The sequence below is a fragment of the Sceloporus occidentalis genome, unplaced genomic scaffold (assembly GCF_023333645.1).
Source record: "Sceloporus occidentalis isolate IW3139 unplaced genomic scaffold, rSceOcc1.0.p SCAF_6, whole genome shotgun sequence".
NCBI classification, from domain to species: domain Eukaryota; kingdom Metazoa; phylum Chordata; class Lepidosauria; order Squamata; family Phrynosomatidae; genus Sceloporus; species Sceloporus occidentalis.
This window is the reverse complement of record NW_028316986.1, coordinates 113,774,417-113,846,505: the sequence shown is the minus strand read 5'-3', so window position 1 is coordinate 113,846,505 and position 72,089 is coordinate 113,774,417. Positions and strand designations below refer to the sequence as shown.

Sequence of the window (72,089 nt, the reverse complement as noted above, 5' to 3'; positions counted from 1 at the left end):
GATCCACAAGGAAGACCCCAAAGGCCTCACCCCAACCCCTGCCTTGTTGCTGAAATTTTGTGTAGATTTTGATTTGAATCTGAAAGTGCTTTCTATAGGGCTATCCAAAGCTTTTCTATATATATGTGTGTGTGTGTGTTCTGTGTTCCTTCAAGCTGCCTGTGCACCAATGGCAACCCCATGAATTTCATAGGATTTTCTTAGGTAAAGAAGATTCAGAGGAGGTTTTGCTCATTCCTTCCTCTGAAATATAACCTACAACACTTGAATCCCCCCCCCCCCCGCCAACAGTACTCTTACCCTTCTTCAACAAAAGCCCTAGGAGATTAGGTTTCCACTATAACAGGCTTAAAATGCTGATATTCATATTTATTCCAATTATATATCATGAGATGGAAATGTATTTATATGCCTAAAAGTAAATGAGAGAACTGTATAAAATAAAAGCTAAATGTATGCTAAGTATATAATTAACCCTCGCAACAGTTTTCTGTTTGGCAGGTAGACACTGTTCTTCATAAGGCACTAACAAGTCTTTGTAGTGTCACCTACAGGCTGGCTTATGAAGTGCTTTGCTATTATTAGGCCATGCTCCTGAGCACAGAAATCTGTTGAATAGGCCCTCCTTTGTAGTAAATGTGGTTGGGATTGGGTCAAGTGTTAGAGACAGATTCCTAGCCTGTGGTTACCATTGCCCACCACCTATTTTATGCTTAATCCTTTCTTGATTTATTTCTTCACTCTGAAGAGCAAGAGTGGATTAATATGTGCCATGCAGTTTGCCTGAACCATTTAATTAAAACAACAAAAAACATCCTTAAAAGGACTTGGGTTTTCTCTAGACAAAGAAAAACACACACAAAGCTACAATGCCCCAACAATTACCATAAATTGTTAAGTACAATGCCTGCATCTTCCTTCCATTTTTTTTTAAAAAAATCCCACAGCAACTAGCTTTGCAAACTTGCATGAGTCACCTGGAGCTATTGATTTGTTCATTCCATGCCTTCTGCTTATTTTCTGCATGAGTACACTGTGGTCTGGCATAGATTGCAAAGGGTTTTCTGAAGAGAGAGAAAAATATACTCATCTTTTTGGGGCAAGGGGTTGAACACTAAAACTCTACAGCTCTGAAATGACAATGTTTTTTTCCCTTCCTCTGTGAAATATTACAGTACAATAAATCATGGTAATGACAGATTTATGAGATGTCAGATAAAAATCCAGACAGGTAAACCAGGGATTTTCTGAATTACTGCTTGAACAGTTAAATTAAATTAGTTTGGTGGAGGGGTTGGAATGCAAATGTACATTGGTCAGGCCCCACCTAGAATATTGTGTTCAGTTCTGGGCGCCACAATTCAAAAAGGACATTGAGAAACTGGAGCGTGTCCAAAGGAGGGTGACAAAAATGGTGAAGAGTCTGGAGACCATGCCCTATGAGGAACGACTTAGGGAGCTGGGAATGTTTAGCCTGGAGAAAAGAAGGTTAAGAGGTGATATGATAGCCCTGTTTAAATATTTGAAAGGATGTCATATTGAGGAGGGAGCAAGCTTGTTTTCTGCTGCTCCAGAGAACAGGACCCGGAACAATGGATGCAAGCTACAGGAAAAGAGATTCCACCTGAACATTAGGAGGAACTTCCTGACAGTAAGGGCTGTTCGGCAGTGGAATGCACTTCCTCAGAAGGTGATAGAGTCTCCTTCCTTGGAGGTCTTTAAACAGAGGCTGGATGGCCATCTGTCAGGGATGCTTTGATTTGGATTTCCTGCATGGCAGGGGGTTGGACTGGATGGCCCTAGTGGTCTCTTCCAACTCTAAGATTCTATGATTCTATGATCTCTATTCAGCCATGGAGGTTACTGAATGATGTTGAACTAGTCATTACCTCTCTGACCAACTTGTGTCACAGGATTGTTGTGGGGATAAAATGGAAGAACTGAACTTTGTGCTCCTTGAAGGAAAAGAGGGAGTGCAGGATGTTAAGTATCATTTGTAATGCAGTCGAAAAATTACTTCTCCTTTGCAAATTTTCTTTGGGATAAAGCAACTTGGAAAGGAGACAGCGTGAGAGCAGAGGGGTACCCATTTCTTACTTGGTCCACTAATTTTCTTCTGAAGTTCTACCCACCTACCACTAGGACTTTTGCAATGGAAAGACAGTCAATAGAAGAAAAAGCCTTGTTAGATATCAAATTGTGATGGAGTTAAAGCACATTATGGAAGGATATTAGGGTCTTATGCTTAGTCATTTGGGAGGCTAAAGACAGTTTATAGATCTTCAAGTGCATGGACCTAGTTTTGGAATCCTGCCATATTGGAGCTCCTAATTATATCTTCAGATCAAATGGGTATAGCTCTGGGATGAACACTGCCACTACAATCCTTCTCCATCGTCCGAATATTTTGTCTATCTAAACTGAATGTCTGAAAAGCCCTAGCACAGTAGGGGTGTGGGTGGGCCAAGCTGAGGCAAGAGAGATACTTGCCTCAGTACTTTGCAATAGCAGATGCTTTATGAGAATCAGAGCATACAGAAGCTCCAACAGCAGAGTCTATTGTGTGGGCTAATGCTAGTTTGTACTATTGGGCAGAACAAGAGAGGACTGCATTGGAAAGGAAATGAACGGATATATTTTTATCATTGCCAACAGCAAACATTCATTTTAAACTTACTGATCACTCCAAAGGTTTAGGTTTCAGGATGAAATAAAAGTAAGCCCAGCTCTAAATTAAATGGTATTCCTTTTCTTTGTCAAATCCTGAAGGTGCTCATGAGCTGTGTAATCTTTTGGTACTGGGCCATTTTTCTTCAGGGAATTCCTAATCAAAGAAGTAAATTTGATATTAATATTGGTATCAACATGTATATGCATATCTGAGCTCTCATTATTTCCAGGAAAATTGATGAGGTCCTTCATAATAATAATAATAATATGCTCTCCATTTCCTTAAAAGGGGGAACATTTTATGGACAGCACTGCAGAGTTTGGATGGGAAGCATGAGAAACCTATGGTATCATTATAATAAGCTTTGTTTAAAAAGAGATCAGAAGAGCATCAGTAAAAGCAAATAAGCCTTCCTTCAATGAGCAACAACTCTATCTATCTTTTTAATCCAATGCATAGAGACCTCTCCTATTACTTCCACTTGTCCTCAACTCCTGCTCCTGCCTCTCTCAGTTTAGGTAACTCCAGGTAGCTCTGCTGAAATGCAAATAGATACTTTCTTCTTTGTCATTCACATAATAGAGTATCATTGACATTTCTCCAGGTAAGCATATTTAAGAACAGACAAAAATCTAGTTATGTTTAAAGACATGATCCCAGATCTATAAAAACTTTTAGGGACTGAATGTTATGTGGTGTAGATACCAGCCGCAAACATTGTTCTGCAATAAGATCAGAGCTTGAAATTAACTCACCAGTTATCTCACTAACTTATTAATTCACGCAATTTTTCTAGTGATTTTTCCATATTCGTGACATTCCCTAATTAACCACTGATATTAAAAATATGCTTTAATGAATTAGATTGTAGAATTTGTAAGAATTCATTAGGGTGTGTGCCTCTACCTCTGTCATATTCAGTAAAATATATTCAGGTCTGATGCTTCTATTGAAGTAATATTAGAACTGGAGAAAAGAAATAGCTCTATTGTTAGGCAGGCTGAGCTGTAATATTTCTTTGGGAAGACAGCTGGGGAAGAGAGAGACAGAAAACTTTATAGAGCCTAAGAGGGTGGAAATGGAAATAAAGGGAGAATAAGTGAGTGTTAGAATGGAATGGGAGTGGAGAAGGAGTGATTTGTTTGTTTAGTAGGAAACCAAGACCCTCAAGCATCCAGGGCCATATCAGAAAACCAAGTCTTTTAGGTCTGAAAGGCAGGTATCTCCCTGCACCCCTCACAGGCCTTTATGGAAAAAAAGTGTTTAGCATTTTCTTGAGGTAATAGGAGTGTTATTGTACTCTCTTCAATAACTTTCCCTCAGTTTATTATGTTCTGAATTAGTTTCTGTTGTAGTCATTGTGTAATATACATTATTTTGTATTTGGATGAGCACCAAAGTATACCTTTGTAATATTACTCATTACATGTTCTTTGATAATTAAATGAAATTATTTTTTCAAATTGTTTTTTCATCTCCCATTTATTTATTTATTTTCTTGCCCCCCCCCCCAATCTCTCTCTCTCTCTCTCCTTTTCCATTTAGCTTTTTTACTTCCTATTCCTCTTTCTTCTACACACCCTTTTAATTATGCAATTCAGGTAAGAGAAGAGTCAGGGTGAACAGATATCATAACTGCCAAGGAGGACAAGGCAGTGTAAAATATAGGACGTTGAAAAAACGTAAGGCATTACAAAATAAAAACTAAAAACACTACTACATATAAATATAAATTCATGCTTCTTAGTTATGCTCAAAATGGAGGACATTGCGGAATTACTCCTGGATAGAAGGCTGAAATGTAGGACATGTCCTGGAAAAGCAGGATGCCTGATCATCCCAAGAAGAGTGGGCTTCTTAGATACCTGGTCATTTAAACTGAAGGTGCCTAGACAGAATGTGGGATCCATGGATCCTGAATGCAAATCATATGCTCTACCACTGATTTTTGCAATATATATATATGCAAAAAGGATGTTGTGTTTATTTGAGCAGGAAAATATTCTGCATATGCTGTATGAGACTGAAACACTTCAGATTGAACTCTCCACTCTTCGTGCTCTAACAAAACTTTGTAGTTATCTACTTTTTGCTGTTTGAGGGTATCGGTGTCCCCAATTGACCCCTTCCCCCATATACAGCAAATGATTCCTTAATGAATAAATAAGACATTTGAAGAATAAGTGAAGTATTCATGTTGCTGGGGATGGAAAGAAAAGAGAAATGCAGGTCAGTGGCAAGCTGAACTAAAGAGTTGGTACGATGTGATCCCATGCTTTGGGACTGCTATTCCCAACCTGACAGCTCTTAGGCTTGTTGGACTCCACTCTTTCTTGGGAAAAATCTACTATAGGGCTTTGTAGTCCATGTGAGTAAAAGTATGGAGGAAGTCAATTTTCAAAAAGACAAAAAGAGCCCTTTCAAAGAGGTCAGTAACAAAATGTACTCTCTTAAGATCAAAAGTAAAGAACTGTCATTAAAAAAAACTCTCAGCAAAATTCATTCCACAATACTAACAAAGTCCTCCATCCATCCACACTTGGATAATTATTGTTAAATCTACATTTGTATGCTAAGGAAGCTTAAATTTCTTAAATTGACTCAAATTGACCATGTCTACGAAAGTTTATGCTATGATGTCTTTTGCATAGTTAGTATCAAAGGTGCTACAAGATCCCTTCGCATACTGATATTCCAGACTAACATGGCTATGTCTCTAAATTCAAAATTATAAAGTTATTTAAAAATGTCAGGTAGCTGTATTAGTCCTTTAGGCTGCTCCATTTTGTTGCAGCAAAAACAACAAAAAGCTTTGTGCAAACTTTGAGAAAAATACATTTTATTATGGCATAAATTTCTATGGACTGCAGTCCAATTCAACACATACAAGAATCTGATGGATATGGTTGTAAGCTACAAATGTTTTTGATATGATAAACTGTGTTAGTCTTTAATGTGGCACACTTTTTGTTGTTATTTAAACATATCAGGATGGCAGAGTACTACATTTAAAATTAACATTCAGAATTCTTCCAGTGTCGATGTCATCATAACCTATATTGTAACTGTTAAGATGCCCTGAAGAGATGAATCAATTTGCATTCTCTGAATAAAAAATAATAATAAGTCCTAGGAGAAAGGCAATAATGAAGCAGCAACTAATGTCCCAAGCATACAAAAACAGAAATACAGAAATCTGGTTAATCAGTATTCTAAACCCACTTTTGCCTACTCTCTTCTGAGGTCAAACATTCCTCCATTAATTTCTTCATAGTAGACAACTGATGAAAAATTATTAAGTAGAATGAATTCATTTTTTGTTTCTGTCTCCTGAATATTTCCTATTGCTCAGTTTGGACATAGTTTTGCAGCAGAGTGTGGAACATCCAAGACTATCCAGGGCAAACAGCAAGATGGTGCCCTTCCCTTTCCATGTACAAGCTGGACATGAAGCAGAATCTTATTTCAACACCAACAATGATACAAATCGTTTTCTTTCATGCTACTGTTACCTATATCTTGCTCTTCACTTGCTATGGTTGTGCCTTCAGGAGGTTGAACTGCACAATAACAGGTACACAAACACTGTCAAATTACAAAGGGTTGTTCAAATGGCAGAGCAGAAAGCTGGAGAGTCACCTAGATAGAAAGCACAATCTAAACACTTGGCCAGATAGATTGGAGGGAGGAGGATGGATTTGCATCTGACATTTTGTTTTCAGAGAAGTACACTGTGTAGATATGCCTAGAGGCACATTTAGTACATACGTCAGAAGTCCCTATGCCAGAGCTTGGCAAGTTACTTTTAAGAAGAAGGACAATAATGGAAATGCTGAATGCATTTCTAGCTGCACAGCACTAGGATGTTGCTTCGGGTATGAACTTTACAAATCCTATCTATGGCATCTGTGACTTTTAGTCTGCTATATTTAAAAAGGCAATTGCCAGGTTGAGGAATGACAAAAGAAAAAAATACTGGCTGATTTTAGCAACATGAGTTTTTATTAATTTCACAGTTGCTATTTCTGTTACAAAGGCACCGCAGTGTCAAGATATATTTATCCTTTTGTTGATGCATGTCATATAATTCTTTGGATAGATATAATTCTGTCCTACATTCAGTACCATAATTTTGCTGTTGATTTCAACAAGCAGCAGAATCAGATTTTGAGTGTTTAATGAGTATAATCTTTAATAGGCAACTTTGTTTTCAGTTGAACTTTTAAAAAAATTGCTTTGTTATTTCAAACATGTAGCATGGAAGAAAAAAGCAGAAATAAAAATATGTAATTCTTCACTTTTTTTTTACTATTTTCCTGTTTCTAAAATGGTCAGCTATACAGGATAGCTGACCATTTTGGAAACAGAAAAATGTGTGTGTGTGTGTGTGTGTGTGTAATGGGTGTATAATTTTTTTTTGCTGATGTTTTTATTTCTGTTGGCTCACCTGTGAAATATATATGGCACACAGAGAAGTAGTTGGTGGGCAAGAAATCCACAACAAAGTTGCTATGTAGCAAGTAGTAAGGTATGTCTTATGTTGACAGGTCCCAATTGAGGCACTGTTATTGGTTGTTGTGTGCCTCCAAGTCATTTTTTTTTTTTTTTTTAACATATGGCAACCGAAGGCAACCCTATCATAGGGTTTTCTTGGCAGGTTTCTTCAGAAGGAGTTTGCCATTGCTATTCTCTAAGACTGAGAGAGTGTGACTTGCCCAAAGTCACCCAGTTGGTTTTTATGCTCTAGTGAGGCTGTTATTGCCATCCTCTGAGGCAATACTTGCATATTATTTGATGCATTGTCATTTCCCACCCATGGGATGAGAAATGAGAAGAAAAAGACTGTGGCTGCTGTCTCAACCATGGCTCATGCTCACCAGCTACTTCCAAGGAAGCATCTCCCAGTATCACTAGGCAACCAATACAGGCATCTTCCCTCAAACTACAAAAGATGGCTGCCTGAATTTGTAAGACTTTGTTGCTGTTGTTGTTGTGTGCCTTCAAGTTTTTTTCAACGTAGGGCAACCCTAAGGCAAGCCAATCGCAGGGCTTTCTTGGCACATGACCCTAATTAATATTTTTATTTATATAAATCTAAATAAATGAATGCATTAATAATAATGTGATTGATACATTTTAAAAGTAAAAGATCATTTTAAATATCTTTTAAAATGCTGGAGGCATACTCTTACAGATCTCTCCAAGTTTCCAAAAAGTTTGTCCAGGAGATTTGGAATACTGAACATAGATATGTGTATGAGAGAGAGAGAGAGAGAGAGAGAGAGAGAGAGAGAGGAGACATTCATGCAAATAAATCTAGTTTGAAAATGATTACACATATGTAGCAGCCTGCTTCATAAAGCTATTTTCAATATTCAGATTTTGTGTAGTGAATATGTAGAAAATTTTATGCCTATACCTTTAGCATATATTGCATGTCTTGAGGGAAAAGCAAGTACAGCTGTTTTAAATCTAAAACCAAAAATAGCTGTGTTATTCAATACTCTCCAAATTCAACACTTACTTTAAATTCTCCATATTTTATTACTGCATTCAACAGCTATATGAGAAAGCAATGAGGCAGATGTTTATCAGTGTTGCTTAAGCTGGTTTCCGTTCTTCTTCTCCCTCTCCAGTGTACCATACATGAGAAATAAATCTAAAATGTAGCACAGCTAAGGAGAGGAACCAACATAATGCAGTTTAACTATTTACAGCTTCCACCCATTCCCATTTGTAAAAAAATTGGTTGTACTGTATCCAGTCAGGACTGGAGATTTTTCCAAGTGATGACTGAACTCAGATTCTGGGTGTCCAGTTTCCATGATTTCATTTCAAATTTGATTTGAGACATGGATTCAGACTCGAGGGTCAGTGCTGCTAAGAGACCTCCAGCCTGTGGTGCAGAACAATTACATACCCATCGAGGATCAGATGTCTGAGATCTTGGTTGCAAGTTCTGAACCACAAGTAGGATGTCCCCATAACTCCCCATTTGGTAATACCTAGAAGGGAAAAGCCATTCATGTGATGAAGTCCACATACCTCTGCCAAGCCTATGGTGAAGAAGTTAAAGCTAGAGAAACATGATTTGCTTGCAATTTTATGCACAGTTATGTGGAGGGAAAACACCAATTGATGCACACATAGGAATGCAACAAAAGTTTTTCATTAGGGTGGTGACAAGTTGTAAAGCCACACATTTATACCATTGCTCTTCAGTTCTCTCTGATCTGCTCAATTTTTATATTTGTAAATAAGCAGAAACTACTTCACAAGAAGTATGTGTAATGGACCCAGAACAAAGCTGCCCTAAAGTTTCTTACTGCTTAAAAGTAAAGAATGCATTGTATGCTTATGATGATACCCCTTTTACTGCACAGCAGTGGTGTCACTAGGGTTGGTATAACCCGGTGTGGTAACTCATAGTGTTACCCACCCCTTACCCTTCTTCCATCCCATCTCATACAGAATCCATAATAATGGTTTTTGTACTAATATTATTAATAAATTGTAATCCCCATATATCACCGAATGTACTGACAATAGTTGTGACATAAAACAACTAGCAAAATTAAGATTGTATCTTTAAATTACAGTATCATATGCACACCCTAAATGTACTTACATGTATATAGTTTCATGTGGTTAAAATGAAAACTTGATATGATGTGATGTTTTAACAAAATATTAAAGGAATTTAAAAAATCAAATTTTAAATTTTAATTTTTTAAAAAAATAAAACTTTAAATTTTAATTTTAAAAATACCTAGGACCTCTCCTTTCTCTTCCCACTGAGCCTCATCCCATTCACACCATCTCTTCAGCATTGTAAAGGGACACAGTAATGTCACAGCCCATTTCTGCCAAAAAGCAGATGTTTGGGGAGCAATGGTTCCAGATCCCCTTCAGATGTCACCTGGTGTGCTCATACCTACACATTCCCCTAGCAACGCCTCTGCTACACAGGCATCTTTCACTTCTTGCAAAATGCATGCTAGCTAACCAGCAACATGTTGAAATTAGATTATAAAATGCTGCCACCTTTGCACTGTTTGGGATCTTAACTGAACAAAAGCATACAGCTGGCAGGGAAAATAAATTTGACTAATCTCATGACAACTACAGTTCACAAAACAAGCGAGCTGTTGTAGCTGGAAGCAAGCATATATTAGTGTGAATGAGTCAGTTTCAAAATGGAGGGAAAAATGGGACTCTGCAAAGAGACAAAATCTCTCTTGGAAAATGTGGACTCTAATCCTTAGTTGATCATGCTATAGTGGTCCTTGCATGGTGAAGAGGACAGGCACTCTTTAAAAAATATATTAAATTCAAACATCACAGTGTGTGTGTGTGTGCGCGCACGTGTATAAAACAATGCACATCATCTCTACCATGCCTAGCAACAAATGGGTCAGCCGTGACCTCCATATCAAGAATGCATAAGTGTAGTTACATAATTTCTCTCTTTTTACTTTCTTCCAGGAAAATGAATAAAGAAATCATATCCATGAGCATATGTTGTCATGTCAAACCTAGTTTACACATTCTTTGGCTTATCCTTTCATGTTGTGACAGAAAAGCCTGACTGATATATGGACCAGCAAAGAGACATGGCAGCACTGGCTACAAAAAATAATTTCTAAATAATAGCAAGCATTATCCTTATGGGGTTACAAGCTGCTGGTCAAAGGCAAGATAGTATTTAACAAATTTTCTCTACTTAGCTACCATTTTTACCCCACTATAGGAATGCCACTGAGGACTACTTTTCGGGCAAGAGATATGAATGTACCTGACTGAAGTCATATGCCCCCAGGACATTCCACAGCTAGCAAAGGTCTCCTCACACTACAGATGTAGTATAACAGAAAGAACCATCTTGACTGGATTTAGGCTGGTGAATCTGCCCTTTTGTCTGATCAGCACAAAACTTAGTCCTATCTCTCTTCTATTTGCCTCTTTTTTAAAAAAGCTATATAAACTCAGGGCTTCACTGCCAAGTCATTTCTCATCATTGCGACAAAGTTCTCTCAGCATAGCATCTATTCTCATTAGAGCCATGCTTCTTCAAATCCTTGTCACTCAAGTCTGCTGCTCATTTGCTGAAATCACTAGCTAAAATCATTTGCCTCATCAGAAACTAAGAATTTAAAAACCACTAAAACCAGAGAGCCTTCCAGTTCTGGTTCCCAATGTGCACTAATTGTGAAGTGGCAGAGCACTTAACCATATCCTTTTCCATAGCTCTTCTTTACTCATGATGGAAGTTCCCTGAACATCCGCTGTATCTTCATGATGGACACCACACAAGGTATGTTTCAGGTTCTCTTCTATCTTCTATCTTTCCTATACATGGCAGTTTCTATCTCTTTTCTTTGCTTTCCTATTTGAGTCACCACAAGTTTTGGGGGGGGGGGGATATGGTGGTTGTGATAGTGGTAAATCATTCTTTTTGGAAGTCTAGCCACTTTTATGCATTTCTTTATTGGTTAATCAACAGAAAGAACATGGTCTTGCCACCAATGATGTGTCTGTATTGCTCCCTCTGATTTGCTGTTCCAAATCATATTTCCCCATTCTATCATGTGAAATTCTTCAGGAAGAAGTTGTCATGACACAGAATCAAGGTGACCAGAAGTCATAGCTGCAAAGGAAGATACTGTACAACACTGCAAAATGCAGGCCAATAAAAAAAACAATGGAGGGCATGACCAAATAAAAGCTCAAAATATTCACAGAAATGTAAATCCGTGCTTCTTAGTCATGCTCAGAATGGAGGACATTTTGATATTTCTCTTGGTCAGAAGATTGAAATGTAGGACATGTCCTGGAAAAGGAGGACATCTGGCTCCCCTCACAGAATGTAATCTCAGTTGTTGTTGTTTTGACGATTGCCTTCTTTTATTCTGTATCCCCTTTTTACCTCTGCTGGTCTATGACCATAATAATGATGAACTGAACTGAATTCAGCAGTTGGTAACTAAAGGGACTGGAGTAAACCAAGAGAACCAAACAGTGTATATGGTGCTGGAAAATGAGGCCAGGATCATCTTTTGGCTTTACACTAGTGTAATCCCTACTCTATAATCAATGTATAACCAATGCTTTGGTTAGCTGTGTAATGGTTGCTCTCTGCCACCCAGGTGCAGCTCCATCTAAACCCCCAAATCCAAAATATTCTGAACTGCTCCAGGCCACTTGCTTGCACCCTCCCTCTCTGGTGTTTGGATCTCCAAATACATATACTGGTCTAATTTTATGATCTGCCAGCTTCAAGTAGAATCTTGGCCTGACTGTGTACTTAGCGTTGCTGTGCCTATTGCTCTAACCAAATGAATCTGATATTGTGAACATCTGCAGGAAACAGCTGCTGTACTCTACATGAGCTCAAACAAGAGTCTGAAAAATCTGTGTATGCCCACACACCCTCCTCCAGTCTCTTTTCCTCCCTGAACCTTTCACTCTCCTGGAAATAAGATCCAGCCCCTTAAGTTAGTTTCAAGCAATTTGTAAATTTTCCTGATTGTAGCTTTTTCCTTACCCATTATAATTTTGTCAAATTCCGTTTTTTCCATTTCTATGCCCCTGTCTTTTAAATCATTCTTTATTTCTATTTTTAATTGTTCATATTGTAACCAATTAATTTTTTTCCCCTCTCGTTCTAGATCTTCTTTTTTTTTAATTTCCAACTTTCCTTTTGTTTTTTCCACACAGTCCTCATGTTTTAACCATATGTGGTTCCCCCCATATTCTACTTTATGGAAAGCCTCTTGTGGAGAGGACCATTTTGGAATCTTAATATAGAAGAATTTCTTATAATTTTTCCAAGTTTTTAATACTACCTTCCTTATTCTATGTGTGTTAAATTTTTTATCGTTATAGTCATATACTAGATACGCATGCCATCCTGCCTTCATATCCACCGCTTCTATTTCTAATAGTTTCTTGTTTTCTAAAAGTATCCAGTCTTTGGCCCATAAAAGTACACATGCCTTATAATATAGTTCAAGATTAGGTAAACCTAGACCACCTTTTTCTTTCCTTCCTTGTAATACTTTTAATTTTATTCTAGGCTTCCTCCCTCTCCATATGAACCTTCTTATCTCCTTGTTCCATTGTGTGAATGGTGATTTATTTTCTATGATTGGGAGTGTTTGAAATAAGAATAGCAGTTTGGGTAGAACCTGCATTTGTATTGTCGCTATCCTTCCCATAAGAGAGAGATACTTATTACTCCAATTATTTATTTCTTCTTTAATTTTTTTCCATGTCTCTTCATAATTATTTTTGTATAGGTCTTTGTTGTTATTAGTTATGATTATCCCTAAGTATTTACTTCTATCCATCAGTTTAAATTCGGTTTCTCTTTTTAGCGTATCTGATTCTTTAAAGTTTAGGTTTTTGGTTATTAAACCACTTTTACTTTTGTTTATTTTAACTCCTGCTACTTTTCCAAATTCTTCCATGATTTCCTCTACCCTTCTTATACTCCTTATTGGATCATCAAGAAAGATTACTATGTCATCTGCATACGCGCGCAGATGATATTGAAAATTTTCAGTTTTTGGTACCTTGATCTTTTTTTCCATTTTTATCTTCCTACATAATGTCTCTATTATCATAATAAATAAGAGTGGGGAGAGTGGACATCCCTGTCTGGTCCCTTTAGTTATTTCACATCTGTTTGTTTTATCCCCATTAACTATTATTTGAGTTTCTTGATTTTTATATATTTTCTGTATTCCTTGTAGTATTTTACCTTGAATTCCACATTCTTCCAACAATATCATTAGATAGTCCCAATTTACATTGTCGAACGCCTTTTCTAGATCCAAAAAGAGTAGTCCCAATTTTAACTCCTTATGATTATTGTAATATTCAATTATGTCCAACACCGTGCGAATATTATTTCTTAGATGTCTCCCTGGGAGAAAACCCGCTTGTTCTTCCGATATCCATTCTCCTAGGAATCTTTTTATTCTTTCTGCCAGTATAGATGCATAAATCTTGTAGTCGATGTTCAGGAGTGTAATTGGGCGATAATTTTCTATATTTTCAGGATTTTTGCCTTCTTTTGGTATCAATACCGTTATTGATTGTCTCCATGTTTGCGGTATATCCCCTGTATCAATTTGTTTGATAGTTTTATGTAGCCACGGAGAAATTTCTGATTTAAATACTTTATAATATTTTGGCGTAAATCCATCTGGACCTGGTGCTTTATCAGCTTTTAACCTTTCTATTGCTGTTTCGACTTCAGCTATTGATATAGGGGAGTTTAGATTTTCCAATTGAGACTTTGAAATTTTTGGGAGGTGGCATTCTTTTATGTATTCCCTTTTTCTTTCTTTCTCATTTACATCTTCTTCTTTTTTTGCTGAACATATTTTTGTAATATTGTTCTGTAATCCTGATTAACTCTTTTTGTTGTGTATAAACACTGTTCTTTTCTGTAAGTTTTAGTATTGTTTTTTCCGCCTTTTGTTTTTTTAATTTATTGGCCAGCCATTTTCCTACCTTGTTGGCGTTTTCAAAATGGTAATGCTTACACATTTTAATATTATGCAGGGTCTCTTTTGTTAATTTTTGTTCTATTTGTTTTCTTGTTAGTTGTACTTCCTCACTTAAGCTATTATCACGCGGGTTCTCTATTAATTTTTCCTCTTTACGTTTTAATTTTTCTATTATTTCTTTATCTTCCTGTTTTTCCATCTTTCTTTGTCTTATTTCCTGTTGAATAAAATAGCCTCTGATTACTGCCTTCGATGCATCCCATATTACATGTATTGGGGTTTCTTGGTTATCATTGTGGTCAAAATATGCTTTAATTTCTTGTTTAATTTTTTCTGTTATCTTTTCATCCGCCAGGAGAAAGTCCTGGAGTTTCCATGAGTAATTTTTTTTCCCTATGCTTAACTGCACAGCGATTGGGTTGTGGTCTGAAAATATCTTAGGCATTATCTCTGTTGTTGTTATGTATTTACATAGAGATTTTGATATTACTGTGAAGTCAATTCTGGACCAGGAGTTGAATCGTCCAGAATAGTATGTAAAATTTTTCACCTTTTCATTCCTTTCTCTCCATATATCTACTAAGAAATTCTCCTTTATTAGATTTTGTGCTGCTTTGGGAAGTATCCCTTGCATATTTTTCCTTTTAGCTTGGTTTAGTCTATCTGTCATTGGATTCAAAACCCCATTCCAGTCTCCTGTGATTATTATTTTGTCATAGTCTGATTCTTTAATCTTTTGTCTTATTTCATTAAAAAATTTAGCTTTTTTTTCCTGCGGAGCGTAGATATTAACGATCAATATTTTACCCATTTGTAACTCTATCTCTGTTGCTATATATAATCCCTTATTTACATCCTTAAAGATTTCTTTGGATTTGATGTTATTGTTACTGGACCTCGATCAAGAAGAGGAAACGATTAAAGTTTCAATGATAAGGTGGATGGAAAATTTAGGGAAAGCAATACCACTAGAAACATGGGAAAAATCTTGGAGGGATACTCAAAAATTTACAAAAGGGAACACTTTGAAAGAAAATTATTATAAAATACTATACAGATGGTACCTGACACCTTCTAGGTTGAAAAAAATGGAAAAAAATATAAATGGGCAATGCTGGAAATGTGGCGAGAAGATGGGAACAATGTACCATATATGGTGGCAGTGTAAAGAAATCCAAAAATACTGGAAACAAATACATAAAGAAATACAAAACATAACAGAAATTAAAATACCACTAACGCCAGAAATATTTTTGCTCAACATGATAGAAATACCACAAAAAAAATTAGACAAAATACAGACTAGTTTGATTTTATATTTAATAACGGCAGCACGCATGGTATTTGCAAGATACTGGAAACAAAAAAAGATGCCAAATTTAACAGACTGGAAATTAAAAGTGTTGGAATTGAAGGAGATGGATAAAATGTCCATGTATATTGTAGGGAAAACAAAGCAAACGTTTGAAAAGAAATGGGGAAAACTGCAAGAAAACTGGTGTCAGTAGAAACTAATGTAGTATACAGCAAGGAAGGGTAAGGGAGAAAAAAAAAAAAAAAACAGGCGCTAGTAAACCTCGATAGAAAAATGTACAGACAACCATAATTACAGAATAAGAAAAAGGAGATCATGTTGCCTCTTTGTCTTTTTTTTGCTTTCTTTTTTCTCTTCTTCTATAAGGTTCTATTATAGCCTGTATGTATGCTTTCTTCTTTTTGAATATTGTAATTTTTTTTTTCAAGAAAAAAACCAAATAAAGATTTATAAACGAAAAAAAAAAAAAAAAAGTTAGTTTCAAGCACACACAAACAATGCTTTAGTTTTCAGGCCTCACAGCTTCCGCTTTATGCATACACCTACAACAAATCTCCTTACCATAAAGTCTGAGATAGGGATTTTCTATCGTGTTTGTTTAATTCTGTGGTTTATGTGTTTACTGGGCAGAAGATTGTCTCTCCCTTTTGAGCTAATTAATTCTCTACTAGAAATCATACACTTTTGTAGCAGAGTGCCTCATAAAAACAAGTCACTCTCCAATGGTGCCCACTAAGGCTAGCATCCTGTTAGTGACATAACAAGCCCCACACCTCAAGTCAAGCCAATGGAAAACTTCCTGTTTTGCCTGGTTTATCCCCTTTTTGCTGGCAGCATGTAGAAGCATTAGAGACTGATAAAACCTAAAGTCAGATAGTCTTTCTTGAGCTTTTGATCAATAGTATGCAGGTGTCTGGAGATCCTTGCCTCAATGGAGCAGATTCATCATGTGTTCAGAAACTCTATTACAGAGGAGAATGTTTTAAGCATCCTGTTGCTTATACTTTTTGTTTATTTTTGGCAATCTTATTTCGTCACTGAACTGAATAAATTCTGTGTTATTTTTCCCCACAAATGGCCTACTCTCTTTCTCATCACTCTCAGATCTGGTTAGTAAGGCTCTCAGAGGACCAACCATTGGATTAAAGCAACATACTAGACTGCCAACAAAGAGGATGGGAAATACTAACTGCTCACTCTCCTCCACCACCTCCAATTTCTGTATGCAATTCCCCTGGTAGTGTGCAAACATAAATTTTATCCTCAGTATCACATGAAGCAGACTTTAGCACCAGGCTGCAATACATAACCACAAACATGGATCATTTCCCACCAAAGAGCTCACAGCCAATTTAATAGAGATACCAGAATTATTCAACTGACAGACTCCACAAGTACAAGTCTTTGGTTATCTGAAAACAGAAATCTCAAAGGCATCTAAAAATTTCTACACAGAGAATATTAAAGATATTCCAGCATTATATTTAACCTTTAGCAGAACGCTGATCCTTGAGTTGGACTGTTCAGCTGATTATGTGTTATAAAAAGCAATAGGCAACTCATTTTGATCTCAGCACTTCTACAAGTAAACAACACATTTTAATATATTAGGAATGATTTCCCTAGATGTAGATTTATTGATAATGGAGGAGAACTAGAATATGATACGGGATTCTATTCAACCATTTTCCATGACTTTAAACAAAATTCAGGGCAAAACTATATTATAGATGGTGTTTCAAAGATTTTAAAAGATTTATAAAATTAAACAACTTCAGTGTTATTCACTCAGTTTAATTGAATATGTGGCAGAAATGTCCATATGTTAAGAATTTTCAGATGAAAGTAGCAGCCAATACCACATAGCAAATGTAAATACATGGAATTTCTGTGTGTTTCAACTGGTATAAAATTACTATATATGTCACTAACATGGATAAATTATCAGATAGCTGTGTTAATCTGTTTCAAAGGGCCCGAACAGACAGGCCAAAATAAAGCTGCTTCAGGTCACTTTGGAGGTATGCTCTTTAAATGACACACACATCTTAAGAGGCCAGAAGCTGCTCTAAAGCTGCACTCTAGTTCTTAGAACTGGAGCGTGGTTTTGGTGCAGCTTCCAGACTCTTAGGATGCAGGTGTCATTTAAATAGCATATCTCCAAAGTGACCCAAAGCAGCTTTATTTTGGCCTGTCTGTTCAGGCTCCATGTTATGAGTAACTTGTTTTTCTAATGAGTTAGAGACCAAGGATTCCCATGAAAGTGGAAAAACTGAATATGGCCCTGTACAGATGGGCCATTTTGTATGTACTCTGTACGTATTTGTACATACTTGGCTGGCTGGGAGGAAGGGTGTGGAGAGCAGTGAAGAGGTTAATCCTGTTAAGCAGCAGCTACAAATTGTGTATTGTCAAATCTGCAAGTCTGAAACCATGAATGTGGAGTGCCAACTGCATATATTAAAAAGGAAAGAAAAGAAAGCAAAAATGCACCTTGATTTTGGGACTGGAACATCCATGGATTTTGGTATCCATGGGATGGGGATGAAGGCTGGAACCAAACCCCAGGAGATACCAATGGCCCACTGTAGTTACATTTTTGCCTCTAATGGCCATGATTATAATTCTCTGCTTTTCAGTGGCATGAGGACAGTGTAACTCATATTTAACCCTTATTGGGTGTGTGTTCTAACTTAGCCTGAGCAACAGGAGGATGAATGGTCATATGAGCTACTGTCTTGTGCCAATATTGCTTTATACAGTGGACCCTTGCCTTACACGGGGGATCCGTTCTGGACCCCCCCCCCCCGCGCGTAAGGCGAATTCCACCTATGCTCGAGTCCATTCATTTGAATGGGGCTCGACACGCCCCCCCCCCCCTTACACCCCATATGCACCTCGCGGCTTGAATGTGTGTGCTCAAAGTCATGTATAGTGCACCTGCATATAATGTGGGCGCGATGTAATGTCTTTTGTATTTTTTTCAGATATTCCAAGGTGCAGTATCTGAATTGACCCCTTGGAAGAACCAATGACCCTTGGAAGAGCCCCTAAGAAGAGCCAGTGACACTATAGTAAAGAATGGTAATGTTTTGTTGCTGTTGTTGTGTGCCTCCAGGCCATTTTTTTCTTATGCCTTAAGGCAAAGCTATCACAGGGTTCCTTGGCATTCTTCTTCAGAGCAGGCTTGTCGTTGCCATACTCTGAGGCTGAGAGAGTGTGACATGCCCAAGGTCACCCAGTGGGTGTTTATGCTTGAGCAGGGATTTAAACCCTTGTCTCCAGAGTTGCAGTTGTGTTCTCAAAGCACTTTGCCACACTTATTAATGAGTAAAACCAATACTTACTTTACTGGTTGTAAAAGTGACAAAGGATGACCTGCTGGGTTTCAGAATAATGAGCAAAATAACTTGATATTTTTAAAAAGTAACATTCAGAGCTCTGGTTTGCTGTAGCAAAGTCAGATCAATGGAAGGGCTGGAAAGAAACAGCAATTCAACCAAAAAATCAGGGAATTGATGCAGTAATTCAAAAGAAACAGTTTTATGAAATAGCCCCTTCTCAAACCTCTGACTCTTGAAATAACATTAACTTACTCTTCAGCACTTTTACGTGGGAGGAGGTCCCATTTAATGTAATTAGGCTTGCATCTGATTAGATTTGCATGGGACTGAGCTATTAATCTCACCCACCTTCGAGATGGCATAGGATGGTCTTGGAAATAAAGCATCTTTTCACAATTATTTAAAAAAAGAAAAAGAATTTCAAATGGTTAAAAATAACCCTAGCAGTTCAGATTTAAAAATAGGATTGCATGAAATGACACACTTTTTATTTTTTTAATAAGCCTGGTTGAGTTTCTTGCCTTTCAAACATGTACTCTCAAATAAAATGAGCTGATGAAGGGATGCCTCCTCCTTACTCTAAAACTGTGTATCTTTTACAGATGGTACAAAAAGTCTGGCCAAAACTGATATCTGCAATGTCCAAATTTCAAAAGAAGTAACTCAGAAGATAGTTTGAGGAAAACAAAATTGTGGCTGGTCCTGTTTCTTTGAACCAAATAATTTTGCTTTAAGCTCTAACAAAACAGGTTGGGTCAAAGTGGGTGGATGATATGGCTGAGAAATATGCCTGCCTTATTCATTCAGTAATGACAGTTCTACTTTTGTTTAATTATCTTTTTAAAAATCTTGACTGGATTCCACAGAGGTCTAAACATTCAACATTACAAGTACAATGCTACAAAAAGGAAGGAAAGAAGGAAGGAAGGAAGGAAGGAAGGAAGGAAGGAAGGAAGGAAGGAAGAAAAGAAAGGAAGGAAGGAAGGAAGGAAGGAAGGAAGGAAGGAAGGAAGGAAGGAAGGAAGGAAGGAAGCATCCATTGTAATAATAAGAACTGAGAGACAACAATATTTTTTGATATGACATAGTCAATGAGAAAGAATTGCTACTGACATGAGTACCTTTCATGATACACTCAAGTAACAATAAATATGTGTCTTGTGTGAGTGCCTTCAAGTCACCCATCAGTTTATAGCACCCTATGAATTTTATAGGGTTTTCTTAGGCAAGGAATACCCTGAATGGCTTGCCATTGCCTTCCTCTGAAATACAGCCTACAGCACCTGATATTCTTTGGTGGTCCCCCTCATACTAACCAGGCCTACTCCTGCTTAGCTTTCATTATCAGATTTGGTTCCCTAAGGATAAGATGAAGTTAATGTTTGGTATTTTATAATTTTGCAATATTTTATTAAAAAATAAGACATTAAAAATTGTTTCCCTTTCTGTATGGTTAGGTTTAATATTAGCTGAAGGAAGAATTTGCACTGTTAGCAAATGGAAATACTGTATACTAGAACTAATTAAAGTCTATATACCTCAGCCTTCTGATTCTGATATTTCCAGATATTGTCAAAATAGGCTATTGGGCTGGTTCAACCATCCCTATGACTCAGTTAAAACAGATTTTACCTCAATCAATCTTGCATCTTTCAGTTCTATACAGGAAACTATCTATCATCCTTTGGGGGGAGGGGGGGGGGGAAGGCGTTCAAACAAGCTATTGCATGTCTGCTTCCTAGCTGCTTTGGGATGCTAGTTATGGTATCAACTTAATTTTCTGTGAGAAGGCAGTTGCTCTTTTAAATTAAAAAAAATACTCTGTTGCAGTGCCAAGAACTATTAAGGATATGAGGCAGAGAACAATTAGTCAATCTTTAAAGTTACAGATGAGGCAGAGAGATAGTGAATGATGATGATATCTGAAGTCTGCACATAGAAAAAGAAATGTTTGAAACAGAACAGTCAGGATGTATACTGCATTCTCAAGCAACAGGAGATTCCCAAAGATACAATTTTCCACCTAGGGAAGATATCAATTTCTTATGAAATTGTCTCAAGAATTATAAATTCAAAACAATCTAGTTGAATTCAAATATTCAGATTTCAGTGTTTTTTACTTCTTTTCAAATCATAACATTATAGTTACAATTGTACCTCCAAGTGAATTTTCATATGAGGGACTTTTGCTAAATTCAATTAGTTTAATTCCGCTGGGTTGTGAAACAGAATGATATCCGGAATGGCTGGTCCATAGTGATGCCTCAAAGGATGGTTCACCATTTACTTCCAAATATTCTGGTATTGTTACCCCACTGCAAACACAGAACAATTGCAGTTATTTTATTCTTGGATCAAGAGTGACAACTGGGTTGTTGAAGCCTTTGGACTATGTAACAAAGATCCATATTATTTTCTACTTTCCATGAACAGTTATTGCAGGTACATACTTGCTTCTACTTTTTGGATCTTCTTGAGTATTGTGGACAATTCTGTATTAAACATTTAAGAGTTGCAGACTGGGTTGAACCCAAAGATAAAATACCGATATTAGCTCAAGATATTCTTGAACACAATAATATTTTGAATGCTGCAGTAGGCTTGTTCTGTTGATAGAAATTTTAAAAATAACTATATCCATTAAGCCCTAAAATAATAAATTAGACATGAAATAAATATGGAATTGAAATTTTGAATGTTTAAAAACAACAACTGGCAAACAGAGCCAATCAGAAACACTTTGTGTTGTAGCAGACAATAAAATGAATAACTTGAATTCATAAACTAATTTTTCACCTTGTACTGTATTTACCAGATGAATGCATTTGCCATATGTCTAGTCAAAGGAATTTATCATACTAGGGAGATCCTGAAGAAAAATGAGATTTAAAAGAGATTTAGATTTAAAGAAAACTTGAAAATGCGGGAAGTTTATCACATGAAATGACCCCCAAAGTGAAATAATGCAAAGTTAAACTGAACGTAAAGTGGAGAAAACAGGCAGCTTTTTACTTTCAGGAAGTTCCATGGATTCCTTGCCCACAGATTCAGCCACCCACAGCTTGAAAATATTATAGGCACATGTCAGTAGGCACATGAATCCATTCTGGATTTCATCACGCATTTCTCAAGGAGCTACACAAGGGGCCGAACTCACCTTTCCAAAGAGGTTAGCACTTTGGAGAACTCATTTAAAATCTGACCTATATCCCTGAACAGTTTCACTGCCATACTGACATTGATAAGACCAGTCACTACAGTCTGTATTCTATTGCACCTGTGCTAGTGACCTCAGCAAGTCCTTTTCCATCCATCTTCTGTGTAAGAAAAATAAATTGTTAATTCGGTTGGGATAAGTCAGTGCTGCACTAGGGGTATGCAGAAACCACTGAGCCTCTTCTCAATAAAAGAGCATTCCATTCTTAACTCCTTCCTATGATGCCTAGGAGAACCAAAGATGGGTTGAAAATTAAGATGGCATCCCCTCCCATTCTCCAAGAGCCAACTGGACTAGCAGTTGTGTTTTTAAAACAGTGTCCTCAACCACACCTAAAACATCAGGCTATCTTGTGGACCTTACGGCAGACTGTATGGCTGTTGTCTAATACCTATCTGCTGACCTCTAATATCTGCTGCCTGAGGCAATTTAGTGTGCCTAATGCTAATATTAGCCCTGTCCTCTTTGCTTCTTCGTACCAGTGCCAGCTCAGGAATTCTGAAGCTTTCTTGATGAATACTGGCCCTGTGCACTTGCACATAACCTCGGTTGCTTCTTCTGAGCTTATTAAGAGTCCAGTAAGCTTAGCTCAATTTAAAAATAATGAGAAAAGGCATCCAGAAAGGTTGACATGCTTTACCATCAAATATGATAAAGATATGGTGTGGCTTCACTTCTGCTGGGACTGAATTTTTACTCTTTGAATGGGTTTCCATACTGGGAACCCACAGTAGATCAGCCGGGGTGTTTTGTTTTTCTGAAGAGAGCACTTACATAATCAGGGATGGTATCTTGGTATCTGCTGGGGTTTGGTTTCTGGCCCCCCATGGATGCCAAAACTTGTGGATGATCAAGTTCCATTAAATACAATGGTGCAGTAAAATGGTATCCCTTATCTAAAATGGCAAAATCAAGCTTTGCTTTTGGGAATTTATATATTTTTAAAATATTTTCAAGCCATGGATGGTTGAATCCATGGATAAGGGATCTGTGGATACAGAGGCCTGCTGGGTTAGCAAACAAGGAAAACTGGGAGGAACAGGTTGGAGATGGATGTAAAGGGGTAGGTTTTGGATATTGCACTCAGAATTGTTTCCCATGCTTCATTCTTGGTAATCCAGCCCTTCTTAACTGGAAATTTATACACTGGACTTTTGTATTGTGATGCTTCTTACTGTTGCCTCGGTAATGCAGACTGGTAATGGTGGGATAGGTTATCATATAACAAGAAGGATTTGGGATGCAGTGTAACAATGTGCTGCTAACTGAGCTGGAGAACTCAGAGATGTGCATTTTGATGCTCTTTAAGAGGTCAGAGACACACCTCTGCTTCAGACACTTGCATTTAAAGTTACTGCTTGCCTTTGTTTCCCTTTTCTACACAATATGTTGCTTCAGAGCAGAAATATAGAAGTGTAGAACGCAAACTGTATGATCTGCCACAATTGTCTTCATGAGAACCTGGCCGTAAGCTTGGAGAAAAGATTGACATAAGGCACCCTTTTAAATGTTGAAAATGGTACCAAAGAAGGGAGGAAAACCGGCAGTTCATGACATCTGACTGCTTAGAGCAACAAGTATTATCTGACTCAGCTACTGAACACTATATTAGACACTAAAAATACTACTGCAAATTAACAGCTAGTAGTTCAACCAATTAAGAGTTAATGGAATCAGTTGCCTAGGGAAACTGTAGGAGCATCTTCCTTGGAGCTCTGCAAGAAGCAGCTGGAAAGACACCTGAACTTCTTTAAGTAGAAGGTATTTTGTTCTACATATGTGGCTAAAATAGAAGACTTTCCATGGAACGTATCTTGCAGTTTTAGAGGAAGTTTGTGTGAGCACTAGAAAAAAATTGTAAACTAAAGTTTCTGTAAAGCAGTGATGATCCCAGAAGTTGCTGGACTGCTTCTCCATTAATTATGTTTTCTAAGGCTGAGAGGAATTGTAAGGCTGAAATACCTATAGGGCCACAGTTTCATACCCATGCTATAAAGCCTGGTGTAAGTGAAATACAGTCGGCCCTGCTTATACACGGATTTTTTATACACGGATTTAAACATACACGGTTTGAAAATGTTCCCAAAAAGTATAAATTTACCTTGATGTTCCATTTTTTATTAGGGACACCATTTTGCTATGTCATTATATTTAATGGGACTTGAGCATACACGGATTTTGTTATACACGGGGGATCTTGGAACCAAACCCCAGCGTATAACAAGGGTCCACTGTAGAATTGAGGATCCAACATAGTAACTGTAACACAAAGCATTCTCTGGGTTACTGGACTCAGTCCTATGAGACAGTATGGCTGCAGGAAAGGAGACAGGGGCTGGATAATTCTATTACAACTATCATTCTATGGACCACCACCAACAAACTAAAGTCAAGACAGTTATCAAACATATGGGTTTTTTTCCCCGATATTAAGGGCATGGGTAGATGCTATTCTGTATCCTCTGTTGAATAGCATGAGCAAGTTTCTTTTCTAGTCTAGGACATCCCATTGTTTTACCTGGCCTAACTCATGTTGCCTTATAGGAGCGAGTATTGTATCCACTGATATCTGTGTTATTTAAGCTTAACCAATTTTTCAATTAGGCATGTTCCAGTTTCCCCAAAGAGTTCATTCTTTCTCCCATGTAGTTTTGGCATTAATACATTCTGTGGGAAGTTGTGGGAGTGTTGAGTTTGGACTTGCTTTCAAACGGCCACAGAATATCTGGAGGAGGCTGTAGATGTAAATCCATTCAAAATCCTTATAATGTCCATATCAGCACACCTTTATTTTGACTTGTAATCTGGGGCTAATCAGGCTGTTGAGTTTTCAGCTCCCATAAATCTGCCTGTTGAGGCTGTCAATTAATGCCAATTTTGATGACAGCTTGTTACATTTTCAAAAGGTCACCTAGACATTCATCTTTCCTGGCACCCTATCAGAACCAGCTAGATATAAATAATACTTCACTGAGATTTGTCAGCATTGCTTCTACCTTATTTAGCACAGCACTAAGTGCAAATTTCAGAATATTTCAGGCTCTCAGTGTTCTGCAGCAAAGACTATATTTAGTGTCCTTATGTACAACGGCTGACTGCAGAAGGTTCATTCATCCAGTCAACAGATTGTGGAAACAATTATCTGCATGGCTGATTTGCAGAGTTAAAAAGGAAAACTTCAAGAGAAAAACACTACTGATCATAATTTGGAATGTAAAAACCAACAAAGTGCTGATTGAGTGTTGAAATTTGATCAGCTAAAATGTGATATATTTTACTGATTAATTTTCCATTCATTACATTGATAACAAGCATATACCATATTTCTCTGGATTGTTCACTTGTTTGTTGTTACCTGCCTTTGTGTCACTCAATGGATGAGACATCTCCCAAGACCCTCTATTCTCAGTCTCTCTGCTCAGATCCTGCAGATTCAGGGCCATGACCATCTTCATTGAGTCCATCGATCTGGCATGTGATCTGCCTCTCCTTCTGCTACCTTCTACCTTTCCTAGCATGATTGTCTTTTCTAAAATCCCTTCACATACTTCAGATATTTTGTACTACCTTTCCCATTCGCTGCAGCCAGCATGGACTATGGTCAAGTATCATGGGAGTTGTAGTCCAAAGCTGGAGGATACCATGGTGTGCAAGGTTTTCCATATACACAAAACAGGAGCAGACTGTCAAATGAACAGCAATTTGTTTCCATAAACAGAGCTAGCTATCTATATAGGTTCCTTATCCACATGGTTCTGTATATCATGGCTTATTTTATGCAGTACTCTAAGCTTGGGTTTTGCTTTGTTTTCCCCACAGAGAAACTTGCATTTAAATTTCTTCTTTACAAATTATGTAAATGAAATTATGGTGTACACCCAGGCCAGCTGATCTATGTATGAAAACCAAGAATGGAGGTGAGGAAAGAGAGAAATTTGGATAAGAACTGCCAGAATCCCTGTGTAATCATGACTATTAACCTTGCTAACTGGCAATTCTGACAGCTGTTGGTCAAAAAAATAAAAAATTGCTAAGCTGTGCTCATCTTACACTAGCACTTCACCAGTTACATTTGGTCTTGCTTTCTTTTTGAGCCCAGGTCAACACGGCTTGCAGTTAACAGAAAATTAGAAGGATCACTCAGTACATGCTTAGCACTACAAAGGGTACTTCTCCAGATATGCCTGCCATCTGAAGTATGACAGTTTGCAATGGCAGAAAGGTGCTTTATTCCAATTTCTGGCTACCAGTTCAGTTCCAGACACAATTCAAAGTGTGGGTCATGATCTATAATGACCTATACAGATAAGATCCAGACTATTTGAAAGACTACAGCCCGGTACAGACGAGCCCTTTGCAGCATGCCATGTTTCAACAAGGAAAAATGTGTAGAATGCTTGAAAGCAAAGGCCATTAGATCTCCACATCCTTGTTACTGTAAGACAGCGGTTCCCAACCTTTGTTGGGCCACGACCCCCATTGGGGACGAAAGTCCCGCCCGCGGCCTCCCTGATCGGTTGGGAGGCCGGGAAGGGGCGGGACTTTCAGCCGCCTACAATCCCCACAGGTTTTACGGCTGGAAGTCCCTTCCCGGCCTCCCAACCAATTAGGGAGGCCGCCAAGGGAAAAGGGGCGGGACTTCCGGCCGCAAAGCCCGCTAGGGCTTGCAGTCCCGTCCCCTTCTCCCTGCGGTTGCCTGGCAGCCACGGAGAGAAGAGGAGGAGGCGGCCCCCACCCGTCTCATCCCTCCCCGCGGGTGCTGCACCCGCAGGAAGGGACACGAGGAGGCAGCCCTCACCCACCCCTTCCTCCTTGCACGTGCCTGTGCCAGCGCGGGCACTCGCAGGGAAAAGGGAAAGGAGGGAGCACCGCCCCCTTCCCCTTTTCCCCTGCGCGGTGCCTGCTCCAGTGCCTGCACCCGCGGAGAAAAGGGGAGGGGGGGAGGGGATTCCCAACCTGGCAACCCCCGAGAAAAGGTTGCAACCCCCAGGTTGGGAACCCCTGCTGTAAGACAGTCCAACAAGGCATTGGATCTTTTACATGCTTGGCTTTTTGGTCAGTAGGTGGAAACTCTTACTTTATGACTACAGTGGACCCTTGTTATACGCTGGGGTTTGGTTCCAAGATCCCCCGTGTATAACAAAATCCGTGTATGCTCAAGTCCCATTAAATATAATGACATAGCAAAATGGTGTTCCTTATAAAAAATGGAAAATCAAGGTAAATTTATACTTTTTTGGAACATTTTCAAACCGTGTATGCTTGAATCCGTGTATAAAAAATCCGTGTATAAGAAGGGCCGACTGTATTATTGATGATTTCAGCACGTACACATACACTTACCTTCTCAGAGAGAAGAGTCAAGCTTTTCAAAAATTCAAAGAGTACTTTAATTAAGTCTCTAATAAATTTGGCTATAAACCCAAGAGCCTGTGCACTGACAATGGAAGTGAATTTGGCAATGCAGAATTTGATGAATTTTTAAAGGAACATGGCATTGAGTATCAGACCACAGTCTTATGCTCCAGAACAAAATGGTGTGGTAGAGAGAATGAACAGAACTCTAAAGCAGATGGCAGTTGCCATGCTTTTGGAGGCTAATATGCCCAAACACTGTTGGTCTAAAGCCATCAAGACTGCTACATACCCATGTAACCATCTGCCAACTAAATCCAAAATTGTAACTCTGTTTCAATTATTATATGGAGTTAAGCCTAAATTAAGCCATCTGAAAGTTTTTGGAAGCAAAGCATTTACCTACATTCCCCAACAAAAGAGAGACAAACTTAATTGCAGAAGGGGGAATTTTTGTTAATTATGCAATAAATGCTTACAGAATTCTAAATCAAGATGGTTTTAGATTTTTAAACTATGTAAATCTCTAATGCGTGGCCTAGCCATACCCCTACATCAGTTAGAATATTCATGTATAGTCCATAATTTCACAGAAGTTCAGATAACTAACTTTTAAATTGTGACTTTATCAGTCATATTGGTCAATAGCAGAAATTTGTTACAAGTGCTTTGCTTTAAACCAGGGGTAGGCAACCTGCGGCCTGCGGGCCGGATGCGGCCCGGTGAGGCCTTGGGACCAGCGCCAGCCCGGTCCTGCCGCCGATTGCCGCCAGGGTCTTTGGGGGGCAATTGTCTATAGAAGCCTCAGAAACATGCATTTATATTAACATTTTTTTAAAAAATCAGCAATTTTTTTTTGCCTGTCCTCCATTTTTTTAAAAAAGTGTCTTCCATTTGAAAATTTTGTCCTACATTTGTCCTGGTTTATTTATATATTTAATTTTTAAAAAAATTATTTAATTATTTATTTTTTGGCTTCGGCCCCCCAGTTGTCTGAGGGACAGCAACCCGGCCCCCGCCTCAAAAAGGTTGCCTACCCCTGCTTTAAACAAATGAAAAGCACCCAAAATGGTGTATCATCAACTTCCCGGAATGGCCAGATTTTTTAACTTGGTTTCCCTTTGACTATAATTCACATCATAGAGGCATTATAGTCTTTGCCTTCGAGACACCAAACAGAATCTGTCGCTTAGCAATGGTGGCCTCCATGGAAATTAGTTTGAGTTTCAAAAGCACAAAACATCTCTTATTAGGCATGGGTTTCAAAATAATGAATTCTCCTGAGGGTGCTTATTAGGATCAATGTAGAGTCAACTCTCCTTGAACAACAACTAGAGAAGTCTTCAGCTCCCCATTATAAGGAATGTGACTCCTGCAGTTTCTATGTGTATGCTAGGTCTCCAAATTTTGCCAAGCTGATCCACAAGCTTTGTGAAAATTAAGTTATACAAATCAGTAATAAAATTCATTCATTGAATGTTCATTAATTCAGGATGATATGGACCTCTAAGAAGAAGAAATTAGATTTACTACACTCAATGTTTTCTGTACCAAGGCACTGAGAAGTCTTGCTAAAACCATAGCATGGTGCATATAGAGATAACATATGTGATAATTGTGATTTAAGATCATTTTTAATTTAAGTTTCTATATTTAAAGTTTTATAAGCATCTAAAGCCTTTCAGCTATTTAACATGTCTTCAAAAGTTTCATAAAATCAGAAATGCCATGAAGCTTCCATTATCAGCCTGAAACAAAGAGCAATGGATGCTTTAATGTTTTGAACTCTTTCGAGATGTTTTGTTTTTAAAATACTAAATAATATTAATAGGTTTTAAAGAGGCAGAAATCAGAAATATAACTTTTCATGCCATCTTTCTTCATCAGCAAAAAACAATCACCATTAATCTAAAGTGCGAGTGAGACTCATGCACCCCCAGATGTTCCTGCACTGCAACCCCCACCAGTCCTAGACAGCACAGTCAAAAGTAAGAAATGATGGGAACTAGAGCCCAGTAACATCTGGAGGGGCCACATGGTTCCCAAATCTGGTGTAAAGATTACAAACTGCATAAGAGCAGGCTGCAAATTTGTAGTTAGACGGTAAATTACTATATAAGCACATTACAAAGATAGGCTGCAAAGAGCAATTGTATGTCATCTGGTAGCAGTCCAGCTTTATAAGGTGTTTACCTGTATGAAACACTCAAAGGAAGAGGCCTTTTCGGGTTGTATCCGCACAGGACAGGATACTCAGGGAGCAGCCTGGAATATCCTGGGCTCCTTGTTCTGAGAGAGCGCAGCACAATGCAATTTAAACAGCTGCCCTGCATCACAATGGAGGGCTCGAGATCCTCCAGGAAGATATAGAACAAATGGTAAGGTTTCTCACTCCATTTTAAGATGGTTACACACTTGGTTTGATGCTGAACAGGCTCGATGTCATCCAAACTATTCACACCAGACTCACGGATTGGGCCCTGCATCTTCTGGACTCCCTGTTGGGAGGATGAGGGAGCATTTTATTTGACGCGTACAGATGGGGCCATGGTGTCCCCATAGAGTCCCAGGCTGTAGGACTCTTTTCCGCAGGAGGCTAGGCTGGTACTCCCTCTGCTCCCCTTCTCTCAGCAGGCAAAGACCTTGTTTTATTTAGACTGGTTTTTGGCAATTGCACAATCATTTCTGCAATTGTTGCTAAGGGATCTTTTAATAATATGTGTGTGCTGTGCATTTCTTCTCATTGTTGTTTTTTAAAAATGCTTTTAAACTGTTTTAAATTAGTAATGTTTAAATAAACAATTTATTTAAAAATATTGCAATCATTGTATTTTAGCTAATTTTGTTTTAATCTCTGCTATGAGCTGCATTGGGTCCCACAGTGGGAGAAAGATGGGAAGGGAGGGATAGCTATAAATATATAAATAGAATTATTAAAATTGTTCATTCACAGCATTGGTTATTCTGCCCTTCAGAGTAAACTTTGGTACACTATGATCTTTAAAGGTTTTGTGTTTCCAAGCTCCAGTGGAATCTTGTTCTCCTCAATACCATCTCTCATCATAATATCTTTCTTATCCCAATATTGTACTCAGGAAAATAATTTATCACTTACTAACAGAAAGTTGAGTCATAAAGGTCATCATATTGTGTGGAAAATGAATCATGCATGGTACAAATGCCTCTGGCATGTTCTGTTTACTTCAGACAATTTTTAATTACTCAGCTAAAGCTAGCATAGCTACTTGAAGTGAAACAATAATAGGTTGGTTCATGCACTCTTCCACACAGAAGCTTTGTAGATGAAGCCACTGGGAGTATTAATGCAGGATGAACATGTCAAAAAATAAATTTCTTGCCAGCAGGTGTCTATAGATGGATCTACCAAGTCACTGGTATCCCTTGTCGAAGCCTTCTGCACTGTGATGTGTGAAAACAAAAAGTATCACATGCTAACATGATTGTCTGGATATATAAGGTTACATCTCCCAACTGCTACTTTTGGGGAAAAAATCAGTGTTGAGCAGAACACTTCGTATCCATACGCTCCCTAGATCAGTCCTTCACATTTCTGCATAACTAGAATATGTAATGAGAAAGACCTCCACCTGAAATTTTAGAGAGCAGGCAATCGTGAACTAGATAAAGCAACAGTCTGAGTTAATATAGGGCAAGCCTCTATATTCAGATAATTTTCTGAGTTTATGAACTGGTTCTTGGAACCTAGCCTATCTTGGGTCCACTTCACTGCATTCAGAACTGGGATGACTCCAAATGGACATAATCAGTATTATGTGGCCAAAACAGAACATGGACTATTTGCACAGGAAACCGCAAGCAAATGAAAATGCCTAGAATGGGATGGTGGTCTTAAAAGAAGAAGAAAAATACAGTTGGCCCTTCTTATACAAGGATTTTTTATACACAGATTCAAGGATCCACGATTTGAAAATGTTCAAAAAAAGTATAAATTTCAAATATCAAACCTCGATTTTCCATTTTTTATACGGGACACCATTTTGCTATGTCATTATATTTAATGGGACTTGAGCATCCATGGATTTTGTTATCCACGGGGGATTTTGCAACCAAACCCCAGTGCATAACAAGGGTCCACTGTAGTTGTGTGGTCCATGAGCAAAATCCCAAAGCAGGGGTGAACCTCTAAAGTATCACTTTAAAAGGTGAATTTTCAAAACTTCCAGAACTCTTCATCAGGCCAGGCATGGGAAGCAGGAAAAAAAATGTAAGAGTCTCTAAATTATCCCAACTAGATATTGATGCTATGGGAATCCTAGATTGGCACTTTATGGAAGAGCATGGCACTTAAAATGGAATGTAGTATTGCCATATTGTAGTGTGAACAGACCCAGAGTCTGCACAGCTGAAGATTCAGATTGATGTGAACCGGTATTAGGTTTTACCTCTGAAGATGTAGAAACGCTTGGCTGTCTTCCCCTCCAGACAAAAGGACTTCCTGTCATTCAGTGAATTCTGCTCTGCCTTTATCCAGTGCACACAGATGGCTGGGAGCAAAAGCACCAAAAACATGATCTTTTAAAGGTCTTCCTTGTTGCGTTTACCAGAAATGTTAAGCACACAGCTACTATCTTCCACCCACCTGACATACTGTGATCTTATCTGAAGCATTTCACAGCTATATTTCAAAGACTATATGAATGTCAATAATGCTTATATTAAGAACCGGTCTTTACAATATGAAGGCTTAAGATTACATTTCTGAGTATTCAAAGAAAGCACATAATAATGAATTACCATGAAAAAATTTAATTGGTCAGCATTTCAAGAAAGGACATCTGGACTACTGGAGAAAATTCTCTCCCCTCCCATAAGTCTTCCCCCCGTTTTTACCACTGAAATCATATGTACACCACACAAAATTCAATTTTAATTTAAAGCTATACATTTGAGGTCTCCTTATGTATACTAGTTTTAAGGGGGGTGTTGTTGTTGTTTTTTAAAAAGCAAATTATTTAATTAATGACCGATATTAACTCTAAAAAGAAACACATTAAAGAAATTTGTCTCTTTTTCACTTGCAACAAATGTACATTCTGTTACTTTGTTTTTTACATAGCAAAAATAAAGTAATACATCTTTCTGTGAGGACAATGTTGCTTGAACTGCAAATGGCAAAAGTCTTATGATTAAAGAGTATTAAACTCTGGGAGCAATCAATGCAGAAATTGAGTTTCCTAAAAATCTTATAAAAATATTAGACAAAGGGGAAAAGGAGAATAAACCCAATTATTATTCTCTGTACAAACAAAAAAAGTACACATCAAGTAGTATATCCATCCCTTCAAGGCATGCACAAAGTCCTTTGAGAATGTGTGACAGTTTTGACATATCTCCATTCAAGTTAAATACATTTTTTAAAAAAAAAATTAACGTTCAGTTTGATCTTCCAAATCCCATCCCTTTGTTTTGTTCCCTTGCAATATAAGCATACAACATCAAGAAAAATATATATATTTGGAAATAAAATGGTACAGCCCATACTCAGTACTCTTCTTACATCAAACTTTTAAAATACCCACATGACTGTCATCTTCTGAAATGCATACAAATAATGTTTGTAAACATGGGTGTAAACTCCAGAGAAGTGTAAATATGTGCCCAATTACGAGTAGGAGTTAAAGATTCTCAAGTCTGAGGATATAGAAATTCATCCCAAATTAACAAGGCACTGTCCTAAAACAATGGCATTTTAAAAGCAACAGAGCCAAAGGTGCTTTAACACAATTTAAAATTGTTTAAACCTATGTGAGCATACTTTTCCCTTTAACATAAAACATCCTGTTAATAATTTCCTGACATACAAAGACCGTCTTTATATTTGCCTATTCCAAATAAAGGAGAATTCAGGAAATCCAAGCATAAATATTGGTAGCAGGGCAGCTAATGGTAAGAAAATTGTGTCATACGTTTTAGAAGCTTTATTTAGTCTTCGATTATTTCAAATGTTTTCTTTAAGCAGATACTCCCTCATTTCCAAGTCAGTAAAATAATTTTAAAAAGAAATCTGAAAGTTCTGTGTTCTCTTGGAATGTACCAGTTTTGTTATCACTTTATCACTTTCTACATATAAAATGGCTCCTGTGATGGAATGCAGGGATATGAAGCCTAGAATTCTTTGCTAGAGAGCCTCATTCTTGTCCAGATGGATGTCTAAGAATATCATCAAACCACAAATTACAGATTCCAGTGTATGCAAGGATTATCTATCTATAATGAACTAGAGGGATTCTAATGGGAGATTTGCCTTTCCTACCCATAATGTCAATGCCCTTACCTTCAAAGTCCTTTGTTCAGTGTGGACAATTAGTAACGTATAGCATGTGAAAGACTACACAGGGCATAAGATCATATCTAATCTCTTTGGCTTTTCCTGTCAAGATAATAGTAATACCCATTTATATGACAGGATACCATCCACTACCATTTAAAACAAGCACTGCCCAGGGTGTGTAAAGATATACTTTGAGTGCTCATCCATTGCTCATAGTTTCTACACATAAAAAGAATACAAGGGAAGAAAACCTTTCTACATGGATGCATTAATAACTGTCAAGAATTAATTGTAAAGAATATAGTATAGGTGCTTGGTATCTGCTGGGCTTTGTTTCCAGGACCTCCTAGCCTATGGAAACCAAAATTTGTCGCTGATCAAATCCAATTACATGCAATGGCATAGTAATATGGTATCCCTTCTATAAAATGACAAAACCAAAGTTTGCTTTTGGGAATTTATATATTTTTAAAATATTTTCAAGCCATGGATGATTGAATCCATGGATTAAAAAAATCAGTGAAGACAGAGGGCCGACTGTATATCCCCCATACGGATTCTTCTTAAAAATGCATTACTAGAATTATTTTAGGTATAAGCATTGCTTCTTGATAACACCGATTTTTTATTTCTCTCCAGAAACCCATGATAATTTATCCTCCTTGTATCTGATCTAGTTCCTTTGTTCCCTTACTTCTTCAGAAATTACAATGACCTATATATATAGCTCCCCACCCATTTGCAAGTGATTAAAACTGAAGGAGTGAGTCCCAGGATGAAAGAAACAATGGGCCTTTATTGCCACCAACTGACATGGAAAGACAAAGGAGCTGAGAAAGCCTACACAAATGGACCTGTGCAGTTAGGTTTCCAGCTGTCCTGGTCTACCTACAAAAACTGTTCCAGAGCAGATGCCCCTCAATCAAGCTGGAAGAAGAGAGTCATGAACCTTGGAGGCAAGGTCAGCAATGTGACTCCACTGTAGATGCTCTTCAAACAATTAAGACATCATAAGTCTTATGATGCATTCTGCTGGAAGACAGAGCAATGATACTGGTAACTGACAATAGTGGCAAGATACTTTAAGCTAGTTTCCAGTGACAAAACTGAAATCTTTACAGTAAAATAAAATAGACGCGCCAGAACTGATTGTTCTGGTTCAGCTGATCTACTTCAGAGCATGAGAACTTTTTAAAAAATGAACTTTGCTGCTTTTTCCCATCTAAGGTAGTGCTTCAAGTAACACCATTTGCTGCCATCAAAAAATTGAAAAAGGAGTGGTTAAACATATTTATCAATATATATAGCCCCATTGTAAGATACAGTAAAACTAACACTAGGTTTTAATACATTTACATTGCTCAAGTTCATTTAACAGATTGCAGATAAGTCTTCTAAGAAAATTCCTGAGAGTAATTTTTCTCCCTCCCTCTCTCAGTTTTTCTCAAATAGGAAGGGATATTTTGAGGGCAACATCAAGAAAGAAAGCTGGTGACTGATGTAACCTCACAAATTAGCTTGACTGATCAAAGGAGGGAGAACAGTCAGGTCTGGTTCATAGCCCAAGTGAGAGCCAAAACAGATGGTCTAAAAAAGCCCACTTCCAGGCATTATCGGAGCATGGCATTTACAAGCCACACACTCCGATGATGACCAGAAGCCTCCCTGAAGCCAGTGGCTGCACAGAGGTGAGTGGCTTCAAGATGCTCTGGTGGCACAGCATTTACATGCCACACATCAACAAAGCGTCTTGAAGCCACCCTGGGGCTACAACGGGGCCGGGAAAGCTGATTCTTTCCTGGCCCAAATAGGAGTTGACCTTTTCTGTTCCTATTTGGGCTAGGTTGAAGGAGGATTGAGGCCGCACTGTGTGTTTGCCAAGGCCCCAATCCGTCTTCGACAGGTGCAGCCTCAAGCCACCCCTTCTTGCCGGTTGTTCCGGCACTGAAATACCTTGACAATTTCAGTGGGAGTATGGGAAATTCTGATTGTTCTCACTATTTCAACCTTTTTAACTCTTGTTACCTCTTCCCAAAATCTCTCTTACTCAAAAAAATCAGTGTATTATTAAGGTTGTAAACTATAATAAATCACGTTAGTATTTTCACTTTGTGGGATTCTTGTCATTTTACAAATAAATATTATTATGTTTCCTTCTTAGAAACTCTGTTTTAATCTGTATCAGAAGAACAACACAAAGGTTGGACCTGTGTTTCTCAAACAACCACATCAATATATATGCTCCATGACAAATTTCTTTTGAAATGATGAGTTATTTCAAAAAATGGCATGTGGCATGAAATAAGGCAATGGAATTCCAAAGAAGAGTGAAAATGTCCACTGGTGTATGTCTTAAGTACTATAGCTCTTTGGATCCTGACATATTTATACTTTTAAAAAGACAATACAGCGGGACAGAGCTTCGCTTATGACACAGAATATGTCCAGTCTATAAGATTGAACCCATACTTATATCCCACTCAAATCAACAAGCCTAAACCCAATGAAATCCATCGGATTAATTCTTACTGATTTCAATCTGGACTACAATGAAGGTTATAAGCAAACTCTCATTGGAAACATATGCATGAGATACTTCTGAAATTCAAGTAAACTCAAGAGAGACTGTAAATCTGCAAAACTGAAAAACAAAATTTGTTATACAGTTATTTACTAAAAGACTGCAAGAGATCCATAACAAAACTCTTGCAGGATGAAATGAAATAAAACAGAATACACACACAAACACATATATCTAAATGGTATTTTAAAGTGCACAAAGATGCTGGAATCTATTTTCAATATATCTGCAACTCTTGCAAATTTCAAGGAAATAAGAGATTTCTTGGCTCTGCTTCACTGGCAAAAAGCAGTAACATGATTTTCCTTCTGCTAAACGACCTATAAAATAGCAGCATTAAAAACATCTACAATTAGATGGATCTGCAGTCTTTAGCATCAACCCTGATGAATATTCAAAATGGTTTTGTCTCTCCACCACAGAACCCTGGAGGTAGTGACCACAATCCTTAAACAGCTGCAGGTGTGTAAGGAAAATCTGTGCACATAGTGGGAGGTTCTCAGCTAAAGAGTTCTGTCCAATAGTATGTTTCAACCAAAAAACCAGTGCTGGGGAACTGAATTGCTTCTGTCCTCACCAGTCTCCTGGCCACACCCAAAATCATCTCCAAAGGGTTGGGGCTCTGTGCAGAAGAGATCTGGGGATGTGTACAAGGAGCTGGGGCAGGGCAGAAGGAAATTTCCCACAGCAAATGTGGCAGCCCTATTGTGGAATATTGGATTGAGCTCTAAGTCTGCAGAAGAGAAAACATAAACCATATCTTGCCTCTTTATCAGCAGGAGCTGCTTTCCCAAACAAAAAAGTTCCAACCGCCTGCATGATTCTTCCTTCACACACATGGAGCTTATTTGGTTTGCAGCCAATAACTTTGTTGAGTCATACTCTGGCAAAAAAGTCCAACTATGATCTTCTTGAAATTGTACATGATATCAGAATATATACTAAACATTGTAAATATGGCAGCTAAAGAAATTATTTTTTTAAAAAAAATCCACCAAGACAAGCATACATCAGAAAAGAGCAACTGTCTACTTGTTCCAAGTTCTACACTACTGACCGGTGCTCCCCACACACATACACGGCACTTGGCCGGATACGTCTTCTGGTGTGACCAGGTAGCTGTGGCAAAAACTTGAAGTACTTGGGCATCAAGTCTAAGCAAGCGTCATGAAACTTCTTGATCCTCCAGTAGTAAATCAGTGGATTCAATGCTGACTTGAGGTAGCAGAGCCAAAGGAGCCAAGTGCTTATCTCAAAAAAGTTGTGCTTGTGGTAAAAGTGGCTGTTGAATGTAGCAATAAGGCTGTAGGTGGTGAAGGGTGCCCAGCAGATTATGAAGACAATGAAGAGAATCAAGATGGTTGTGAAGGCACGAGTTTTAAAGCTCATATCAATGTTCATCTGAAAGGGTCTCTGGAGGCTCATGAGACCAAGTTTGCTGGCTTGACTGAGGCAAATGCTATCTGGGTGGCTATGGATACGAACTGCATTGTGCCGTACTGTGTTGAGGATGCCCATAAAAGAATACAACATCACCAGGAATGGAATGAAAAAGGAAATAAGGACCACCAGTATCACATAGGCACGGTAGCCAGGACTTGTTGAGTAACCAAACACACACTGAGGTGCTTTAGAAGGTATCTGTAGGCTCGGGTTCCCCACAGAGAGTGGGAAAGCCACTACAAAGGCTATAGCCCAGGAGATAGCAATAAGGACTTTTGCACGGTAAGGATTCAGCTTATCCTGCCTCTGAACTATGATAAGGAACCTGTCAATGCTAATGATGAGCAAAATGGCAACACCTTCAATGACAAACAGCCAGAAAAACATAGCAGAGACTCTGCAAAAGATAGCGCCAAAAACCCATCGAGTTGTGATGATAGTTATCAGAGCAAAAGGCATATTCAGCACAGAAAGCAGCATGTCTGCAAAAGCCAAGCTAGCTAGGAGAATGTTAATAGCAGAGCGCATTGCAGTCTTCTGATAGACCATGAGGCAGACAACAAGGTTGCCAAGGAAAGAAACCAGGAGTATAAATATCATGACAGCAGAAAGTATGATCTGGAGTGGCAGGCTCAAGCTCTTGAAGTCTTGCAAAGGAAGGGCAGGTATAGTGTTGTCTGTCAAAGCTGTTGCCTCAGTGGTAACCATGACACCCAAGTGGTATTTCAGTGGCTGCACATTGCCGCTATGAACCAAGAAGAAGGGAGTGGTGATATTTCCATAGGCATTTTCATAGACAATAAAAGTTGCATTGAGGATTGCAGAATGAGCCTGGGTCAGCATTCCAGAAAGAACCATCACTTCAGCAGAGCAGAATGCAGAAAGGAAAAGAAGCTTCAAGGCATTTTAGTTAATAAGGGTGATATGTCATGATCCATGGCCATGAGCCAAATTGTAGTTATATATCCAGCAGGAGGAAAGTAGCACCTCATTCATTGTGGCAGCACTTTGGTCTAGGAGGAAAAATCAAAATGATAGTGGTGAGTACAGTTCTACTGATTTTACTGACAATTGCTATGGAGCACAGCATTGATACCCAATAAATTTAGAAAGAAAGGGAGAGAAAAGAACTAACTCAGGGCACAGTGAATCAAGTTAGAGATAGATAACCAGGCATCACAAAACAACTGTGAAATATATTTCTTACTAGGGCAAGGAAGGTCAACCGGTGAGGGAAGCAAGGTAGAATGGAGGGCTGATAATGATCCAAAATGGAATTCACACAGCATTCTGTCAAATACTGTATACAATCAAGCTTAAATGGGTATAAGCAGCTGTAGTAAGACATCATACAGCTTATTTGTTGAAACTGCCTTGTATACTTTCCAGCTGCATGCCAACTAAAAACCCAGTCCACAATTCCTCTACCCAACCATCCTATGTTTGGCTGCCATGCTGTCCAAGGCCAACCTGTCAGACAGTGTCACATCTAGCAGCAGGCTGAAAGGGGGACAGGACACACCAGATGCAATAATCACTAGACAAAAACAAAAAGATTTATTTCACAAACAAATATCACTTTCAAGGCATCCAGGGGAGGAGGGAAATGATTCCTCCAAGTAATCCTTCCTTGAAATTTTCCTTCCTGAATTTCTAGTATTGCACTTAAGACTTCAGTGGAACATTTAGAAGTACAGTTCAGGTATCCAAACAAAAGGGACAGACAAGTTAACTAGGAAATATGAACACAATAAATATGAGTTCTACGTGTGAATGATTTTTGGTGTCTCACACTCTGCAATGCTAGAACTTTGGAGACTGAAGAAAAATTTCACTGAAAGGCAGAATTCTAATTTAGGGAGAGGAATTTCCTCATTTCTTCCCCCTCCCTGCCCCACAGATATACCTCTGAGCACTCTGAACATGTTTTAGAGGTGTTCAGCTCTACCTGCCAGAATTTTTGCAAGCAGATGGTGAAAGATGTCAGAAGAACCCAGAAGTCAGAAGAATTACTCAGGAAGTAACATTTTTTTATTTTTTTTATTTTTTGTAGAAAGTGGTTCTCTGTGTTCTGTAAAGCATTTACAAGAGAATGGTGTTCGGACAGTTTTAGGTTTAGCCAATATTTCTTCCATTCTGATATAATAAAAGTTAAATTTTTCAAAAATAAATTTTCTAAATAGTTTGGAAATATTTTTGATTTGTCAGATGTAAGACCTATGTTGAGCTCTTGCTAGAAACAGACTGATACTTATTGATATTCACCATAACAACAAACATGCTTGTACTCCAACACACATTTTCCACACAGATCTTCTAGCAGAAGGGAAAGATGCACCCTACATTATAATCCACAGAACTGCCACTCCCTGCATCTATAAAAATACCCTATATATGGCTGCTAAATTTGAAAGTGTTGCATAGTGGTTTAAGTGTTAGACTACAACTCTGGAAACCAGGGTTCGGTTTCTAGCTTGGCCATGAAACCCACTGGGCAACCCTGTGCAAGTCCCATGATCTCAGCCTTAGGGAAAGACAATTAAAAATCTCCTCTGAACAAATATTTGCCAAGAAAACCCCATGATAGGGTTGTCTAAGTCAAAAATGATGTGAAGGCACATAACAACAACAACAAAGCAGAACCAAAATAGTTCATACATTGTTTGGAAATTATGTGGCTTCTAAAGAATGATGGTACACATCTTTTTCTATTGCCAAGCATACATGCATTTGGTGAAATATTAGTATCAGTAATAGCCAGACCTAGGAATAAGCTATTTTTTGTACAGCTTCCAGAATTCCACAGCATAGTCAGTGATTTTTTTCAAGCTTTGATAGTCCACAGACTGCATCCAAATCGCCTAAGTAGCTACCCTTAGTGCACTGTACTACAGGCACCTTGTCTTCTTCATAACCAAGATACATCTTTCTAACTTTCCAGTAAATGCTTATGGGTAAAGCTGTTTTCATTTCATTTTTGTTGCTTATTTATAGAACCAATGTTCCTATCTGTGTTAAGAGCAAGGGTTACATCTTGTGTACTTGCATTAGATATGTAATCAGCAATATGTGACATGAGAGGTTGACAGTTTGTCTATATAATGAATACTTTCTTATTGAAATGCTCTTTTACTTACAGAAGGAAAGCAATGAGTAAGTATTAGTAAAACACTTTCCCAAAGCAACTGAAAATGAATGTCATCCATGATCAATCTGTTTCTCACATATATACATGCAAACCTTTCTTTACCATTGTACTTTACTTTAATATTAATACTAATGCAGCCTACACTGATTTTAATACTTAGCTGGATATAAACATTAGGACAAGAGCAAGGACATATGTTCCCAAACTTTACTGAGATAAAGCAAATAAATTTATTTCTACCAAGACTGCACTTCACCACAAATGCTAATGTGCAATCTATAACCACCAAAGGAAATACATTTGTACATCTAGTCTTATTGTAGTAAGAATAATTTAGCATCAGCTTCACTGGCAAGGAGGCCCACAAAGGCCTATGACTCAAATAATGCAGCAAAGCAGTGAAGAAAGACAGCAGTAACCCTCAGGGGAACAATGTGAAAAGAAGCATGACAGGAACAAATAATTCAGGATAAAGAATGGCAGGTAACAGAAAACAAGGGAAGTATTTATGTTTATGTTCTTTAGTATTTGTAGTAAATACAGTCAGTCAATCAGCAAAAATAACAAGGCTGGTAAGTGGAAAAACTAGAAACTCAGCATATATTACTGAGGTTATATGCTGAAAGATGTTCCATTTCAGGGGAAAGCTTAACTTTAAAGAATATCTACGGTACTTCTTCCGTTCAGTTAAACTATAATTGGGGCAGATTAATGCAAATTCATCAGGAGAGATAGAGAGAAACTTGAGACGTATGCCTTGCTGCTTCTGGAAAATTAAGAATGGCATCTAACAAAGAATAATCTAAATTAAGCCACTTTCACCTTAAGTTGCTGAGGAGACTCCCGGGGAAGCTGTAGGACGATGAATGAAACTCATCATGTGTCATTCCGAGCAAGCTGGCCTCCTCTCTCCAAATTGCCAATTTGAGTTGGGAAGAGCAATTCTTGCTTCCATTCACATGGTTACATTATCATGCTCATGCAACCATGCTCTCTCTCTCTCTTTCACACACACACACACACACACACACACACACAGACAGGCAATGTAGTTGTATGGGATATCATGGAGGGAGAAGCAGCTCATGAAATGCTCAGTGGGCATCCGCAAAGAAATACTAGCTGTCGTGAAATTTAAGCTAGACGAGAACTGTTGCATCTGCAGAAAACACAGAAATCAGAAAACATGCAACAGTTTTTGCCAATAACTAGGAGAGCCAGGGTGGCACAGTGGTTTAAGCACTGGACTACGACTCTGGAGACCTGGGTTCAAATCCCGGCTTGGGCAAGTCACACTCTATCAGCCTCAGAGGAAGTCACTGGCAAACCCCCTCTGAAGAAACTTGCCAAGAAAACCCCATGATAGGTTTGCCCTAGGGTAGCCATAAGTCTGTCAGAACAACAAAAGAAAAACGAGATCCCAAAATACTGCTTCTAGTAATTAGCCTTCACCCAGCAAAGGGCACTAAAGTGGCTAGACGACATGCCTTTACAGTGAGGCATCAATCCATTTCTTGACTGGATATGTTACATTATTCTATCAACATGGGATATACACTTTAATCATCTGCATTTTATATGGAGGGGGGAGTAATTCTGTGGCAAACATGTAAATATTGCTAATTTACTGGTATTAGATAGAGCAGGAAAAGAAGTGTTTCAACACAGAACACCTTCATTTAGACTGATACACACATACTTGTATGGTGGGTTTTGTTTTAAGCCTTGGGCAAACATGGTCCTATATGCAGGACAAATTTCAGTAAAACTACAATGTCTTGCTAGCATACAATAATCTGAAATTTAAAAAAAAAATGCTTACCCAAGTGAAATAGAGTAGAGTTCAAAGTTATAGCTGTGTTGGTCTACAGAATCAGTATGCAGAGAGATCTTGTAGCACCTTTGAGACTAATTGAAATAAAGACATTGGCAGCATGAGCTTTCATAGACTAAAGGCTACTTCCTCAGATGGATAATGCATCTGAGGAAGTAGATTTTAGTCTGCGAAAGCTCATGCTGCCAACTTCTTTCTTTCAATTAGTCTCAAAGCTGCTACAAGATCTCTCTACAAGTGAAACAGAATAAGTGCGGAAAAGGGCTAAGAGGTTTCATCAGTCTGTATAAAACAATTACACTGTGTTGCAGAAGCATTCATCCTCAACAACTTTCCACATTTTGTTCTGTTACAACATGGAACTGAAATAGATTAAACTGGTTTTGTTACCTACACAAGATAACTCAAAGTATTTCTAATGTGCACAAAACTAAGCAAAGCCAAACTGGCACGTGCAGATGCTTTAAGTATTCATCTCCTACCTAAATCAATACTTGGAACCATCTTGGGCAGCAATTATAGGTGCGAGTCTTCTTAGGTAAGTCTCTTATCAGCTTTGCACATCTGGGTCCTGCATTTTTTTTGCCCATTCTTCCTGAAAAATTACCCCAGCTATGTCAGGTCCAATATTTAACTCAACACATGTGTAAAGAGGAGGAGGAGGGATCAGGGCCAACTCTCTCTCTCACACACACAGGGGTTCCACCCTACCATTTGAGAACCACTGCCCTATTCAGTTCCAGGTTGTAACATTATGTGAACAAATCACATGGAGTGTTAATACTTCTGCAAGGCACTGTAAAACGCAACACATGAGTTTATCACACAGGGAATAAAGACAGGAGCATAGTGGGATGCTTCCATCAATATCACATGATTTGTCAAAGATTATCACGTAATGTTGCACGACAATGCAAATATCCTGTGATTATCCCATGAATAAAGAGGAATCATAGCACCACTTTTTATTCACAGGGTTTTCAGGGATATTTGCAATGTCCCTGCAAGGGACTTCTTTAACCAGCTTGAAAACGGAGTTGAAGACCATCCTGTTCAGAGAAGCGTTCCCAGGCATTGCATGATTGTCACTTGCTATTTGATGTTCTTTTGTTGCCTGTTTTATTGAATCATTTCCTGTATTGCTATGTATTTTATATGTATTATCCTATTATTTCTTAGATTGTACACCATAGGCAGGTTTACTCTTTTATATTTATTGGTTTTATGTATAGCGCTATGCAAATGTATAGCGCTATATAAATAAAGAATAATAATAAGTTCCTGCCATTGCAGAAGAACTTCTCCCTGAAAGTCAATGTGGCTTTAGAACTAATAGGAGCACTACAGATATGGTTATTTGCCCTTAGACAACTGCAAGAGAAATGTAGAGAGCAGAACAAAGGACTCTATGTAACATTTGTCTACCTCACCAAAGCCTTCAACACTGTGAGTAGAAAAGGTCTGTGGCAGATCCTGGAACGACTAGGATGCCCCCACAAATTCCTCAAAATGATTATCCTGCTACATGAAGACCAGCAAGGGCAAGTCAGATGTGGCGATGCTCTCTCAGAGCCCTTTCTAATAACTAATGGTGTGAAACAAGGTTGTGTTCTCGCTCCAACTCTATTTACAATCTTCTTCAGCATGATGCTCCAAAGGGCTACGACAGATCTCAAAGAAGAAGACGACATTTATATACGCTACCGTACTGATGGTAGCTTGTTTAACTTAAGCCACCTGAGGGCTTGCACTAAGACTCTACACTATCTAGTCCGTGAGCTGCTTTTTGCTGACGATGCTGCCCTCATTGCCCATACGGAAGCAGCTCTGCAGCACCTAACATCTTGTTTCGCTACAGATGCAGAGCTCTTTGGGCTGGAAGTCAGTCTGAAGAAAACGGAAGTTCTTCCTGCACCACAGGAAGAACACTATCATCGTCATGTCATTGTAGGCGCATCTGTGCTTAAGTCCATCCAGCAGTTCACCTAACTGGGAAGCATCATCTCCTCAGATGCCAAGATTGATAGAGATTGATCACAGATTAGCAAAGGCATATAGTGCATTCGGAAGGCTTCACAAAAGAGTCTGGAGTAACAAACACCTGAGGCGAAGCACAAAAATCAGTGTGTACAGAGCCATTGTACTGTCTATTCTCCTTTATGGGTCTGAAACATGGGTCACCTATCGCCAACACCTATGACTCCTCAAACACTCATCAGTGCTGTTTATGCACAATTCTAAATATACACTGGACTGACTATGTGACAAATGTTGCTGTCCTTGAGCAAGCAGGGATCACTAGCATTGAGGCTATTGAGGACGCAGCTGTGCTGGGCAGGACATGTTTCTAGGATGAAGGACCATCGCCTCCCAAAAATAGTATTCTATGGTGAATTCGCCACGAGTCAGCGTAAGAGGGGTGCCCCAGAGAAGAGATACTTGGGCGGGATACAGACGGGCAAAAAGGGGTGTATTCATGACGTCATGAAGGTAGAGCCTTCAGACGGCCCTTACCTGAATGCCGCCATGAACACGCCCCCCGCATGCCCCAAGCGGGAAGAAGCGGCATTAAAAAGGTGCTGCTTTTCTCCGCTTCTTTTCCATTTGATGCGCAGCTGCGCAGCTCCGTCTGTAAGCTGCTGCACCGGTACGCCAGAATTGCTACGCCGCTAATTTAAGTTGCCCATTTAAAAGCTCCGTGTCTGCTGCGTCGCATAATGAGTCGGGGTCCTGGAACATGCGCAGTTTGCAGTCAGGCTTTAATTGCAGCGTCAGCTGCCATGCAGGTGTGGAAGCTGCAGCACAGCTGCAGTGCATTTTAAGACTCGTAACCCTAACCCTAACCCTAACCCTAACCCTAACCCTAACCCTAACCCTAACCCTAGAGCAACATGTACGCATGAGCTGCTAGAATTGGGGAAAGTTTGGACTTTAAAGTGAACCCCTACACACATTCCTGTGCCATTTTCACCTAACAATAAAAAACACTAAAACTGTAAATATTTACATATATACAAGGGTGGTGATGGGGGATGGCAGGGGGACAGCGGTGGCAGCGGAGACAGCTGTAGCTGTGCATTGCAGATTCAGCAAGAGCGCGGGGACCAAAGGAGAGGAGGCATCTATGATGCTGGTGACACTGGCAAAGTGCAAGCGGACAAGGATGCCAACACCAGCTGATCACCAGCTGGCAGGAGACCACCATTGTTCTTGGGTAGAGCGGGGGGAAAAGTTTTAAAGGGGCTTGGGCACTTTAAATGTGCCCATAGGTTTTCTGCCGCCGCTGCTTAGCGCTGCAGCTGCGCAGCTGCGCACCCGCCAGCCGGCAAAAGAAAAAAAAAGCCCCGTTTTTGGCCGCCCGTGAGGAAGCTGCCTCTCTCTTTGCAGCGTCCTCCGAGGCGGCGGTTTGGAAACTCCGGGTCTAAAATGGCCCCAGGTGAGGCGTCTTCACTGCCCCCCATGTGGAAGCCCCATCTCCTGAGCCACGCCCCCGGGGCGGGCGGTCTGGAGGCTCCGTATTCAGCAGAATACACCTCCAAGACGTCTTCCCCTGCCCGTCTGTATCCCGCCAAGGACTCTCTGAAACAACACCTCAGGCTCGGCCAAATTGATCACCAACAATGGTCCGCCCTGACCTCACATCGGGAAGCATGGAGATGCACTATCCACAATGCTGCAGCCTTTTTCTAGAATTCACGTCAAATGAGTCTCAAAGAGAAACATCAGCGCAGAAAGAACCACAACTTGGAAACATCACCCAAGAAGACACTCTGCTGTGCTTTCTGCAACCGGACTTGTTTATCTCGGATTGGTATTTTGAGTCATCAATGCGCTTGTAGAAAGCGCGGGATGAGTCCTTCCTGAATCTTTGTTCACAAAGAAAAGCCAGAGAGAGAGAGAGAATTATTTAATGGTGAAAATACAAAAAGCAGATTATTACAGATTTCAATAACATGATGAAGGAAATGAGAACTAGTATTTCAACCGATCAACTTAATTTTCCTGTGTCCCATTATGTCTAATCAACATGGTATTGTTTATCTAGGACAAAAATGACAAATCTCCTGATTTTCAGCTTATTTTATAAAAAGGCATCGAGTAGCCATAATAGGATTCTCATGCATTCTCTACCAGGCTATTGACAGCCATTATTTTTGGATCCATAAAGACAAATATAACTGCATACTTCAGAAGGCTTTTATTTCTCCTCAAAGGTAATAATAGAACTAAAAGGTCTTTAAGCCATTTTAGATATCCCTTACAGTTCTGTAATCTCAGTAAATTATTTTACACATACAGTTTGTGGAAGGATGGGAGAGAAAACTTTCTTAATAAGACACAAACACCTCTTGATTCTCCCTCTTCAAGAATATATATGCCTAGGAAGTTATTTTGTTGTTTCAGCTTGTATGCAGTTAAGACTTCCACCAGCAGACAAGTAATAGTACCCCAAATGAATTTAATCAACATTGACTGCTTACATGCTCTCATTCAAGGGATGTAACAATAACACTCTGTTCAGTATTGGTCAGACCTCACCTGGAGTACTGCATCCAGTTCTGGGCACTGCAGTTAAAAAAGGATGTTGACAAGCTGGGGCACATTCAGAAGAGGGTGACCTAGATGGAAACCATGTCCTATGAGGAGTGGCTTAGGGAACTGGGAATGTTTAACTTGGAGAAGAGAAAGCAGAAAGGTGATATGACAACCATTTTCAAATGTCTGAAGAGATGCCATATTGAAAAGGAGCCAGTGTGTTGTAGCACTGAACTACAATTCTGGAGACCAGGGTTCAAATCCCCACTCAGCCATGCAAACCTACTGGGTGACCTTGGGTAAATCACACTCTCTCACCCTGAAAGGATGGCAAAGGCAAACCCCTCTGAACAGATCTTGCCAAGAAAACCATGTGATAGGTTCATCTTAGTGTTACTATAAGTTGGAAATGATTAGCATGCACGTAACAACAACAAGAACTTGTTGAAGATGGAGCAAGCATGCTTTTAGCTGCTCTGGAGACTCAAACACAAACTAATTTATTCAAATTGCAAGAAAGGAGATGCTGCATAAACATTAGGAAGAACTTTGTGACGGTAAGAGCTGTTCCACAGTGTAATGGAGTGTTTTGGAAGTTGGTGGATTCTCCTTCTTTGGAGGTCTTTAGCTGGGTGACTATCTGTCAGAGTGCCTGCATGGGAGGGGTTGGACTAGGTGGCTTCTGTGGTGCCTTCCAAACCTAACATTTATTTATTACTGATATCTTTATAGATGTTTATCACCAATAAGATAAATTAGCTGTTCTTCTAAAACAGTCCAAAATTAACTACCTAACAACAAACTCTAATGTGAACAAAGGCGTTCCACCCACATACTGTAGCCTGCAAGAGAGTAGGCGAAGTACATAACCATTTATTATCAAGGATGCAATCAGAAAAGGCATAATAGGGATAGCCAAAAAACAAAATTGTTTTTATATCAAGTTAAAATGAAGAACTCTTAAAACTTTAGACTTTTTCTTGTATTACATAAGCTATTCTCTTTCTGCCAATATGCCCCTAAACAGAGGTAACAAAACTATGGCTGCAACATTAAAAAAAAAAAAGCTAACTCCTACAAGGGACTAATCACCAAAGCTCTATAGACATGCATTGCAAGTAGCTGACAAAAAATACCTGCTTTGTGTGACTGAAAATGAAATACTCAGAACACATACTTGAAAAAGATTCTACAGAATAAAGGAACTTTCCTCTAGTAATCATTTTCCATCTATGAAACTCCAGAGCACCTAAAATCAAATAAAATTAAATGAAAAAAATGGCAGTAGTGTCCTTGCCAAGAAATGCAAAAACATTTTTGGTTGCCATTCAGAATATAATGGTCAGTATCAAAACAACCACATTTCCCCCTACTTAACAGTAACAACAGATTTGAACTCTTCTGTATATCAATTATCACTATGTGAATACAGTTGGCCAACTTATGAAGTGGAAAATATGTAGAGATTGCATATACCATGTTGTACACTTAGGGTATAGCCTTTATTGTTTGGTCTAATTTATTGTATTGCTCAAAGATAGGAGATGTTAGTGGATGTTGACAATTACTGCTTGCATTAGCCGTAACCATAATAATCCCTGGTGAAAAATGATGAGAAGCCAATGGGATCTGTAGTACAAGAATATCTGCAGTCACAGTTACACATTGTTCATATAGGCATAAGAGTCTAAGGAGCCTAATAATATTAAATTCTTGAATCAATACTGCATTTATGTTGCATACAAACAGCTATATGTACAAAAACAATGACTTATTTCTAATAGTTTAAACACAATATTGGATATCCAATAAGTTTATACTGAGGGCTATATGAAAAGCCATACTCTGCTTATGCAATGGGACTTCCCCTTCCTCTCTTTCTGCACACTTCCCAAAGTTGTCCAGAGACTCAAGTAGGCTTCCAGGACAGGTTCTGAGGGGTGTGGGTTGGCTGCAGTGCTTGTTTCAGTAACAAACAGATATCATTGTATGAAGTGGTAGATTTTGATACTATGCTTCTGTATTATAGCTACACTGCGTCAGTTAAAAGCAAAAATGTGATCAATTACTCATCCTCTGAATATTCCTATGAAAGGGATATTGCTAAAACAAAGGAGGGATGGGGACGATGATGACAGCAGCTGTACCACACTATGCCCTCAATCCAATATGCCCTTAGCAGAAATACCCATATGGGGGACACTCTACATAATTGCTATGCATAGTCTATGCACAACAATAGCAACATTTTCCAGCCACGTTTGCATCAGAATATCAGGTGAACTATGGTAAGATCCCACTGAGAATCAGCTTGCATACTATGCTTGAAAAATTAGAAGCTTGACGCTGTGTAGCAATAAAACTTTTTGAAAGACTTGAGAAGATCACAATCACTCTGTTTAGGCTACTTTACATATTTCTCCTAAAACTAAATTAAAACTTGCATTCTTGCCATACTCACCACTTGTTGACATTTGGAGTATCAGTGCTTAACCATGGGTGCCAAGAAGTTAGAAATGAGTAGTGGCTAGCAGAACTGCCACTGGAGGCACCATGAAGCTACTGTGGACATGGTAAAAGGAAGAGTGGGATATAAGTGCAATCAAATAAGAGACATTCACCCTTCTGCAAAAAAAACCCCAACAACTCATGTGTGTGGGTGTATGCGTGTGCATGCATGTGTACAAACAAAACATTTGAATACTTTCCCTCAGTTTCTCATGCCATTTTCAATTATGTAATGAAAGCAAATAGCATAAAGCTCTTTGGCATATGTTAGTGAAAATTAGCAAGATACAGTCAAAATGTCAGAAAATTACATTTTTCATCCTTCTGTTTTATCTGTCTACATAGATTTAAAATACCAGTTAAAAACAGCATGATGTTCTGTGGACATTCTGCTGCCACTTCATTTCCAAGTCTGTTTCCTTAGCAACACTTTAATCCATCTGGCTGCAAGCTTCAAAATTTTACTACCACCATCCTATCTATACCAGAAATAGACTACAAAGGAATTTATAGCACCAGTCATGCGAAGTCACTAAAATAATTAATCATGCTAATCAAACAAATAGTGAGATCAACTGTACATAATTGGAGAGTAAGAATGGCTTATTATATACTGTATAAGGTGATTCCTATCATCAATCCATAACTGAAATGTCAAATAGGTACTAACTCAGGTTTGCTTGAAAGATTTTGCATCCCTCTTCCTGCCAAATGGACACAACAGATTCCAAACACAGCAGTATTCAGCAAAATAAATACAAAATGGCTGCTCTCTGTTTCATATGGAATAAAAGGCTAGAATAATGCAGTTCTGCAAGCAAAACTTTAGTTCTGGTCTACACACTTATCAAAATCACCTAGAATCTGACAACTTTCTGATCAGAATAATGTTTTCAAAGTCACCCCTAAATTCACTGATCTATGTATTTCCCCAAAAAAACTCTTAAGCTGTAACTATACCGCATATACAGGACAGTTTGTTTATGGAGAACTACTTAGAATCACACCACTGGCTTATACCTGCATACTAATATGAAATTTTTGTTGCGGCTTGTTATGGATAACTAACAAGTCCAGGCCACCACAAGTGTCATCTGAAAATTTCAGAATTACTGCACTGTGCAATATAGAAGGATGCTTTTTAAGAAAAAGAAGTCTAAAGCTCCATGGATTCAGATTTCCTTTTCACTGTTTTTTGAATCCTGGTGTGTTCTTCACATAGCTCCTATGTGCATTTATCTGTTATAAACTCCATTTATTCCTCTGCCCCATTCCTTCTTTATACAGTCTGTAAAATCGCTTTGCATCAACAAGACAGAAATTGCTGTCTGCCAAGCCAGTGTCGCACCCAACCTTTAAAGTGACCTTCAATGACAATTTCTATACTGTAGAAGCTTTAGCAAGCTCTTCTCCATGTCCATGTCATTTTCTATCCTTTCTTCTTCCCTAGCCCATCTACAGTTTTTATTTACATTTATCACCTGTTTTCATATTTTTCCATCAAATTTGTATACCACTTTTTCCACTGTAAAAAACCTTCTCAGTCCTGTGTCTAGCTATGTGTGTAGCCACATAGGTTTCATGCTCATGCATTGTGGTCATCATGAGTGAACAGGCTATTGACCCTTTCATTTTCCATATCCAGAAATCTGCCTCCTAAATTCAGTGACTGAAACACTGTGGCACACCTGTAGATGCAACACTTAAAAACATCCTGTCACAGGATCAGATTGTCTGAGTAGCCGAAGAAGAAGAAGAAGAAGAAGAAGAAGAAGAAGAAGAAGAAGAAGAAGAAGAAGAAGAAGCTTTTATGAACCCTAATCATAATTACAGAAATTCCATAGTTTTATTATGATAGCCTTTGTGAATGCTGGGCCAAAGCTAACAAAATGAAATTCAACACATAGAAATGTAGAGCGGAAAAATGAAATGCACAGATTTAGGATTGGGGACACCTTGCTGAACAAGACTACATGTGAAAGGGATCTAGGAGTCCAAGTAGACCACAAGTTGAACATGAGTCAACAGTGCAATGCGGCAGCTAAAAAGGTCAATGCAATTTTAGGCTGCATCAATAGAAGTATAATGTCTAGATCAAGGGAAGTAATAGTGCCACTCTATTCTGCCTTGGTCAGACCTCATCTGGAATACTGTATCTAGTTCTGGGCACCACAATTCAAAAAGGATGTTGAGAAACTGAAGCTTGTCCAAAGGAGGGCGACCAAAATAGTGAAGGGCCTGGAAACCATGTCCTATGAGGAACGACTTAGGCAGCTGGGAATGTTTAGCCTGGAGAGGAGAAGATTAAGAGGTGATATGATAGCCCTGTTTAAATATTTGAAGGGAAGTCATATTGAGGAGGGTGCAAGCTTGTTTTCTGCTGCTCCAGAGAACAGGATCCGGAGCAATGGATGCAAGCTGCAAGAAAAGAGATTCCACCTCAACATTAGGAGGAACTTCCTGGCAGTACGGGCTGTTCGACAGTGGAACAAATTCCCTTGGAGTGTGTTGGAGTCTCCCTCCTTGGAGGTCTTCAAGCAGAGGCTGGATGGCTATCTGTTGGGTATGCTTCGATTGAGAGTGATTCTATGAATCAAAATCAGTCCTTCTCTAAATATCCAATAGAATTTATAATAACAAATTCCACACCTTGTGAAATAAAGCAGTGTATAAATTAAGCAAACAATGAAGGCATAAGAGTGAAGGTAGTGCAAAAGTAGGTGAACACCTAGTTGCATCCGCTCAGTTAAAAGAAACAATTAGAATCAGCAGTAGCAGAACACATTATAAGCCAACGGGGGTACAGAATACTGTTTGAAAACACTGAAATTCTGGACCATGTCAACAACTACTGGGTCAGAATGCACAGGGAGGCCAGTGAAATCCACAAACACCTGGGCAGCCTGAACAGAAAAGAAGAAACGGTGAAAGTAAACAAGCTTTGGTTACCAGTCCTGAAAAACATCAAAATCAAAACTCAAGACAAGCAAATTAACACCATCCAGACTCAAGGGGTTTCCCCACAGACAATGGATTACCAATTAAATAGACACAAATCCCTCTTGCATATCCTTCATACAACACGCCTCCAGGCTGTGCCATTCAACATAGTACAACACACAAGCTAACTCCACCATTAACATGTAAACCTCTTTCTCCTAAACAAGGGTTCCACAAGTATATATACTCCACACACTTCTATCCCATCGCCCTCTGAAGATGCCAGCCACAGTTGCAGGCAGAACATCAGGAATAAATTCTTCCAGAACACAGCCACAGAGCCCGAAAAACCCACAGAAAACTATACTCTAAACGGTTATATCTGCAGTTCAGATTCTAACCTACTTTCAGTAACATACCAGCCAAGCACAATATGCACTTGCATTGTCAGAGATTTGTCAATTTAAATCATAACTAAGCTCTCAGAGATAAAAAATATCACAAGAGAAGAAGCAAGAATCCAGCCCTACAACATAGTGCTCTTGTGGCTGAACTGCTTAGCTTCAGTGCTAACATCACTAATGACCTTATAGCTTCATAGCAGCTTATCCATTTCAAAGGCAAAAAAATGAATCATAAAGTCCTTTTCTACAGAATCCTTACAGAAAGGGTTCCCATTCTTCTGTAGCAATCCAGTAATAGGATACTGGAATGCAACATATACTTCATTTGAGGTAAAAAAAAATTGATATGAATCCAAGTTCTTCTTTACATTCAAGCAATAAAGAAAGCAAACCTCTATAGAGTGTCATATGAAATGATGAGAGATGCTAAAAAAATATGGCAAGAAAATAATGTTTTGAAGAGTACCACTGCTGTCAAAATGTCAGTGGCAGAGTAGATTCTGTAAGCAGTTTAAATAAAGGAGGCCCTGGCATTGAACAAGATTTACTTGTGTGTAACTTCAAATTCAGACAGGTGGAAAAAAACCTATGAACACCCCAGTGGCATTCAAAGCCCAGAAAGTGACAAATCTGGTTAAAAGTTCCCTAAGCAGTTTCAGACCAGCCATTGACACAATGCAGCAAGTATGGATCATCCAGAATGCCTCACAATAATTCTAACTGAATAAGAGAAATTGGTAGAATGAGCTTTCACAGACTTGAGCCGACTTCCTCAGATGCATGTATAGTGTGTGTGCATATATCTGTTCATTGAATGCTTATATTTTGCATAGTGAGAATGCATTACATATAAATGTCTGATGAGATGTTTGATAGGATACAAAAATAATTTTATATTCAGGAGGACTGCAAAGCACTTTTGGAGTGGGCAAACAGGGTTGCCCCACACACACACACACACACCAATTTTCCTCTAATTTCAAGTGAGCCACCTCAAAGCAGTGTTTTGGAAATCAGGTTATAGTTGCATGAGCTTGAGTGTAATGTACTATTTGGTTTGAAATAGCATTTCAAAGACAGTTACAGCTATACTTCAGTTAATGAAAGAGATGTGTTGCAAGCTATTATTTCTTTAACAGAATATTTGGTACCAGAGGCAGAAATAACATGGAAAGAACTGGGATAGATTCCCTATACCACAGAAAGGATCAGTTCAACATGTTTCAGCAAACTTTTTATCCAAAACTATTTTGTTGTTGTTATGTGCCTTGAAGTTGTTTCTGACTTATGGTGACCCTAAGATGAACCTATCATGGGATTTTCTTGACAAGTTTCTTCAGAGGTGGTTTGACATGGCCATTCTCTGAGACTGAGAGAGTCTATCCTGTCCAAGATGACCTAGTGGATTTATATGGCTGATCTGGGATTCAATCCCTGGTCTCCAGTCATAGTTTGACACTCAAGCCACTACACCATGCTGGCTCTCTTAAAAGAGGCACATGTCAAAATAAAACAGCCAGGTCAAGCAAGCCTTGCATAAGTAAACAAAAACATGCCATTCACCAACAGACCAACACAGAGATTAACATGTAAATCACTTCATCTCACCCAAGAGTCACACAGTATATATACCCCACACACCACCATGCCTCCATTCTCTGAATATGCCAGTCACAGATGAGGTGCAACATCAGGAATAAATTCTTCTAGAATACAGCCATATAGCCTGAAAAACCCACAAAAAACCTATAAAAATTTGTTGAATTTTCTACTATCTGAAAGATTTTTTCCAAAATGAATCCAGGATTCCACACACACACACCTCCACTTGTTTTCTAATTTCCATTTAAGTAGCAACATGTACACAGCAATGTTTTTTTAACATCCAGGGCAGGCGCCAACTGGTGATGCAAGTTTATCTGCTTTTCCTCTCCATTTTACTGTTCATAAATACTCAGTAAGGGGTTCTGGAGGGAAATGGTGCTTACCTTGCCTGTTAGATGCAGGCAAACACCACTAGAGTAGAATCCCATTCTTTCCCAGACACACTGCTGCCCTCATTTATTATTCTCCAAATGTTGCTTAAAAATTGCACTAAGACAGAGGACAAAAAAGAAAGGGGAGGTTGCACAAGTTAAAAAGCTTTGTAAAAAGAAGCTTCTTTGTCAGAGGTATTTCTAAAGACTGATTTAACAGATGACAGACAAGAATGTATATTGTAACAATTCTGTTCAATGTCAGTGGGCATTCTAAAACAGTATGTTATAAAATGCAGAGAACAACTATATTGTATAAATTCCAGTGTTTTAAACAGATTTAGAGATCTCTAAACAAAGTTTTATTGTATCGACAAACTCTACTCCACAGCAGCTTTGGAGAAGCAACGTCTCTCAGGAAAATACTGTGAAGATAATAGGGTTAAGCCCACCACATTCCAGTCCTCATGCAGATATGTATAATTTCTAAAATTATAAAACAAATACAAACAAACATTTAGCACATCCACTAGTTTGGCCCTGAACAAACATTTGAAGAGACAGATTAAGCAAATTTGTTTTTTAATGTGAACTTCACCCCCTGTTCAAATTCAAGTTGTGAAGAGCAAACAAACACCACAATATGACAATCTTTCAGAAGGAACAAGATTTCCAAGAAAAAAAAATTAACCTTTTACTGCCACTCAAAATAGCTGGATCTGTTTAAAAACATTCCCCTTACACAAATTAATGGCTTTGTAACTTGATCCATGCTCTGCATGTGTCATAAGGACTATTATTATTCAGACCACCACCCAGTATGAGAATCACCCTCATGATTCTCACACTAATGTCAGAATGTTACCCCTTCCTTAATTGTATATTTCCTGCTCCTATAGCAAGCAACTGCTTTCCCTTAACCTTTGCACCCAGCTAATTCTATCAACTGTAAATTGTTTTCATACCAAGCAAAAGGATATTCCTTCTTCCCAACCTCAGCCATCTCTAACTTGAACCAAGCTTCATAATCAGACATACATACATACATACATACATACATACATAAAACCACCAATTTGTTTTTGGATTCAGCTAAAGCTGAGATTAAATATTAAATCATTGCAAACTATTAATGCTGTCTAAGAATTGCATTAATTGTTCATGTAGTTATAATACAGAGTCAGCTCTCTGTATCCATGGATTTTTTATCCATGGATTCAAGCATCCATGGCTTGAAAATAATATATGTATTATTATTAAAAAGCAAACCTTGATTGTGCCATTTTATATAAGGGAACTATTTTACTATGGCCTGGGACAGGCCACCTGAAAAGGGAGGCCTGCCGAGAGCCTACATTCCTCCAGAGGGAAGCCGCAGCCGCCAAACCACACGGCTTCCCTCCAGAGGAAAAAGAACCCAGGAAAAGTGATTTCTTTTTCTGCCGCATGGTGGATGTGATTATTGCACCAATGGCACGCTCGTTATGTAAGCGATGCATGGCGCCGTGCAGATGCTGTGCATTGCTTATGTCACAATGGCAGCATCCGTGTATGCCATTGTAACGCCGCCGTGGCATATTAGGCTTAGGGACCGTGCAGTTGCCACACGGTCCCTAACCCTAAAATTGGCACCAGCACGGCGCACTACGCCTATGCTATTCTATTATTGGACGTTGACTATAAAATAGTTTTGCTATCCACAGGGGGTCCTGGAACCAAACCACAGTGGATAGCAAGGACCCACTGAACTGTATACACTTGTGTAAGTCAACCTAATGTATAAGTCAGGGGCACATTTGGGGGCCAAAATTATGGATTATGATATGATCCATGGATAAGTCAAGGGTACACTTCATCACTTCATTAACCAGCTTCAAAACAGAGTTGAAGACCATCCTGTTCAGAGAAGCGTTCCCAGACATTGTGCGATTGTCACTTGCTATCTGATGTTCTTTTTGTTGCCTGTTTTATTGAACCATTTCCTGTATTGCTATGTGTTTTATTTGTATTATCCTATCATTTCTTAGATTGTACGCCATCATCAGGTTTACTCTTTTATATTTGTTGTTTTTATGTACAGCGCTGCGCAAATCTACAGCGCTATATAAATAACAATAATAATAAGAATAATAATAATAATACACTTTAGGGGCATGTAGCAAAGGATGCACAGGATAACACAAACGAAAATGATGCCATAGAAGTTACAAAATTTTGGCCAGCATAACTGTTTGTGCTCACCCTAAAGTCTGGATGGATAAAAAGAGAACTACAGTAAGTGGTGGCTGGGAGATGTGTTGGGGTGGCGACCAAGAGCAGGTGTGGCTAAGAAAATGGACACATGTAAATGGATGTAAAGGGAAAAGTTAAGGTACAGTATTAATTCTTACCAAAAGAAAGGAGTCACCCCCCTTCTCTGAGTAGAATGATGAAAGCTAAGAGCTTGGTCTGTTCTGGGATAAGCTAAATGAAGCAACAACCTCATCTATGCACTCTTTTGAGGAGAAGTGCCAAAGCGTCACTGCTACCATCATTTTCCCACCCAGGCATTCAAAAAGTCCAGTAGGCCAAGGCAGAGAGAGTAGACGGGGTTGGTGCTTCTTTTGGGTTCTCCTGGGACTGATTAAGCTCTTACCTTTCACCACTGTGCTCTGAGTATCAGATAGTTTCTTATTTGGTAAGAGTTAAGGTATGGTACTTACACTGACCCGTGGAAAAGTTGACCCAGTTTTCGGGGTCAATTTTGGTTTTTTACCAACATTTCTAGACTTATACATAAGTATACACATTACACTTCCTAATGTTCCATACTACTGCAGGATTCACATTATGGATTTCTACTCCTCCAGTCATAATTTGCCCCAGTACTTTGTGTTTGTTTACTTTTAGCAGAGAGAAATGTAAGGTACTACACTTGGAAAGTAAAAATTAAATCTACAGTTATAGGAAGAGTGATATCTGGCTTGACGGCAGTACATGCAAAAGGGACCTAGGAATCTTAGCGAACCACAGGCTGAACATGAGTCAGCAATGTCATGCAGCAGCTAATAAAGCCAATGCAATTCTAGGCAATAGGAATATAGTCTCTAGATCAAGGGAAATAATGGTACCACTTTATTCTACTTTGGCCAGACCTCACCAGTTCTGGGCACCAAAATTCAATAAGAATGTTGATAAGCTGGAGCTTGTCCAGAGAAGGATGACCAAAATGGTGAAACATTTGGAATCCATGTCCTATGAGGAGTGACTTTGGGAGCTGGGTCTGTTTAGCCTGGAGAAGCGAAGGTTTAAGAGGTGATATGATAGCCCTGTTTAAATATGTGGAGGGATGTCATACGGAGGATGGAGTAAGTTTTTTTTCTGTAGCTCCAGAGACTAAGGCCCAAAACACACAGACCAAATAAAGCAGCTTTCAGTCATTTTGGGAAGGCATGGCGTTCAAATAATGCACACCCCTAAAGCAGGCAAAAGCCCTCCAATGCTGCCGTAAAAAGGAGTTGTCTTAAACCATCTCCTGACCGGCGGCTTGGGACCGCAGACAGCAGCCCACTCTGGGAGTGGGCTATGCAGAATAAAATATGGAGATCCACTCCCTATTGGTCAGTATCAGCAACAACTAAGGAGGCTACCTTCAAGTTGGTACTCAGTGACATCTATAATCTTTAAAGCTACACAAGAGAAATTTAAAAATGTGAAAATACTCGAGTTGTGGTGCAGCAGAAGCAACTGATCATATCCAGCCACATTGCCATAAAGTAATCAAACAAGTCAAATTCACTTTGTTCTAGGCTGCAACACAATACAATGTAAAAACATTAAGGTGTGTGTCTGAATACTTCTGCAAGACACTACATTTCAGTGAAAAGATGCAGACCTGCAACCCATATATGCTATATCAGTAAGACTTCTTATTAGTTGGTTATTCTGCCTACAGTTCACAAATAAAAGTTCTAACTCATTCATAACAGGAAGTCTGGTACACTTTACAAGCTTCATTAACCTGAAGTGCCTTAGGGTTTTGTTTCAACTCCATAGAAGTCAAATTGGAAGACAACTAGCTTTTGCTTTTAAAAAAAACAACTATCAACTGATGAAGTCTGGCTACTGTACAGAAAAAGTGCAAGTTTGAATATTCATGACAGGAAGTCAATAGTTAAATCTGTGAATATGCATCTGTTGTTAAAAGCCAGAATAATGGCACAGAAAACAATCTTCGAGGAAGTCCTCCTGCACAAATTTCACAAAATGAAATGCATGAATGCTGCTCAACAGTTTATCGATGGAATTTAAGCTGAATACACATTATGTATATTGCTATTTAACTAGGCACCTGTTGAATGGTGTGCTTTAGCATATTTCATTCACCCTTTCTAATCACTTTACATGCTTTTTGTGTCAAATATGTGTGCATTTCCTGTTGTCCTTTTCTTGGTAATTAGGTTTGTTTTTTTAAATTTAAAACTGCATTTCCAGAAGTAGGAAATGACCTTATAATTGTGAAATATATGCAGCTGTGCAAGATCAGAAATATGTCTCCCCTGAAATCTTCAGGGAGAAAATGGTGAGACATGGTGAATAGACATATTAACATCTAGCAAATAATATATGGTGAGACTTTTGGTCATTGTAATTGTGGTAACGTTTGCACTCATTTAATGAGGTATACTCAGAAAAGGGGGAAACCCCTAGAAATAAACTAGTAGAGTACACATTTATTGCCAATATATTGTTTTTCTGCTTCAAAGAAATCCCCACACAGTGAGTGGCTGCCTGAACCATTTTACCTTTAAAAATCCTAATCTGTTGTTGTATGCCTTCAAGTTGTTTGTGACTTATGGAAACTCTAAAGCGTATCACGGGGTCTTCTTGGCAAGATTTGTTCAGAGGACATTTGCCATTGACTTCCTCTGAGGCTGATCCTAATAGTGTCCCAAAATCCTTCTCTAGATCAGTGATTCCCAAATTCTGGACATCCAGGTGTTTTGGACTCCAGTTCCCAGAAGCCCCAGATAGCTTGGTCCACTGTCAGGAATACTGGGAGCTGATGTCCAAAACACCTAGAAGACTAAAGTTCGGGAACCACTGCTCTAGAACATAACTGTTGACAGAATATAAGTAAAAAGTCATTTTTTGAAATACACTCATCTGCTCAGATCCATACGTATAGTAAAATCAGGCAATATATGATTGGTAGATAAGGTACATCCTACTTGTGTGTTCTGTAAACAGTTGAGAGATTTACTAGCTATGACTTAAATGCTCTTCTGCATCTTTGAACAAGGCAATGAACTAGATGGGGTACTAACATATTTAGGCTAGATCCAAAGCTATATTTGCAGTAACAATGGGAGTTTCCTTCCTATCCTCCAAAGAGGTGCAGGATTGCAGCTTCCACCTGTAGAAGCACTCCAGTGGATTATCCAATATTTCCTTATTATACATACAAGTGACAAATTATTTTGGCACGACTGTAGGAAAAGGTAAAAAGCCAATTTTTACATTTTGGTTTGTACTCCTCAGCAGTTTTAACCTCAGTCTGTTCTATAGAGAAAGCCCAGTCCATCTTGTAAAACAGTTAAAATTAACTATATGCACAAACACAACAATTTAGACACTGAACAGCCCTCCACAACAATACACTGAACAGCCCTCCACAACCTTGCACCTTCCATTGTTTTGGAATTCAGCTCCCATCATCCCTAGACAACCTATTCGTCTGATATTTAGTGAGTTGTAGTTTAAATTCTTTGGAGGGTGCCAGTTTGGGAAAACTTGTTTTGTAATAAAAGTTGTGACTTCTGGCAAGAGTTTGGTCAACAGCTCATCTGGCAAGAAAGTTCTGCTGAAAAATGGATTCTGAATCAGAATGATAGAAATAACCACCACACACACACAGAGAGAGAGACCTAAAATAGTACTATAGAATGGAAAAAATTTAACTGCCTAACATTCTTTTATCAGTGTTACCATGTTGTTGTTGTTGTTTCTGTTATATGCCTTCAAGTCATTTCCAACTAAGGGTTTTCTTGGCAAGTTTCTTCAAGGGGGCAGGGCCATTGCCATCCTATGAGGCTGACAGAGTGTGAATGGCTGAGCCAGGATTTAAACCCTGGTCCCCAGAGTCATAGTTCAACACTCAAACCACTACACCATGCTGGTGTACATCACTAGAAATTTAAATGGTCATAAGAAGTAGACTGCTAGGTAATCAAGGCTGTGTTCCTCAAAATTATTTCCTCCATGTTAGATGTTCAGGATGAGTGCCACTGTTTATGTAGGTACAATGAACCACAGAGAGAGATGTTGGGGTAGCTGTGTTGGCCATTTAGAAAATACAAACAAAGATCCACCAGTGATACCTTTACTGGCCAACCAAAATGCACAATATACTTGTTGCAAACTTTTGAAGCTCCATGGGCTTCTTCATCAGGCAAGATGTTACAAACCAAACAGAGGAGAGAGAGAGAGAGAGAGAGAGAGACATACATATCCAGATTATCAGGCCTGGGCTGCCACAGAATGCTGACTGCCTACAGTTAAGGTGAGCGAGACACCAGAAATCCAAACAGAGAGCAAGAGAACAGAATGAAATGGTTAGAATTCTGAATAACACTCGCCAATTCAATACTTTTGTTGCAGTTCTCACTAAGACAAAATTCTGCAGTGTGTAATACAGTTCTTCAGGACCATGAGTATAACCTGCAGGGGTGTATCCAAGACTTCCCTGAACAAATGGAAGATCAATGGAGAAAGACAGCCACTCACGTCTTCAGGAGACAAGGCACTAAAGAAAAGGTGGCTTGGAAAATTTCCTGTTCCACAGCATAGGCAATCTTTTACAGGTGTTTTTAAGGTCACTCCTTCCATGGTGCCTTGGCTCTGAGGAAATCCTTAGAATCTGACAACAAAGAAAAAGCCATCTCAGAGATGGCCTCTTAAGAACTTTCTTCTGAGAAAAATGTAGATACCAGCTGCATACATGGAAAGTGTACAGTACTCAAAGTACACATATCATATGACAGTTCTTAGCTTTTGGAAGTACATAATCTTGGTAGTATCTAGGCTTCATTGCCACTTACAAAAAAAGCAGTTTGCAGTCTGAATCGATGGATCAATTCGACAGTGGAGCGTGGTTTCCACTACATTTGCCCCCATCGCATTTTTTCCCTGTAAAATAACCCACTTGTGATTCACATTCACAAATGAATTGGTTCAAAATGGACCCGCTCCAGCTGGCCGAAGGGCAAATTTAAATTGATTCTGATCCGCATCTGGTTCACACTTGTGCAGAATCGATTTATCCAAAAAGACGCAGGTTAAATGGGTCCAGCACATGGCCCCCCTCTCCGAATTGCTTCAGTGATTCTGTTAAAGTGGGAACCAGGGTCATTAGAACCAGTTGAAACCGATTTGCTATCCGGTTTAAAAGGTAGTGGGAATCAGGCCCTAGATTACTTGTTACAGACATCAGGACTTAACCTGCTCAGTCTATGAAAGACTTCTGGCTGTGATCCTGCAAATGCTTATTTGGTAATAATCCCAAAAAGACATCTTTCCCAAGGAAATGGTTTCAACATTATGGTCTAACCTATTTTGTATCAGCTGCATTGTCTTTTTTGCTACACAGCTTTCAAGGTACTTTGTGATCTTCAAACTTCAGAGAGAACAATGTATTATGGGGGGGGGGGGGGAGAGAATGAAAAGAATTCTGTTCTGTGTTTCTGTAGGGAAAGCTCATCACATTAGCAGCAGATATGGAACTATACTCACATGCCTGCATGACCTGCCACTTTAACCTGCAAACTTAATACATCCCAAGAGGTACATATGCAGCCCACAAGAGCTAGTTTTGTTGCCTTCATGAGATCACAATACCTGGCTGGCCAAAATAATATGGCTAGTGAAGAGCATTTCTCTTGATGAATCACAAGTTATTCAGACAGTCTTTAAGGGAGTCTTTCCCAACCTCCAACTAGCCATGCTGTCTACGTTGTATGAGATGTAATCTAAACCATCTGGAAAGATATAGGTTGGTGAGAGGCTGCTTGAAAATACAGGGTTTGGGTTTTTTTAAGGTCTCTGTTGCTCCCACAGCCTGTCTTTATTAAACTGTAAGAGCATTTTAGAACAATAGGGAGCACAATTCTTTTCTGAAAGTAATCACCCCAAACAAAAATGTTAATACAGAAAATAAACATGCAACAGTTTGCCTAACCAAGAGCCCACATAGTAGGTCTTAGTCTATCAGTGCATTAAATTGTGCAAACGCAAGTAAAATTAATAGTCTCACTGAGGATGAATTCAGACAGCAGTGTGCTCTAAGAAAATAATTGGAGGAGTGATTTCAAGGTAGCTTATATGTGAACTGTATTAAGTTTAAATTCCAGATCCTTGTGCCATCCTAAAGAAAGTTGTACAATACAGAAATACTGCACAAGTCTACTTTTTAAATAAAGATTATATAGTACATGTACTAACCAATCTTGATGGGATGAAGTTAGAGAAAGGCTAATTTTATGTTTCTCATTTGATCTCAAATATACCACACACACACACAAGAGTCTAGGCTTGCAATGCTAAACACAGAATTTTAGGACTTCCAAAAAAAAAAAAAATACCCATAAACTCAGGCTGTGATAGTACAAATCTACAACCCCATCAAATTAGTTGGACCTGGCCTGGAAGAAGAAGCTAGCAAATTCAATTTTAGTTCTGAAGAACAGGAATTAAGCAGTAATGACAGATCAAGGAATGACAACCAACCATTACAATTTAGCTATAAATTTACTTTTCACTATAAGATGACAGGGCACATTCATGAATCACAGCTCTTTATATATACTCACCCCGCAAAAGCAATTGTCAGTTTCTATGATAAACCATTTTAAGAAGAGGACATTAATCAGACCGTGAAGCTACAATTATTACTAGTAAGAAAGATTTAAATCAGATGAAGGAGTGGTAAGAGATGAAACACAGACGCACTGAAAGAGCAAAGTAGTAGCCGAGACTGCAGTCTATACAGTTTATAAAGAAGTGCTTCAATAGGACTGCTCTGTTAAAGTATTCCACTGACCAAACTTTGAAGAGATCTTAGTTTTCCAAAGGTATGGATTCTCTCCTTTTAACTAAGAGTCAGTAAGTAGTCTATGCTTCTGTACAAATACCCAGATTCTGAATAACCCACCTCATACCCACGGCATGCAAATGCATACTATTAAAATACTATTTCATCCTGAAATGCTGCCCCCTTGGTTCCCTACTCACAATGGAACCAATATGGAGTGGGCATTTAAAGATAAATGAATATTTAAAAAATCAATAAATCATCATTTTTATCTGTAAATAATTGATCAATAAATAAAATAAATGACCACTAAATCACCCCACTTTTCTAACACCCTGATTCTAATCACGACACAGGAATCCAGTGGCACTACTGTCTTACGGTAAACAGCTTTTGTCCCGTTGCCAGCAGTGTCAAAGTTATTCCTGGGGTCTGGGTAGAGTTTAATATGAAACAAAAAGGATGGTTCACTAGGAACCTGTTGTAAAGGGTTGACTATCTTTCCTAGCTGTGCACTGGACAGATATGAAGCCACCATCAACCTTCAAGATGTCCAGAGAGAGACACAAGCCAGCTTCAGCTTTAAGACTTCTCTCCATTGAGAAATTAACAAACCCTTCAAGGACGCATGCTCCTAAAAACACCCTAGCAGTCTGTGAACCCTGCCTTACCTGCTTGAATAATAAGCAAAGGGATCTTGCAGCACCTTTGAGAGCAGATGGAAGCTGGTAGCAAGGTGCTGCGAGATCCCTTTGCATTTTCCAAATTAATGCCTTTCAGTTCTATTACCTGCTTGAATGTTGTGGTGACTCTCCTTGAATCCCAGTTCTGGATGTAACACAAACGAGCAAACAGGACACAACACACACAACACAACCCCAAGTCAAACACAAGACCAGACCTTGCAAGGGGCGTTCAATCCAGTCCTCCCATCACTACCAAGCCCCGCATCCCAAGTGTGGACCAGCTTTCAGCCCTTCTCACCTTCACTCAGAATGGCACCCAATTTCCATCTATCACCAAACCCTGGGAGAGAACACCTTCAAGGTGTGGTTGTGTGCCTTCTGGTCATTTTTGACTTATGAAGTCAGCCTAAGGCGACCCTACTGTGGGGGTTTCCCTTGGAAAGCTCCCCCAAAAGGGATTTTGCCAAGGCCATCCCCTGAGGCTGAGACAGTGTCACCTGCCCAAGGCCCAAGGTCCCCTCAGCCACCCCAAAACCTCCCCCAGCTTCACCCCAAAGTTGGACCTAGCAGCCAGAAAAGTCCTCCCAAGTCTTGCCCCTTGGTTTGCCTTCCCAACCCCAACGGGGAGGGGGCACTCCTCCGCAAGAAGCCCACTCCGCAAGAAGCCCCCTCCCTCCCTCCCTCCCTCCCAGGAGAGGCCTAGGGGTCCCCAGGCATCCCTCTCTTCTCGCTCTCCCTTCGCCTTGGGAGGAAGGAGCCTCACCTCAGGGCCAAAGGGCGGCCTCGCGCAGGGTCCCAGGAGGAGGAGGAGAAAAGAAGAGGAGGAAGAAAAAGAGGAGAAGGAAGAGGAGGGGAAGAGGAAGAAGAAGAGCAGGAGGAACAGGAGGAAGAGGAAGACAGGGAGGAAGAAGAGGACGAGAGAAGAGGAGGAGGAGAGGAGGAAGAAGAGGAGAAGAGAAAGAGGAGGAGATAGAGGAGGAGGAGGAAGAGAAAAAAGGGTGAGGAAGAAGAGGAGGAAGACAAGGAGGAGGAAGAAGAAGAGGAGGAGGAGAAGTAGAGGAGGAGGAGGAGGAGGAGAAAAAAAGGTGAGGAAGAGGAGGAGAAGAAGAGGAGGAAGAGGAAGAGGAGGAGTCCCTCCTTCCTGCTGGACCTTTCCCGACTGGGAGAAGCAGGAGCAGCATTAGCCAGGGTGTGTAGCCCCCTCTGCTGCTGCTGCTGCTGCTGTTGTTGCCTCTGGAGTGGGCGAGCAGAACAAAAGCCTGGAGGCTGGCGGGAAGAGGAGGAGGAGGAGGAGGAGTGGGGAGCACTGCCGGCAGAGGGGTCCCTCCTCGCCTTCCCTTTTGCCCTCGGAGGAGCCTCCTGCTGCGATGCGGAGAGACCCCTCTGTGTGTGTGTGTGTGTGTGTGTGTCTGCCCAGGCGTGCGCCTCAGCCAATCAGCGCGCGTTCCAAAGGAGGAGGAGGAGGCGGGGGCAGGGGGTGCGGCGTGGAGCCGGTGATGATGATGCCCCTGCTGCTGCTGCTCCCCAAACACCTGCCTTTAGGAAGGAGGAGGACAGGGCTGGAAGAGAGGCACAAGGCACGCCCAGTCCAGCCCACATTTTGCCATGCAGGAACTCACAGTCGAGGCACACACTGCATGCCACACCTGCAGAGGAGGACAAGGCGACCACAGAATGGAGGACGTTAAAGGGAAATGTAAGACATGGACCCCCCCCCCCCAAAAAAAAAGCTCAAAACATTCATAGGAGTTTATCACGCCAGCGAGATCCCCTGGGAAAACAGGGTTTTAAACAAGAGTTAAATTAGTGAAAACCCGGAAATGCCCAAAGTTTATCACACGACGACATCACCGTTAACATGAAATAACACTAAATTCAACCAAAGTTCAGCCGGAGAAAAATGGCAGCTTTTTACTTTGAGGAAATTCCAAAAGTAAAAATGAGGGGGTTTTCTCCGCTTTAACTTCAGTGTAACTCTGCGTCATTTCACTTTAGCAGCAATTTAGTGTGATAAACTTCACGAATTTGCAGGTTCTGTTTAAATTCGTATTTAATTTAACTCTCGTTTAAATCCCGCTTTCCCTCAGGATCTCGCTAGTGTGAGAAAGCTAATTGAAATGCATGCTTCTTAGTCATGCTCAAAATGGAGGGATTCCTCCTGGACAGAAAATAAAATAATAATTAATAAATAATAAATAATAAAAAAATTATTTATATACCGCCCTTCTATAAAATCAGGGCGGTGTACAACAATCATAAAATACATAAAATACAATACAGTACAATAAAATGCAATACCAAGCAAACAGATCTAATAAAAACACGCCAGCCAGCTGGCCACTGCTGGCGTGGAGAAGAGGGAGAATTTAGTTGGGGCTTACATCAGGGAATGCTTGTTTGAATAAAAAGGTCTTCAGCCCCTTTTTGAACTGGGCCAGGGAGGTGGCCAAGCGGAGCTCAACGGGCAGGGAGTTCCAGAGGGTAGGGGCCGAGATGGTAAAAGTCCTCTTGGACGTAGAGGCTAATCTAGCCCCTGGAACCCTCAACAGCTGCTGCCCAGATGTTCTGAGAGTGCGGGGCGGATTGTATGGGGAGAGGCGGTCCTCAAGGTATCCTGGGCCCAAGCCATTTAGGGCTTTATAGGTAATGACCAACACCTTGTATTGCGCCCAGAAGCGAATAGGCAGCCAGTGTAAATCTTTAAGCACTGGTGTTATATGACTGGTTCTGGGTATGCCAGTAACCAGTCGGGCTGCCATATTCTGCACTAATTGTAGCTTCCGGGTATGGTACAAGGGTTGCCCCATGTAGAGCGCGTTGCAGAAATCCAAGCAAGAAGTTACCAGAGCGTGTACTACCGTTTCAAGGTCCCTCCGGTTCAGGTAGGGACGCAGCTGGCGTATCAGCCGAAGCTGATAACAGGTGCTCCTGACCGTTGCATCCACCTCAGATGTGAGGTGGAGCGACAAGTCAAGGAGCACCCCCAGACTACGTACCGAGTCCTTCACAGGAAGCGTGATCCCGTTCAGGACAGGTGGAACCACCGTCATCCCCGGGCTGGGAGAACCTATCACGAGCACCTCCGTTTTCTCTGGATTCAAACTGAGTCGGTTTTCCCTCATCCAGCCCATTACCGACTCCAGACAGGCCACGAGAGGAGAGATGCCATCCCCAGTCACTGCATCAGTTGGAGACATAGAGAAGACTATTTGGGTGTCATCAGCGTACTGATAACCCCGCGCCCCATGACTCCGGATGATCTCTCCCAGCGGTTTCATGTAAATGTTAAAAAGCATGGGAGACAGAGAGGTAGGACTGGAACCACTGGAGCGCAGTGCCCCCGATTCCCACCTCTGCCAGGCGCTCCAGAAGGATACCATGGTCTATGGTATCGAAAGCCACTGAGATGTCCAAGAGCACCAACAGGGACACGCTACCCCTGTCGATGCCCAGACAGAGATCATCGACCAAGGCGACCATGGCCGTCTCAACCCCGTAGACCGCCCGAAATTCGGTTTGAAATGGGTCCAGATAATCCATTTCATCCAAGATCGATTGAAGCTGGATTGCAACCGCCCTCTCGATCACCTTCCCCAAAAATGGCAGTAGCGAAACTGGCTGATAATTATTATGCATCAGGGGGTCGAGGGAGGGCTTTTTAAGCAGCGGTTTTACTATGGCCAATTTTAAGCTTGATGGAAATTGCCCGTCCCTCAGAGATGTATTAATAATCCGGTGTAACAATGAAGTTACCACCGGTCCCCCCTGAGCCGCTAGCCATGAGGGACAGGGATCGAGAGAGCAGGTTGTCTTCTGAACACTTCTAAGGATCTTGTCCACATCATCGGTACTAACAGACTCAAACTGATCCAGTTTAATAACGTCCACGGAGGCTCTGGATACCTCCACTCTAGGTTCTGCCCTAATGCCGGCGTTAAGACCTTCACTTATCCGAGAGGTTTTATCCGCGAAGAAGTTGTTAAATTGGTCACAGCAGGCCTTAGAAGGTTCAAGGATCTGGTTCGGGGCACGAGGGAGCTGAGTTAGCTCCCTGACCACCCTGAACAACTCTGCTGGACGTGACTCCGCGGACGCGACACGAGAACCATAGAACGAGTTCTTAGCTGCTCGTATCGCCTCTCTGTAGTCCTCCAAAAGGCGGTCTAGGAGAGCCTTGTCGGCTAAGCGAAGGTGTTTCCGCCAGCGATGCTCTAGCCGTCGCAGCACCCGCTTCCTCACCCGGAGATCTTCCGTATACCAGGGCTTTCGTTTGGAAGCAGGCCTGAGAAGACGCTTGGGAGCGATACTGTGTATAATAATAATAATAATAATAATAATAAGTTTTATTTATATACCACCCAATCACTGGGAATCCGAGCGGTTTACAATAGAGGGGATAACAGACAGTTCCCTGCCCACAGGCTTACAATCTAAAAGACACGACACAAAAGGAGAAGGGAATGGTGAGGGGGGGAGGGAATCAGGTCCAGCATTCTTCTCTCCCTCTGAGGCCTGGACCAAGGCAGATGGACCGGAGGGAGGGCTATTCTTCTTCAGGCTAGCCCCTGGTGGTACTGGGCCAGTCTACTCTCTCCCTCAGAGGCCGAAAGATGACAGTTAGGGAGGGAGGAGCCTCTTTCTTCAGGCTAGCCCCTGATGGAACTGGGCCAGTCTACTCTCTCCCTCAGAGGCCGAAAGATGACAGTTAGGGAGGGAGGAGCCTCTTTCTTCAGGCTAGCCCCTAGAAAGACCGGTATCCCAGATACCAGTCAGGGCATCAACAGAGTCGCCGTAATTTCCAACCATGTGCCCCTCTAAGGCTTTCTGGAACCTTTTGGGTTCCATCAGCCTTCGAGGGTGGACCATTCTAATAGGTCCACCACCCCCGGGGGGGATCTGGGTAGAAGCCTTGATTTTCGCCTCCACCAGGAAATGATCCGTCCATGACAGAGCGGAAATCTTAGTTATTTCCGCCTACGGATTTTCCGTATCCATACAAAAGACCAGATCGAGTGTATTACCTGTGAAATGCGTCGGACCCGAGACTAATTGGGACAGGCCCATGGCCATCATGGTATCCATGAATTCCCGAGCCACACCGGATGGAATATAGTTGGCCACAAAGGGGATGTTGAAGTCACCCAGGACAAGTAGCCTGGGTGTTTCCAGCATCAGCTCCGAGACCAACTGTGTCAGCTCGTTAAGGGAGTCTGTTAGCGCATGGGGTGGCCGATACACCAACAGAATCCCTAGACTGTCCCTGGCCTTCAGGGTCTAGTAAATATACTCGATAAAGGAAGTTTGTCGGATGTGGTTCCTGGTGAGAGACAAGGTGTTCTTATGTACCAAGGCAACACCCCCCCCCCCCCGCCCACCTAACCTGGACTGGTCCTTCACTGTAAACCCGGCCGGGAGGGCCTGAGCCCACACAGCATCCCCCTCAGGACCAAGCCAGGTTTCAGTAATGCAAGCCAGGTCACAATTGCTATCTGCAAGCAGATCATGGACAATGTGGGTCTTGTTGTTAATGGACCTGGCATTGCACAGGAGCAGAGACAGGGTTTGTGGCACGGTTGGAATGACCCTCAGGTCCTTTTGGTTAGGAGGGGGATGGGAAGGAGAGATAGATATTAAGCATCGATCTCGCCTTCCTCTGTAACGCAAGTCCGAACTCCTACCGCCATACCTCCCCCTGCCCCACACCACCTCAATAGGAGCTCCGCTCATGCAGGACTTACCCTTTACCTCCCCAGCTCAATTAATCAATAAAAGCTCAAAACACTCATAGAAATATAAATGCATGTTTCTTATGAGTTCATCACACAAAAGAGATCAGGAGTTTATCTCATGAATATCCTGGAAAAATTGCAAAATTACACATAATGACATCACACAACGTCTCACAAAACCCGCCATTAAAGTGGTCAAAAAGAAGCATTAATGCACATCTTTTTACTTTCGGGATTTCAGCAACAATGCATTTCTGATATCACTTTATTTGCGCAATTGTGTGTGTTAATCGTTTGCGCACTTCCTCACCATTTCTGCTTCATTTGCGGGATGCTTTAAACACTCTTTAACCTCTTTAAGGTTGAAATCAGCCCCAGTGTGATAACTCCTTAGTCAGGCTCAAAATGGAGGACGTTTTGGAATTTCTCCTGGACAGAAAATAAAAGCTCAAAACACTCATATAAATATAAATGGATGCTTCTTAGTCAGGCTTAAAATGGAGGGTGTTTTGGGATTCCTCCTGGAGAGAAGGCTGAAATGGAGGACACATCCTGGGAAAGAAGGACGTTTGGTCGCCTTGGCATTTGGGTAGAAATGGGCCCTTGACTGCATCCCTTTAAAATGCTGAAGAAATAGGGGGAGGAGGAAGGAGAGGCCCCAGGTTTGAAAAAATAAATTTTACTTTATTATTTTAAATAATTAATAATATTATTTTAAAATTTTCTTTAAAAACAACACATGTAACCAGACTTCACTTTAACCACATGAAACTGCGTACATGTAAATGCATTGAGGCTGTGCGTATGATATTATCATTTAAAGGTATAGTTTTAATTTTGCTTCTTGTTTTATGGCATAGCTATTGCCATTACAGTCAGTAATATGCAGGGATTATGATTTACGAGTCATGTTCATGCAAAAAACATGATGAAGGATTCTGTATGGTGTGTTATGGGAGGAGGTCAGTGGAGGGGATGACACCATGAGTTACTGCAACTGAGTGACACCAACCCTAGTGATGCCAGGGCTAAAGCTGTTCTTGACCAAGGGAATCTTTGCTGCTGCCACTGCCTTCAGTGGGGCTGCTCTTGCTGGTTTCCCAAAAGGTGGGATTTCCACCTAGCTCAGGGATAAAGGGTTGTTGTCAGGACCAGACATCATCTTGTCAAAGGTGTCCATCTAGATGTCGTTGGACTACAAATCTCATCAGCCGCAGCCAGCATATCAAAAGGTAAGGAAACATGCTGAGGTAGCTGTGTTGGTGATTTAATAAATGCAAACAAAAATCCATCAGTGATACCTTTATTGGCTAACCGAATTGCACAATATACCTGCTGCAACCTTTCAAATCTCCATGGGCTTCTTCATCAGGCAAGATGTTACAAACCAAACAGGAGGAGAAGAAGAAGAAACAATTGGAGATGTCAGAAGATAAGAAATGCTGGGATGTTACAATCCAGGATGCTGGCAGTTGCATAGCCAAAGGTAAGGAATGCTGGTAAGGA

At 39.9% G+C, this 72,089-nt stretch overlaps 1 protein-coding gene across 1 annotated transcript; it reads right to left on the bottom strand.

Annotated features, from left to right (window-relative positions):
* Positions 1–33,497: 33,497 nt before the first annotated feature.
* Positions 33,498–65,665, bottom strand: GPR63 (G protein-coupled receptor 63). Its single transcript, XM_089530703.1, has 2 exons — positions 65,618–65,665; positions 33,498–38,768 (listed from the first exon to the last, which is right to left on the bottom strand). The coding sequence occupies exon 2, from the start codon at positions 38,611–38,613 to the stop codon at positions 37,357–37,359; it is 1,257 nt and encodes a 418-aa protein (XP_089386829.1). The 5' UTR covers positions 38,614–38,768; positions 65,618–65,665; the 3' UTR covers positions 33,498–37,356.
* Positions 65,666–72,089: the final 6,424 nt, after the last annotated feature.

Coding starts and splice junctions, on each gene's coding strand:
- GPR63 (XM_089530703.1), bottom strand. CDS start 38,613: ATGGTTCTTTCTGGAATGCTGACCCAGGCTCATTCTGCAATCCTCAAT.